Below are 72,089 nucleotides of genomic sequence, written 5' to 3'. Positions count from 1 at the left end.
ATCAGTTTCACATGGCGGCATTGTCTGTTTAAATAAAACATTTGTGACATTTTTAATCAGTTCTTGTATTAACAATTAATACAATGGATGAAATGTGAAGATGAAATGTAAAGGTCGGGTTAATAGTTTGATACTGATACTTACGTTCATATTTACTGAATATTTACCGTCAAGAACTACATACAAAACGCATGGACGCGACAATAAGCCTCAGAATAATTGATTATTTACCTCACAAGTACCCTTATATACATGAATGGAAACTTGAGCAAACGTGGGATAAAAATCTTTGTCAGAAAATTCCAATGAAGATGGGAATGATTTGGATCTGGGACGTACAATCTCCAGCCCATGTTCGTGGTAAAGTACATTAAGTACTTACTGATGGCTGTACACGTGGCAGGCTGTGCACAGCAGCTTATCATGGTCTTCACATACCAGCTGCAGTGTCTCAGTCTTGTGGTTTTGACAAAGCTCTAATGCATAGTCGGTTGTCTCGGTGGTCAACCACTTAGTAGAGTTTTCTCTTCCAAACACGATGTGTTTTTGTACATGTTATTATGCTGTTTCAAACAATTGCTACAGAAAATCTGCGAACAGTTTACTTAAGCGTCAGATAATATTCAATCAGGTAAACACACGGGAAGTTCCCACTTGCATTACGAACTACGCGGAAGTTTGAAACAGCATACACTAGATTACAATTTATGTTAATACCCGTGTGCGTGTGTACATGTGTATTGTTATTTACGCCATTAAAATGGTACATGCTTTTTGTTGTGTTATGGTCTCTAAAGAAATAGCTAGGTGAACTAAAACTGTTTGTTTACCTGTTAATAAGTAAATAATAAATAAATTAAATAATGATGGCTATACAATACGTGTAATATAACACAATAGCAACATAATATAAACCGTCAATAATAACCATGGTACTCGGTTTAAGCGTGAAGTTTAAATTTAATTTCATTCAATTGGGACTATGACACGAACCGAGGTTTGTGTATTAATCACGACCAAGACAAGTAACGACGTCATAGACATTGTGTATACATCACGATCAGATACAAGCGACGACGTCACAGACGTTTTGTATTAATCACGACCAACACTTCTTCGGAAGGAAGTCACAAACGTTGTGTATTATTCACGACATCCATTAGTCGGGAAGTCACGGGCGTTGTGTATCAATCACTACAAACACTACTTTGGATGACACGGACGTTGTAGATTAATCACGTCTAATACAAAGAAGTAAACGTAGCAATACAAACCTACCTTTATTGTTTAGTGAAATCTTTTGAAGAATTGTATTTCATGTTTTATGTCAGTTGAGACTGATAAAAAAGTCTCAGATATAAACAATAAAACATGAATGTACTATTGTTGAGTGAAACGGAAATTTTCTGTAGTCACCATTTAAACTTTAAAATGATATGCGATGAAAACATTAACAAGCAACTATAAGTTAAACAAGAGCTTCGTTTGAAACGGTAACGATCCTTTTGAGTTGTAAGGCAACAAAATTGTTCTAGTTGGGCATTCATTAACAATTACATATACATAAAGTATAAACTGGAAAAAGGAAAAAAAGCTTGTTAAATGTAACAGTTGTCCAGTTACCATTGTTAATCATTTAATTTAATATTATATGTGTATCTTATTTGGTTTCTTGATATTGTCTATTGACATGGATATGGGATGCATATTTGATTTATGACAAAAATTAAATGCAGATTTATTGATATTGCTGCTTTTTTCGTTCTGTTTCGGGGCCGTTCCCCATGAAAAAAGAGTATCTATTTTTCCGAAATGAGACCTAAAAATTCCCAATTGAAGATTCCCCCACCTGAAAGAAAAAAGTAGATACACTATTGATAACACTTTAAATCTCAATCTAGCAAAACAACACTGTCTTATTATTTCTCAATATAGTCTAAACACGGCAATTTTTACCAATCCAACGGGACCATGCCCCTTCCAAAATTGGTGAAAAATAAACACACTGAAACGAATAATTTTTCCCATATATTTTGTTAAGCACGACCAAAGATGAGAACTATTTAGAATTTATATTAATGGTGACTTCGTGCGTGCTTGTTTTGCACTTGTTTTATTCTGGGTGGTCCTTTTTATCTTACCAGTGTCAATAATGGGGAAAAGCATGATGCATAGCTGTGTGAGGAATTATTATTCCTATAAGTTTCTTTTAAGTTATCAAAATTTTCCTGTGGCTTGACGAAATATATTTATTTTGGGAATACAGATATTGCAGTGTTTATTTCTTCCTCTCACCCAACACGATTTGTTTAGATAAATGCATCTAAAAAATTTAACACCTGGGTTGATGAAACTTTACAAACATTGATTCAACATGTAAATTTGCATTTCTTGATTTTAGTTGCTTTTACTTTATAGCAAAAAAATGATATATTTTATTCTTGTAATGAAAATGTGGTTCAACAAGGATGTGCTATTTTGGTTGGTGAAATTTTTACAAATAAGAAATGGATGCGGTACCAGTATTGGTTCCTTAAAATCTAACGGACTGACCTATGCTTGAAACTTTAATATAATCCAATTTCCTGATTTATTTAATCTTAACATGTGTGTACTTCAAAGGACATACTGCTTATATCCATGCTTATATGAACCTGCTTTTCCCTAAAGACCTACAGACTAAACTGAAGATTATCATGAGGCCCAGTTATGAATATGCTCCGATATCAAATCACATGTAATTTAGTTACAGGGAACTGTATAATAATCACCTTAGCTTCTCATCCAAGACGACAATGTTTATCCCATGTGTGGTTAACATAATAACCTGAGGAATAAGCGCGTAATCATAACACATCTAATTTGATGATTGTATGTGTAATTGCATCGTAATTGTCTTATTGGCTTTTGAGTGTAGGGTCATTAACAAAAATATTGTAATGATATGGTTCTTAAGTATATGAAGCAGGGTTAAAACACGTATTAAACCAAATACTATTTAAAAAAAAAACAATTGGTATAAGGATCGAACAATTAAAAGTGTTTTCCCAGGGGGGGGGAGGGGGCAAAGGGGCATGGTGCAGTTAACTCAAAAAGGTCATTTTAACACACATTTTGTGCTAAAAAGGGCTACAATTTCATCTGACACCAACATTGCTATAAAAAAATAGAATTAGAGTATTGGTATAATTACAATGTACTTGAAGTAATATAATTGGTTAATTTAATAAACTATAAATAAAAACAACTCAAAACAAAAGTAGTCTTCCGATTTATCTTTTTACGATTTTCGCTAAAATGGCCCCAAGGCACTAAAACTGCGGACATTTGTGAATCAGTCATACGTGAATAAACCAGTTACACTATCAGTTGATAATTTTAGAGGTACAGTAGCAGTTTGTTGGATATGTGATACCTAACACACTAATTGATGCCAACGGTGTATTCCACCACAATTAAATTGTGGCCAGTTACTTAGGAGACTGATGATGGCAACCAGGTTTAATTCTCGAGGAAATTGTGCATTTGTTGCATAATATTGTCAAAAATATATTCCAACGAGTAAAGAGTTTAACAAATTATAATTAAATTTATTACATACAACTGAAATTGTGTTAATGAATTTTCAAATGAGCATAATTAAATTTGAAATCGGAAACAAACTTCTTGCTTTTAGATGTTCACGCGACGGTAGATTTAACAAACTTGAACTTTAATTAAACAGTGCTTATGCTTTTGTGTTGATCATATAAAAAGGGCGTCAAACCTATGCTGAACATGTAGAACGTAACATCAGCCCCATGGCAATCGTGGTGGAATCTGTTTTGTATGAAAACTTCTTGGCGGGGAAAACATAGAGATCTTTTAATTTTGTTAAAAAGTTCTGTAGTGAAGTTTAACAAAATAATTGGCAATTGATTTAGAATTGACATTTCCTCTAAATTAATATCAAAACAGACATGCTTAATTTTTACCGTTACAGTCTTTTAGATACATCATAAATAAACCAGTTATTGTACTGTATGATGAGAAAACAGAAAATCCGGACAATACTGGAATCAGTCTATTAAATACTCATTTTGACTTTCTCGTATAAGGAGTAAATCAAGCAGTCAGAGCGTCATATACAATTATGGACTCTGATTGTTTAGACGGCTCGGCTAACAAATTTGTTCAAAAGGCAATTAAGATCTTAAAGATAAGGGAACATTGCGGCTTTTGCCTTTGAAAAGGGCGAAGTGGGGCCTCGGAATGTCTGGGTGGGCAGCGCCATGCCAAAAGGGCCTGGGAAATTATTAACACTCACAAATTATGTAATATTAATATAAACAGAATTAATAAAAAACTACATTTGCATCATTAAAATATGACAACATGTACACAATAAGTCACATTTCCAAAAAATGCTATGCATATTCCATAAACAGTTTAAATATTATTTAAAGTAAATAAAGACTGGTCTTGTCACCCTGTCAACTAAAAAGTAATGTTATGTTTATATTGGACAGTCTCAACTGATTTCTTTTGTTTTACCTTTAACGTTAATTTGTGACATTGACCTTCAACCGAGGAACATTCAAAATTACTGGCTATGTTTTCGTTCACAGAATTTGTGGAGTTTCAACTACAAAGTGGTTCTGTGTTCAAAACCATGACATACTGAATGCCTGTAACCATATGATATCCTGTAGTGTAGATTTTAAAAGCCATTCAAACAATTCCTTGAAAAGTTAAACAAGTTGAAGTAATACTAGGTGTGCTTTTACTGTCAATCTGAATACAAATGACATTTCTCGAAAGTTAATATAGAGAATTATGTTGTTATATGTAACATTTAAATGCTGGCTATCAAATTTTGAGAACAAGGATTTTGTTGTTCTCCAATCTTCCCACAATTACTTCGTTAGTGTTGCTGTAGTAGCAGACTGACACAGGCTTGCTCAATCCATCTGTCCATGTAGCGAGAGTAGCAAGCTTTCTTTTGCCCTCTCCATCCACCTGTATGACAGTGTTGGAGGTGTACCCACACACAAGGACCTGACCTGCTCGTGTTACATGGACCCCCCATGGATATTGTAGGTCAGGATCGGTAAATGTGGATATCAGGGTCCCATCTGGGGACAGTGTGAGGAGCTTGTGATCGGAGTAGTTGGTTAAATAGATCCTGTCACCAGTTGGAATCACAGCACACCTCCACACTGAAAACATGAATATGTAACGTTTTTCGTGGATCAATTCTTCATATATAAGATTGTAAATTTAGCGTACATTTTTTGTGTCAGAAATTGTTGTGTGTATTCGACAAAATGTTTTACAGTATATCACTGTTTCATTTTACTGTTAATTCAAACTCTTTGTTACTTCAAAGTATTTTGTTGTTTTGATTTTGATATCTTAATAAAATTACAAATTTCATGATTTATACTAACGATTAGAATTATCACTTTTTAGATAGCAGTTCAATTTTTGTTTGAAGTCTATTTTCACACGTATAATTATTATCAGTTCCAGTGACTTAACAATTTAGAGTTTGAATGTTTTATTAAATAAACAAAAGTGATAATGTTAACTTACAAATTAAAAACAATTATGTTCCATTTCCTATGATATTATTGCGTCATACTGCTTTTTATCATAGTTATTTTATTATGATCATAAAGTAATATAGAAATATGGTTTTTTACCCGTGAATTCAGAAGTTGTATCTTCATAGATCTTTTTTACAAGTGTTCCAGTAAGAGTGTACTGGTACAGAGCAGTACCAGAGGTGACATACAGGTTGCCTTCATGATGAGCAATGCCAAAACAATCATGTTGAAACTGAAGTTTCCTGCCTTTTACAAGCTGAACATTATTCACAGAGATGAACTGCACCCAATCATGCACAGTAACAACCACCTCACATGCACTAATCTGACACATGTCCCCTTCAGAAACAGGCACATCACAGTGACTGATCACATTATACTTCTGGTCCAACAGCTTCACTCTTTTATTGTTGAAGTCAGCCACCAGGATATTATCATTGGAAATAACACAAATGCCTGTGATATAGCTTGGTTTTGTTGAATCACTTGGTAATCTTACATCATACTCACTCTTCTGTTTTAAAGCTAATACATGATTTGGGCCCTGCCGCACTGCCAATGACTCGGTTCTCTGTATGAATTTCCCTAGACTTAATTGTTTGGACAAGAAGTGAAGAATTTCTCTGTTTGCTTGGAATGATATTGAACTGTCAACTTTGACAGTGTTCTCCTTCAGGTATACTTCTGACTCCAGAATCTTGCCCAGACCTTTCCTTTCTACTATAAATGAGAGTTCTGCCTTACTCCTGTTTTCAAGGTGGTGTACAGCCTCACTGAGTTGTGTCAGTTCATCTTTCAGGTTGTTGGAGTTATCTACGTCTTTGCTAAGGGAGGCTTGCAGTGCAGTCCTCATATCATCCAGTTCTTTCAGGGTGGCCTTTTCAAGCTCATCCAAAGCAGCATTTAATTTATGACGCACATCGCGGACTTCGTGTAGACTTTGATTGTAAGAGCTCTCCACAGACTGAATGGTGGCCTCTCGTTTACTATTAAATTGTTGCAGTTCGTCAAGAATGGTTTGAATTTTATCTGCCAGATTGTGTAGATCAGTTGATTGGCTTTTTACTTTCTCAGAAATAAGAGTCACATCCTTGCATTGTCTGAAATATGCAATCAATACAGTAATGATCACATTGGTAAAATATATATTATTGTATCCCCTATTGGAACAATTGAAGGAATATTGCTTTAAACCTGTCCATTTGTAGATAAATAGGTAGGTAGGTCGGAAGATCCATCAATAGAACTTTCATTTCCTTTTTATATCTAGAGAATGCTTTTACCTACAACCATACAACAGGTTGCATCTCTGCTTTCAGAGTATTTTAAGTAGATTGTCAATTACAAACAAGAAATATATTTAACAAATATATTCTGCCTAAATCCAGACTTTGAAATAAAGTTAGAACATTAACGTTTAAAAGTGATTAAATTAAAAACTAAGGTTTAAGTATTTGTGTGTTCTTTTTTTCACTTAATAGTCGTATATCCACTGCATGAAATGGTTGATATGAAATGCATGTTTATTAAACTACATTATAGTGTATAAAGATACATATTTTACTACGAGATATCACATCATGTGTCCTCACATGTCTTATTATGAATTTATTTCTTCATCATCGAAACATATGGTATGATGATATTTGATTAAGGCGCTGTTTTCTTTCCACGATTTCTGTTAACACTGTTACATTTGCATTATGCAAAAAATTGTCTAAAAACAAGCCAAATATGGTGGCTCTTTAATTGTTGAATGTAACATAAGTGAGTCTCTTATACTTGATATATCAAAAAAAGTTGTTAAAGGAGCTAGGATTGTTAATGTAGAAATAAGTTGCGTCATCGGAGAACAATGACTGTTTGATTTCTTCGCCAGGTTTATCGACTATACCGTTTATGTTTGGGTTAGATTGTATAAACTCAGATTGAACGTTTTACATATAATAAACAACGACGATGAGAGTGGAAATCCCTGTCTTAAAATTTCGATATTACAACTGCAGAAGCCATTATTTATATTTATACTACTTATGTCACTACAAAAAAGTTTCACCCATTTTATCATATTTTCTCCTAAGTTCATTTTCTCTTAACATGTAGACAAAAGGAATGGTCGAGGGAGTCAAATGCTTTTTCAAAGTCTGCAAAGAATGTAAGACCCGATACTTTATTTGATTTAAATAATGAATGCAAACTCGTATCAATCGTACATTTTCGCCCATATAGCGACCTTCTATAAATCCGGATTGTGAACTTGAAATAATTGGATGTAAAAAAAGAGTTAATGCTATTTGCGATGCTTTTTGTCGCAATTTTTTAGTCGTTGTTTATAATTTTATAGGGCGCAAAGTTTTGTCCAGGTTTAGGGATAAGTGATATGATACCTTGTTTTGCAGAACAGTTAGATTTCTTTTATTGAAAAAGAAGTGGAGGCAGTTGATTAAATATGTTTTAATCTCATTCCAAAATATTTTGTAGAATTCAATTGCTATACCAACTGATCCCGGACTTATTATTTTGCATTTCTTTAAGTGCCATCCCACATTCGCATTCAGTAAGGAGTCCTTCACATAAGTGTTTTCCTTATCATTAAGTGTTGATTGAGGAGTAATGAAATTTTTGTTGGTTGAGTTTCGCTTCTTTTTATAGAGGTTACCATAACAGAATCGTTGTTCATCAAGAATATGTATGCTATTGGTTACTTCAATACCATTTACGACAAGTTTGTGAATGTTTTTTTGTTCACTTTTACGTTATCCGATGGTTGCAAAATATTTTGTATTTTTTTTATTTTCTTCTACGTGTTTATCTCTCGCCCTTAGGATTATTCCATTTAGTTGTTCATGATAAATTTCTGAAAACACTTGTATTTTTTTTAAAGGAGTTCACTTATCATACTGGCTTTGTCGATGGTATTAGTGTTATGTAGTTGTGTTTGTAATTGTTCTATGTCATGTAGTGTTTTTTCTTCAAGTTTGGGTTTTTCTTTGTGTTATTTCCTGTTTTATTTGAGCTTGATCTTGAGCATCTAATAAAATGGTGTTAATAATCTATCATAGCTCGGCCCTCGTTCGAGTTTAATGTTGTTTAGTTTGAGAGCAACAAGGGAATGGTCGGTCATGAAACCTGATTTGATGCAACCGTTGTCGATTATAGTACGAAATGATTCTGATACAAGAAAGTAGTCTAGCCTGAAATATATAGTTGGTTTGGAGTTTGAATGCCATGTTAATTTGCACTCGGATGGATTAATGTACGCCAAATATTAAACAGGTTTCAATTTTTATTTATGTACTTCAACAATGTCCTTTATTTCAGATGTGCCATTTTTCTTGTCTAATATTTGATTTATCACGAAATTAAAGTCTCCGCAAATTATTATATTTTTTATCTGAATTTTTGTTGATAAAGGTATGCAATGGTTTGTTAAAATTACTTTCATCTAAGTTAGGACCGTAAGCATTAATTCATGTTATTTGTGTTTCGTGTATTGTAATGTCAAGGCTGGCTATTCTCCAGTTATTATATCTTTAAAGTTGCTGACCTTAATATTTGAGTTATTTTTTAATAGAAATGTTATTCATTGTTTGTTTGTGTTATGTCCACTCAAATAAATATCACCATCCCATTCGTGTTTTAATGTTTCGAGAAAATTATCTATCAAATGACTTTCTTGTAGTAGGCAGATTTCTTTTCTTCCAACCATTTGAACATTTTAATTCGTTTTCTTTGTTGTTTAGCCCTTTTACATTAAGTGAACATACCTTAATACTCATAAAGAATGGGGTTATAATAAATGATGTGTAAGTGCGTGCTTGTCCACTTAGATACTCTCACAAAGATGACTAAACATTCATGTTATTAAATATGGATATGGGCTTACATTTAAGTCAATAGCGTACAAGACATCTTAATGTGCTTAATAAAATCATAGGTGAATAAATGGCAATACTACTAAACACATGTTGTACATACACGTATGGTTTATATCAAAAATGAGGTGAGAAGTTTTATCAATAAATTATTCACCGAGGGTTGCCGATGCTAATAATATCATTTATAGTATTTCCACATATTCTTAACCTATCGTCTTTTTTAGGAATACAAATAAATCCTGTTATTATACATTGGTATGAGACTAGCGTTTTCTTGATAATGTACCTTGGTATATTTCGTGGAATTGTTGAGTCAAATAAAAAAATTAGGGCACAGATGCATATTGGTGTATTTTCATATTAAAATTCATTTGAACAATGTTTGTCAAAGTTCAAATTTTCTAAGTTCTTCCTGATACTTGAACATAAATTAAAACATATCAACGTTTTTTATACCTGTGTTTTAGGAAAGCACAATTGCTGCAGCACAGTTGACTATGGTCGTCACAAAACATTTCTAGTTTCTTGTCTGTGTGGGCCTCACATGTCTGAATAAAGTTGTCAATTTTCTTGGTGAGCGGCCACTTGTTCATGTCTCCTCTTCCATATATGACATGGTTAGCATATAATTGACCATGGTGTTTAATGCATTTTCCACAAAAACACTTCTGACATGTTTCACAGTACATCTCTGCAGTTTCTACCATCTGTTTACTTTCACAAGCATCACAAAAATAGTCCTTCACAAAATCCGAACTTCGATGAACTGAACTTAAAGCTGTCGCCATTTTATTGCAAAGTTTTGAAAATTACTTCCTGTTATCTGGATAGGTTTATGTACCCTTTATTCACATGAAATAGTAAATTGATCACTGTTATCAACTTGTTGATATGATGTTTAAAAGTGTTCCACTACATACACATTTGTAGTTCTAATAACAATCCTCTAATTCGTCAAACTTCAAGAAGCTTTGAACATGTTAACTGATAAACGTTTGTTATGTTTAGATAAACCTGTCTTTACATGATAACTGAGTGTAACACACGCTTACACCGCTGTGTAACATCTAAGTAAATCTATACTGTTATTTACCACAGCTAATATTCTGTATTCAAATACAAATATGACGTGTTTCTGGTCCTATTAATATAAAGAAGTGAAACTCCAGCTACTAGAGCAGTATTGCATTCTCAATATATACCATGAGTTGAATTCTTAAGTAGAATAAAAAATTCAATAAGTGTTCAAATAAACACTGACTTGTTATTTTTTCTCGAATATTTTACAAAAAGACCCGGATGATTCAATCTGCAGATTGATGACTTTTGCGGGTCTACTAAAATGACTTCAGACACTAGATCTTTAGCTCACCTTAGCACCAAGGGCCAATTGTGGGCTATTGTATAAGATGGCCATATGTCATCTGTTGACATGTGTTGTCATGTGTAACTGCTTTTATGCATGATACAATGAACGGAAAAATACAAAAACACAATATAAAACAAATAGTATATTCAAGGCGTAAATTGATTTGACATTATTCAATAAGTATTGACAATAAACAGTCAATAAAAGTTATATTATAATGTACCCCCAACCTCCAAAAAAGGTCAGCTTTTACGCATGACATTTGGTATGCTAGCCCCACGGTGCCTATACCACGCGACTTTTTAAGTTATGTGTGAGGAGTAAAATATCAACAAAAGCGCGAAGGTAAGATTTTTTAGGATAACTTTTTTAATATGTCACCATTTTCAATGGGATAAAGTGGAAAGCCCGCTCATTCATGAGAGTTTTCTATAGGTATCATGATTTTATAAAACAAATAAATATTGTTTCAGTAAAGTGCAACCGCGCGTTTGAACGGTTAGAAAAAGGTAGGATCAGTGTGGGGACATTATTTTATTTTGACACACAAACATCACCTCTGGTGAAATTAAACAATACACTTTATAGGCGGAGCTTACACTATATCATTTTGCATTGTTTTTTAGGCTTATTTTATATATTTATGAAAACAAAATCAAGAAAAATAGTCTTACAGTAATATGATCTGTGTGGTATACGTGTATAGAATGATCTGTGTGGTATCCGTGTTTCTGCAATTGACGTCTAAATTGAGATAATAACGACAATATATATTTATATTTTTAATTAATTTCAATTATTTCAATACAAAAATTACTACTACTACTATTCCTACTTCTACTACTACTATTACTACTTCTTCTACTACTACTACTACTACTTCTACTACTACTACTACTACTACTACTACTACTACTACTACTACTACTAGCAACAGTTTGCTATCGTTTCGTCTCGCCCGCTCCAACCTTACTCCTAGTGTCCCCTTCTGTATAGTATTCCTGTCTAGTAGTAGTAGTAGTAGTAGTAGTAGTAATAGTAGTAGTAGTAGATCTATTATTATTATTTTTATTTAAAAATGTATTCATTTCAGTAATCACCTATTTCACATAAGTGAACGGACTAATTAGTTTAGGGAAGATAAAAGAGGAAACAGTTTCACGAGACAGGAATACTATACAGAAGGGGACACTAGGAGTAAGGTTGGAGCGGGCGAGACGAAACGATAGCAAACTGTTGCCAACAATAAGAATGGGGATGGACGAACACAATTGAAATTTTAATTCGGACACAAAATCTGCAATAGAAATTGTGTCAAATATTACACAGGTTGACAAAAAGCAAAGAAATATGTATGTTTTAAAATCAAATGTGAAATAAAAACTGAAAAAAAAAACGGAATCCACCAGACGTATTGGTTTGTCATGGATTTCAAAGTGCTTTGCATCATTGTGAAGAAACTTTAAACGACTAAAAAATGTTACATTTTCGACATTATTTTCTATTTTGTTGTTATTTAAAGTTGAAGGTAACCGGTATGATTTACTTAAAACAAAATAATGGTCATAGTAGAAACATATATATATGGGTGTGTTTGTGTGTGTTATTTTCATAAATTATATGGAATTCATATTGTTGCATTAGTTTATTACATAGTATATATATGGACAATCATTCGCCATGTGTTGGTGATAATGTCATGTTATAAAGTATGTCGTTGTATTCAGTGTAACAGTTTATGCTTATCTTTAGCATTAATCATTTTGAAGAGACTATAAAAAGTAAATGAAGAACTATTATATTAAATGATTATGTATGTACGATTCTCTTCTTGTGTTGTGGTGGGATGCAGCTGTGAAGAATGTCAAGACATATTTCGAATTAAGGAGTATTGTATTGTATACACAACCTCATTGCATACATTGTTTACTGTCAATTACCACGGCCTAGAATAAGTATAAGCAGGCAGTTAATTATGTAAAGAATCGTGAAAATCACTTCTTTTAGAAACCCTGGCTGCTTATGATAATCGAACTTGCTCGTGATAGCGGTATTTAAAATTGAAATCAACGAAAAAACATCGCAAAACTTTAATCAAGTTATAATTAAAAAAGAATCACAGATTTGATAATACAAATCACAGATGCGATATATTAATGAATAACGTAAATCCAAATTATTGCACAATTATTTGAGAATGATTTCAAAAGAACTAACGAACGAACTAAACAAAACATATAAACTAATGAAATTCGGATAACTTAGGAATCATTCTGAAAAGTAACGTTAAAATAAAACAACAAATAAAACAAGGCTATTTCAAGCAATATGGTCCCCTACCGGTGAAACTCCACCATTGTCAGATTTTTTCCGATTTGTTGCAATAGCAACCAGACTTTTTGACGTAGGAACAAAATGAAATGAGTTGCATAATCTCCATATTGCCATCTATCCATGTTTCAAGTTTCATGAAAAAAATATGAAGAACATTTCACCGGAAGGGGATAATGACGTTAAACGATAATCAAGTTACACAGACAAACTGTAAACTATTATGATTTTTAATCAGTATTCACGGATTTATTTATGTAAAGTCCTCACGTGTCGAGAAAGGTTTGTTTTGCGTTTGTACGTTTTGAAACACTCTTCACACCTGTAATACTTGTCAGGCATGTGGATCTTGTCGTGCTCTTTGAAATCATTCTCACTCTTAACTGCCAACCCACATTGGTAACATTTCACAAATCGCTCGTTTTTGCACTTTTCTCTCAAACCACGAGTAGGTACTTGTCCGCAAAGCTCCTGCCGCACTGTACATACACGTCACATTTGGGTCCTTCGTTCTTTGACGCCGTCTAAGATTGTAGGCATTCTGAGAAAAAAAACTATTTTATTCACGTGACATTTCAATGCGTAAACACGCTATTTCAAAAATGTTAATTGCAGAAGACATGCGTTTGTTATTTCTAAATTACCAACGGTTTGACGATTATTGAGATATTTCGAAATATATGATAACCTGAGAGATGAGATATATTGTATATGTGTGTTGTTTCAAGAAAATCCGTTCATCTGTTTGTAAGTATAATTGTATAAAAATGTAACTATTTTTAAGGTATGTAATCTTACCTGAAATGCTTTCCCACGGCAGTAATAGTTTCCAGAGTTAGCGTGTCTCCTAATGTGGCGCAATAATCCAGCTCTGGTCTCCAACATTTTTCCGCGTTCGGAGCATTGGGCCATACCTTAAAGCAAATATAATATTTAAATAATATAAAATACATTACTTCACGTGACAGTAGTGTAGGCGCCAAAATAAGAATGGAACTTAATACAATAACATAAAGTGTACACTTATTTAAGGTAAGCATGGAATTGTCATCGATTTAAAATGCTCCAGCGTAAGATTTTAATATTATAATGGGGATTGTATAGCATGCCTGTATATCATAATTATGTATAAGTTCAACAAGCGGTGCAAGCGTAGTGTATAGCCATTATGTGTTTTACATGCTATCGCATTTAAAAATCCAGTTTCAAAAACATTATTGCCAAGCATTTTTTAAACAACTGAATAGAACTGAAAAACTTCAAAACAGTATACCACACAGATCATTCTAAAAACGTATACCACACAGATCATATTACTGTAAGAATATTTTTCTTGAATTTTGTTACGTAAATATATAACAGAAACCTGAAAATGAATGCAAAATTATATAGTGTAAGCTCCGCCCATAAAGTTTATTTCGTAATTTCACCAGAGGTGATGTTTCTGTGTCAAAATAAAATAATGTCCCCACACTGATCCTACCTTTTTCTAACCGTTCAAACAATATTTATTTGTTTTATAAAATCATGATACCTATAGAAAACTCTCATGAATGAGCGGACTCTCCACTTTATCCCATTGAAAATGGTGACATATAAAAAAAAATATCCTAAAAAATCTTATCTTCGTCGCTCTTTTGTTGATATTTTACTCCCCACACAGATCTTAAAAAGTCACGTGGTATAGGCACCGTGAGCCCAAAGTTTATAAATTCAAATCTCAACGTTGAGGGTAAACTCTTGTGGTCCTGTTTATGTATATAATCTTGACAAAAGCTTATATTTTAGTAATCACTTCGTTTTCCTGAAAGACAAATTACTGGGCAAAAATAAAAATGAGGACAAGGTTAAATATAAAGTAGTGTTTAAAGTTTGTGTACTTTCGTGGGGATTCTTGTCATAAAAAAATGTGTGTGTTTTTGCATTGAATGCTTTTAAAATAAATAAATTTTACAGTTGATGAGTATCATGGTGTGTTGAACCCAAGAATAAGATGAATTTCATGGTCAAGTTGAAAATAACTCTTGTCATAATTAAGTTGTCTACGTGTTTATACTCTTATCTTAATTGTAACATCTTGTGCTTTGAACACATTTACAGGTACCACTTGAACATTTATATCAATGGAATTTAGAACGTATAAATACACTGTTTTTGCAATTTCAATTTTTTGCAAGTTCTGCTGCTCTTATCGACTGTGTTATATATGCAGCTTTGCAACAGAGAAGCGGTCTATTCTTGCTGGTCTGAGCATTTATCATTCAAAGCGCTGAAGGCACTGAAGTTGTTCTCTACTGCATAATTTATGACGCAACTCATTTTTCAAAATTAATCGCAAGTTTGAAATGAACACAAGCCATTCAAACTTATAAAGTGTGTGTCTAAACGCACAGGTCGAGATGTCTCACTAAGAATATAATTTCATGATGGAAATTCCCTGTACAAAACTTTCGATTTTTGACACCATAATATATATACACATTCAAAAAATACAAAACGATAATTGATGAAAAAAGATAAAAGACCCGCACTTTGTTGTTTATGCATTACTTGTTACCCTAGCAGTTCACACGGTGTAAACAACTCTGACCTAAACATGGGTAAAGAGCATTAACGCGCTTTTTCGGCTTAGCTGTTTTATCTAGCTTTTCAGCTTATAATAAATTACTTTTACATAACGCCAGAAGGCACGCATGAATGTTTTCGAATACTTCATAGGCTGATTCAAAAACCTCTGAACTTTGGCTACATAACTGGGTCTGTGCTCAGCGTAAAGGATGTAGCACTGTTCAGTGTAAGAAATTCCGGACTACTCTCTGTATGTTCAAAAGACACAAATTGTAGCCCGGTTACAGTTAAATTCCATCTCGCAGAATTTCAGGGCCAGTACTCGTTCACTAAATCGTCCGGGGAATAGATAATTGACTCTTGATAAACACAGTGTTGCTTTAAAAATGAGAAAACAAACATTACCGAATTAGAATAGTGTCACGATAAGAGGAAAATCGTTTACTTATCCAACCTCAAATGTTTGCTGTAGTCTGTCAGCACATCTGGAAATCGTTCCTGAACGCATGGATAGGCTGCCCTTATTTATCAGTTTGCTATTTTGAAATCAATTTTGTATCGAAACCCATTGTGCTTAAATGTGCCATTAACAATTCGCAATGAGATTTTTAATGACCCTTGTCATGCAAAAATGGTTCTTATTCCATTTGCTCCCGTCATATATATATATAGCACACTCAGTCTGCGCATCTCTCAGTCTGGTCAGGAGATACGTAATGAGACCTTAACACATTGAGTGATTTTAACGCGAACAGCATCGCCTTTTACCAGACTGCGCAAATGCACAGGTTGGGCTTAAGTGTATCGCTAGTCGAAACGCATAAGACCCATTTTTGCATGACGCGGCTATAAAAGCATGATTTTAATGTGTCGAAAGAAAACTGCGTGTTTATCAAATATTAACATACACTTTATTTCGATGGTAAAGAAAAACACTCATTATAACGCATGTGATGACACATATGATGTGCACTCCATTAGTATAGTTTTTTATCTACTTACACTAATGTGTGGTTTGACAATGATAACACACATTTCTTGCGGTGAATATGCGACTAACAAGTGAAAAAACACAAAAGTTAAACTTTTGTTTTCAATTTAATTATTTAGAAACGTAAATTGCTAACTTTATTTCAAAGTCAGCATTCACGCTGACTTCCTTTATAAAAGATATTTCTTGTTCTATTTCATTGTTTTTTATATTTTGTTTTAGCAATTATAAACATTTTTGTTGTTGTCTACAGTATACCTGTAGTTATTGGTAAACTCATGTTCAACGTTTTATAAATTGAGAACTGTGAATATAAATAAACTTAACCTTCTACTATTGCGTTGATAGCACCCGTGATCAACAGGTCGCCGCTATCTGTTGAGAACAAATGAGCGTTTGCCCGATATATCAAATTTAACCCCGCTGTAGCAGCATGTACTATGAACGAGGTTACGTTACAGTCGCGTGATAGTGTAATTGACATCCCACTATACCTGTTATCAGCAGCAGTTTTATTTTCCCACATCTATTAATAGCCTCAGATTTGAATGACCAATAGTGTTTCTGGCCATGAAACAAACATACAAAAAAATGTAGTAATGTTAAATTTGGGATTAATAGCACCTTTAAACATACATTTAAAAAGCACACAGTGACAAACACAAAACTTCACAACGCTTAAAACACCCTAAACACAAGTGGTGCGGACAACTCCCATTATAGGGTAACGGGGCCAATACGGGCCCGTTAGCGTACCTTCAATCGACACTTTTACCAGAAACGACGGCACCGAGACGGTCGCTCGAAATGCGCGCAGGCGTGGCCCTTCGGGCCACACAAGTCTGCCAAGTTTCGTCGCTCTCGGACATAAACTCGGGGAGAAAAGCGTTGCGGAACACTCCCATTATAGGGTAACGGGGCCAATACGGGCGCGTTCGCGTACCTTCATCGACACTTTCACCAAAAACGACGCACCGAGACGGGCGCTCGAACTGCGCGCATGCGTGGCCCACCGGGCAAAACCAGTCTGCAAAGTTTCGCCGCTCTCGGACACATATTCGAAGAGATAAGTGGCGCGGAATGCTCTCATTATATGGTAACGGGGCCAATACGGGTCCGATAGCGTACCTTTATCGACACTTTCACCGAAAAGGACGGCACCGAGACGGGCGCTCGAACTACGCCCATGCGTTGCACACCGGGCCACACAAGTCTGCCAAGTGTCGTCGCTCTCGGACATATATTCGGGGAGATAAGTGGCGCGAAATGCTCCCATTATAGGGCAACGGGGCCAATACGGTCCCGTTAGCGTACCTTCATCGACACTTTCACCGGAAACGACGGCACCGAGACGGGCGCTCGAACTGCGTGCATGCGTTGCCCTCCGGGCCACACAAATCTGCCAAGTGTCGTCGCTCTCGGACACATATTCGGGGAGATAAGCGGTGCGGAATACTCCCATTATAGGGTAACGGGGCAAATACGTGCCCGATAGCGTACCTACATCGACACATTCACCGAAAATGACGTCACCAAGACGGATGCTCAAACTGCGCGCATGCGTGGCCTACCGGGCCACACACGTCTTTCAAGTTTCGTCGCTCTCGGACACATACTCGGTGAGAAAAGTCCCGCGTCAACCTAAAAAAATGTTATTATGCCATATGCGGCCGAAGTAGGTCGAGCCTTACGTGCGTATCCGCGCAGTCTGGTGCGGAGCTGCCTTCTATGCTTATAAGGACTTGCGTGACTGTATGATGGACAGGGTCGCTCCCGACCAAACTGAGAGATTGAGAAGTTTGGTCTGGAGCTACGCGGGTCGCATATGGAATAAGACCCATTTTCGCATGTCGTAACTCCAAAACAGGTAAAACAAGATGTGTTTGTGAAACACTATGTCCCCCATATATATGACCTTTGACCTTGAAGGATTAACTTGACCTTGACCTTTCACCACTCAAAATGTACAGCTCCCTGAGATACACATGCTAGCCAAATATCAAGTTGCTACCTTCAATATTGCAAACGTTATGGCCAATGTTAAAGTTTGACGAAAACAAACAAACCAACAAACCAAAAAACCAACAAACAAACCAACAAACCAACACACGGATAGGGCAAAAACAATATGTCACTCAGTATAAACTGGGGGACATAAAAAGTAATGTTGAAGGCATTTATTTAAACAATCCAAATCCCATATTTTCAGGTGGACATTATTCTAGTTACTGTTTCATATATATTTAATCATTAATAATAATAAAAATAATAATAATAATAATTATCATTATTATTATTATTATAATTATTATTTAACAAGAGCCATGTTAACATGGCTATTCCCGCCGAAATGTGTTTGCTTGTATGAGAACATTATTATTTAAAGATAAATTATTTATATAGTGTTGGAGTTATGCTGTAGAGAAAAAAACAGTAAAACATTTTACAGTGAATTCTTCAGTGTTCAAATTAAAATATGATTGTAAAATTAGATAAAGGGAGATATTAAAAATTGAAAAGCTAAAAAACATAGTTATGGTTATGGTTGTGAGACACTACACTTGTCCTTGCTATATTTTAAGTTTCATGTTAAACTCTTTCATAGACCCGGATATATGCTTTAAACAAAATTTATTGTGAAATTATATATTTTGATGTCATAAGCACTGACCTTATATACCTATATGTTAATCTATGTTGCAATCTGAAAAAAGACTTTTCGCCTTTTGGCGGGGGGGGGGGGGGGGTCATGTTTAAAGTTTAAAGTACATCCCTGAAATAAATTTGGAGTTAAACTCTGGACAAGAATTTAATGTAAAATTATAATGATATAGAGGGAGTTTCCAGTAAATCCCTTCAGAAGATTTGGAGTTATGCTCCGAACACAAATTTACTATGAAATGAACAAAATTTACTATGAAATTAATTAAAGGGTTTATGTTTCAAGTTTCCAGTGAATCCGTTATATAGAATTTAAGTTATGCTTCGGAGAAACATTTACTTTAAAATTAAATAATGGGAGAAATTTCAAAAACTAAGGTAGGTAGAGTTAAGGTTCATGTTCACTGCTCTTCGCCTAGTTGCCATCTGTTTATATTTCTAGTTTCAAGTAAATTTCTTCAGTAGATTTGGAGTAATGCTCCGGACAAAAAATTTCTTTGAAATTAAATAAAGGAAGATAATTCAAAAACTGAGGTAGATAGAGTTATGGTTCTTAGTCGCTGCACTTCTCCTACTAGCCATATGTTATATCTCAAGTTTAAAGTAAATCCCTTCAGTAGATTTAGAGTTACGCTCCGGAAAAAAATACTTTTAAATTATATAAAGGAAGATAATTCAAAAACTAAGATAGATATAGTTATGGTTCTTGGTCACTGCATTTCTCCTAGTTGCCATCTGTCTATATTCTAAGCTGAAAGTAAATCCATTGAATATATTTGGAGTTATGCTCTGGACAAAGTTTCGTACGAAAGGACAGACAGACGGACGGACGGACGAACGGACAGACGGATGGACGGAGACTATTACTATTTCCCCTTCCGAAATTTCGGCGGGGATAAAAATAATAAATATAGTGTTTATGATAAATGTGTTTATTGGGGCTACCGCATTAAATATCTGTTGAAGACAAAATGGATAATACATGTAAGCATATTATCTTGGAACACAACATTTAAATTCTTTGCATAACAATATATAGCTGAGCAAAACAATACAGTGTAATATGACTTAAGAGGAAATAACTAAAAACAATGTTCATGAGTTAGGCTTTGGATAATATAAAACGGTTGTCCTGATTCCAAACATTTAACTGTATACAATAATATATGTTCTCTTTTAAAACAATATAAAATTGTTATATTTATAAAAAATCTACCGAGTTGGAGAAAGAAACTGCATTAAAAAAAATGAAAAAAATATTGTAAATTTATTTTAAATTATTGGGAAATTCCAAATTTTTGCCCCAACAACATACCTTATGTTTACATGTTTCCATTATCAGAGGTGCGACATTAATACTTGCGTAACACTTAGCCATACCCGGATTTCTGTACAAAAGGTGCAATGGCAAACAAGCTGTAAAAAAAAAGCCTCTTTACAATTCACCTTAATAATATATGGTTATAAACATGAAACAAAGACCTAATTGAAGAATTATTGTTTCATTGTTGAGTTATATTAATAAACAAAAGACAAACTTATTGAAAAGTGTGTTAAAGTGAGTCTTTAAGCCTTGTTGCGGCTCTCATATTATTTATAAAAATACCAACTTACACTCGCTAAAACCCACTTCTGTTTAAAAAAAAAGACCAACTACTGTTGTAAAAGACTCGCTTATGAAACAAAAAGACACACTTAAACACACATCAACCAACTCATAAATAAAAAGACTCACTTTTGACACACGAAAAACCATCTCCTTACAGAAAAAAACTCGCTTTAACACACATCTAATTAAAAATAAACAACTTTAAACTCAGTTAAGCACAGTTTAGCTCACATAAAACTCGCTTTTATTAGCAAAAACCAACTTCCGCTCAGAAACACTTAGAAAACACACAGTTTTATTTTGGTTTAAGTGTGTTTTGGTATGAAAGTGGGTTCATTTTTTGAGAAGGGGAGGCGCGCTCTGAGAAAATGGGGTTAAATGCATGTGCGTAAAGTGTCATCCCAGATTACCGTGCAGTCCGCACATTTTTTATTGTATTTTTTCGTTTAAACGAAGACAATTCTTGACGAACATCCAGTAAAGGCGGGGAGTGTCGTCCCTGATTAGCCTGTATGGACTGCACAGGCTAATCAGGGACGACACTTTACGCACATCCATGAAACCCATTTTTCACAAAGCGAGGCTCACATGCTTACAAATCTGGAAGACTGACCGAATGAAATACAGCCATTATTACACATTGAACGTAAGGCCTCTGAAGATTCAACTTCCCTACTGAATACAGAAGTCCTTCTCTGAATACTGATTGAAAAAAATACTGACTAAAAAAAAACTCTGCAACAAATTGTGAGCAACCGGTGCTTAAAAAATGTGCTGACATAAATGTTCGGTGACTTTTGGAGGCCTAATATACTTTTGTATTTTAGATATTCCATTTGTCATTAAAATTTGACATGATATCTTTGCTCAATTCTTGTTGGTAGGTATTATGGTTAGTAGTTTGGCACAGTTTTAAATAATGCAAGGCACACTAAATAAAATGGCTATTTGTCTTATGCTTCAGTTGAGCTGTTTTCGCATGTTGAACTATTCAATCCCTACCAACATCCCGACATATTTATTTGAGTAGTGTTCTGAGACAACCGGGCTTAATGCATGTGCGTAAAGTGTCGTCCCAGATTAGCCTGTGCAGTCCGCACAGGCTAATCAGGGACGAAACTTTCCACTTTTATGGTATTTTTAGTTTCAATGAAGTCCCTCCTTACCGAAAATCAAGTTTAGGCGGAAAGTGTCGTCCCTGATTAGCCTGTGCGGACTGCACAGGCTGGGACGACACTTTACGCACATGCATTTTGTCCAGTTTTCTCAGAACACGAATCATTTATTTATCAAATTCATTTGATAACCCTGATAGAGATTTAGGTTACATCTTACATTTTCACTAAACAGGAGTCATTTGATCAAACCTGTCGCATTTTATTTTAGATAACTGATTTGCCTTAAACACGGTATTCATACTTACTAAGTACAATGTTTGTACTTGTTAAGACAAGAATCATGTTAACATGTAAATAACAGGTGGGCAGATAAATACCCGTGTTTCACTGATAATTGTTTAGATTGTAGTCTCTGAAAAATAACCATAGATGATATTGTTAATTACACTATTACACTGTTGTAATTTATATTGTCTGTACACTTCGTTAAGTTGATTTCTTTTGTTTTCTATTTACTGTTGCCTTATGAATTCTGCACTGTAATGCATTTATCTCACTTGTACAAAATAAAAGTTTGAAAAAAATACAGGGTCAGATACTTTTTTGTGTGATAAGTGACACAATAGTCAAGTTAGCGTATAAGTGTTTGTGCGTCCGAGTTTTATTGTTAAATTTTAAAATCACTTACCACAAACAAATGTTCACCAGTATGCTATGGAGCGTCAGAACATTGAAGACCTCTGTCCTTATCTCAGAATCAAGATCAGGATAAGGAGGTCAAAGTTCAAGTTTTGGCATCATATGGCTTGTCTGGACAAACATTCGATTGCCACAATTGTTCACTATGTGGAGATGGTGAAATGCATAAATAGACGCTCAAATGGCATTGTTGTCCAACTTCAATTAATCCGCAGTAATTGAACTTGTTTGTGTGATCCTAATGTCCCGTGTTAAAATGTGAATTTTGCACTAATATTTAACAATTATGAAAGACATTCTTGACCACAGACTCATCATGTTTTATACAGGCATCTAGTTATCCATACTAAATCGCACATGTAATACTTGTACTATCTATGTGGCCTAGTGGTATGGGCGTTTGCTTATAGAGCGGGAGATTTGTTCAACCCCTACAAGGTGCACGCTCTGACATTTCCAGTTGTCCACTAAGCAGCTAGTTAAATCGAGGGGAACCAATTGCTTTCTTGCCAATCAACCGGCATAGAGGCATGTAATACGAGATTAATGATGTCTCATGTACAACAATCATACACTAGAGAAATACTTATTATTAATATATTTTAATTCTATAATCTGTCTTAAATGTGTTTAAAACTGATGTTAACACTTCATATAAGATGAGTACCAAATTAAGACTTATTGCAAAATGAATACAATTTAAACTTAAATCGGGTTCTATACTAATTGTGAAAGGAATAAAACAAAATCTGGAATAAACAGGAATCACATGCTGTTGGTATGTTTTTGTCATTCTGGCAGTTTTGAGGTTGTGAGATCTTTGACAAATAGACTATTCATTGCCAGTAGTTTAAATGTAAAAATGTGAATACTTTTGTTCATGTTTTGTTTTTTAACAATATTTCAAACAATATATTTCTATCCGTAAAATAATGGCTAATATCTAAGTCATTCTGAAGGTGAAAGTAAACTTTATTTTCCGAATGTTTATACACTTGGATACTTTTTTAACGCGATACTTTTCAAACCTGAATATGTCACCGATTATTTCATTAATTATTATTTGACGATTTTGATTTTAGACAGTACATGTGATAACTTGACTACATTTTGTGCAAGGTATCGATAAAATCATTCATCCGTTAGGATCGCACGGTTTAGCACGTGGGGTAGGTAGCCTACAACCTTCCGATTTCGCAGTTGCGCTTCTGAATATTCATACGAGCCATATTGTGTTTTTTTTAATTATTGCTATATTTCCTGATTAGAGAACCCACGTAGACTGATTTAATTGCAATGACATGAGAATTATATCGCGTTTCACAATTTCCACGTGCATACAGATTAAACCATACCTACCATACGAGCTAAAGCTTCTAGTCGTCACGGACGAATAATTGTATCGTGACCTTGCATATAATGTAGTTAAATGAAAATCAAAATCTTTACTCATTACTGAGATATCCAAGTTTGAAAAGTGTTGCGTAAAAAAAGTCCAAGTGTATTTAGTGCGTATTCCATTGTAGCTGTGATGTCATTTAAAAAGATACTATATTGTCGTTGTAAAATCTTAGGTAACATTCTTATCTATTTCTTTGTTTAATTTTATTGAAAAACTTTTTTCATACTGATTAGATGCATAATTTAAAGTGTAAGTTTAAAAATGTAATGGCTTGATCCGTAATACTAATCGGATGATTGCTATTTCAATTCCTGGTTAATTTTATTTATAAAAAATAACGGCGGAAAAGTTTCCTTGTGTTCTTAAATGATCAATTGTTTAAGACCTACTGTGGTGTGGATATATTTCTGGGGCAGTTGTTTTTAGTCTTAAAGATTGTTTCCTATCTGCAAGTAATTTCTCATATCGAAATATCAAAAGGTGTCATTTTTAATAATTAGGACATGTTGCATTTGATCATTGTGGACCCAGCACTAAATATCCTGTGAAATTTTGAGTCCTTTGAAGCAGGTGTATAAGTGTAAAAGAATTCGATAATAAAACAAACATTGTGTAAAACGTTACATTTATGGCAACTTACAAATACCGCTTACATGTTTCTGCTTTTGTTACTTTTTTTTCAGCAAAACCCCGAAACGATTCTGTTAAAAATGTGAGACCCTTATATTTGTTTGGCTTCAGGTGTAATTGCATGCAATATGTGATCGCTGAACAGTAAACAAAAATTTGACCCCAGACAAAATTTACTGCTAAAGTCAAGCTATTTTATTGTGGGTCTTTTTTGCTCTTATTTCATCTCTATTTCAGTTTAATCATGGCTGTCAGATCATCTACTCGCTTTTCCTCAGAGTAGGCTTATTTAAACTGTACCAAGTGCACATACATTTCCAGTAAGTAACTAACAACGTCCCTACCAGAATCGGATATAGGGGAACTTGACTGTAGAAAGGATTTCATGACGAATCCCCACACAAGTAATCTGGATGTGCCGGGATTCGAGCTCTATGCTTTCATTATCGAATTTGGTTTGAAATCCTGAATCCTTCGGCAGTTTTTCATAAAAAAAATAGAGATAGGATGAAGGATCTACACGTGATATGATTTTAAAATAATACAATAAGTCAATAACATTTGCTCAAATCTTGATTATGGGCTGGATCTTATGGCGAGAGATTTTAGTTAAATAAAAACCTGCCTAAACAATTGTTCGGTAAGTTCATGAAATTGATAAACTTATTTTGTTTAAGTTACAAAAATCTCCCATCAATAGTTGCAATGCGGATGTTATCCTTTTTGGAAAAACGCGTCTCATGCAAATTATCAATCGTAGTCCCGTTCAGATATTTATAGGTGATACAGTATGCGACTTTTGTTCTCCAAACACGAGATGAAAAATAAAAAATATTTCATGAATAGATGTTTTATCAGCTAGATAAAATACAATCTCATCTTCTTGTTTTGGTTACACTGTAATATATCTTTCGGACGTGTCCACCAATATTTACAGCTTTCATTGCTCTCTATTGTTGCAATAATGTTCTTTTATTCCAGTGCACGCATTTTAATCACCGAGGACATCTTCAGAATAAGGATGCATTGATTCAAAACATGAACAAAGAATGCTCAAAAGTAACGGAAATCTTTATGCATATCTCTTTAATATGATTTAACAAAGACAATTCACGTTCTATATTGATACACATTTTTACAAAAGCATATGTATGTGTTAAACTGCAATACATTAACATACACCTTTAATTGACGTTTCGGCATAATGCCTTTATCAAAACATTGGAAATTATATGTTAACTACATTTTTACGTCTTTTGACTGCACAATTTAAATAACAAAGAAAAATGTTTTTAAACGTCAAATGACGTTGTACATGATGACGTCATAAATGGCGTTATTTAAAATGGCGCCAAAAAATGTAAAAATTCGCCAAAAATGAAATGACGTTAAACACGTTTCATTTCATTTTTGGCGAATTTTTACATTTTTTGGCGCCATTTTAAATAACGCCATTTATGACGTCATCATGTACAACGTCATTTGACGTTTAAAAACATTTTTCTTTGTTATTTAAATTGTGCAGTCAAAAGACGTAAAAATGTAGTTAACATATAATTTCCAATGTTTTGATAAAGGCATTATGCCGAAACGTCAATTAAAGGAGTATAATCAGAGAGTTATAATTATTTAATATCCCTTCGGATAATTCAACTGAGCATTAACATACATTTAAAGCAATCTAGCCATCATGTACACACAAAACATATTTAATGGCTTTCTCTGATTTATAGGGAAATCTCAGTAATTTGAAAACTATATTTCACTGTTTCGAACACTGTTTACTGTGAAATGACGTCGTTTTTTGACACACTTATGGTTAATGTACAAGCTCTACAATTTTCAGTGGTTGTGGTATAGGTGAAATCATATAGTTTGACTTACACAAATTAAAAAATATGTTTGACATTTCATATCAAGCCATATTCCATTTAAATATTGCAGAATAAATTGCCATTTCAAATATTTAAATACTTCATGTTAAGCACAAGAATGCTGTCCTTGTTCCACATTCCCACAATCAGTGAGCCAGTTTGTTGACTGAAGTAGACAGATGTCGGACTTTTGACTCCACCCTCTTCAGTCACCACCGTTGCCAGAACCTCTATCCCATGTTTGTCCACCTGGACAATTGAGTTTGAAGACAAGCCCCCACACACCAGAACGTTTCCCATGGCTGTTACATGGAGGCCATAAAGGACAGGTTGGGCTAATTCAGAACGCATCTTCAGTACGTTTAAATCCAGTTTGGAGATCACTGTGCAGTGGATGGTGGACAGCGTGATCAAATGGTTACTGTGATCATTTGTCAAATATATCCTGTCTCCATTTGGACTGACTGCACATGCCGTGACCGTTTCTGATATGAAATAAAAAATAACATGTTCAGTAACATTTGACTCAACAGGTAATCACACTTTGTATCCACAATATTTATGTTTATGTTATATCATGGCCAGATCCCCGGCCAGATCCCTATATTGTTCTGTTTATTGAATGTGGGTTGTAAATATAGGCCTTTATGCGGCTAGGACCGATTTTAGACGTCCGGCCCAGATCTGTCGTGTGCTATCGTTTATATCAATTCACATATCATGTATACTATTTTGGTCCTTCACTTAAATTTATTCAGAACCAGCTTTCCGTACTTTTATTTTCATCCACTTGATTACGCAATTTATGACGTACATCATGTGACGTAATTTCAACGACGAAACTATATGTATAGACTCTCTGGATTTAAGGACAACAATTCGGACGTGGAGGGGTTTTATTTAACAGTTAAATATTTTTTAAGCATCGAGCGATTCAAAAACTTATTTCGGATTTTGTTCTTGTCATGCATAATTGGCAGCTTCGATAGTAATAAAATTATTGTAATTTATTATTAAAAGAACCGGATTTAAGTTGCCATCGCTGTATGTGTGTCGTTTTCTATAAAATTTGCCGTTTGACGAATCTTGTTAAAGCACAAATAGAGGAATCAATTTAATGTACAGATGAGTTTCAGTTTCAATCGATATTTGTATTATCCAAAATGTTTGCTACGTGCCATTATATTATGTTCGATTCTTTCGTTGAGTTGTGGATTATTTTAATTGATCATCGTTGGCCAAGACTGAATGTGAACGCCATTTTGTTCAGCAAGCCACGTGATCCAATTCTTTTCTGATATGAAAAATCTGACCGACTCAGCGGGCTGATCACTCTGGATCAGCAGACGATTTATTTCATAAATCAATCTCTGGGTTAATGGTCGCCATCTTTCGAACTACTTTCAAAAGTACAACAACAACAATAACAGTAGAAGACAAGTTTAATTGCGAAACGTTGAAAAATTTAGTACATGTGTCACGGTTGTTGAGTGAAATAGTGTTATTTTCAACTGTGTATGAAGCATGTGAACTGGTAGTGAAATAACCGAATTGTTGGTGGAAATGGAATTTAGAAATATATCTTATAATTCATCATCGTGTAGAATTATCATCAGCATCATTTCTGTGGAACATTGCACTATTCAAAATACAAGTGTTTCAAAGATATGGTGCTTTTGACATAGTTCACTAACCATCAAGACTGAAATGATTCATGCACACAGGTAAAGTAAATAATTGAATTTGTGCAGAATGTTTATTTTTTACAAATTATTATTTAATTTGACCAATTTATTTAAGATTGAGTGCACTGAAACTCAAAGTCTAAAGCTTAGTAAGACACTTAAGCCAGTTTTCTGAGAAGAAACAATACTTGTTCAGAGTATAGCAGGCTCATGCGGCCTCTGGTTTATTTATTTTGCCTCGGCCTTTAACCTGGGTCGCTTTGATTTCAGGTGTTTAGCCCCCATATCAACAAGGCTCTTGACCCTATATGTAGTTATTCATATTGTTTAAAGATTTTGAGAACCCTCACTCGGTGCCAGTGGGGATAAAACAGGGACCTTCTTATAGCTAGATGAATGCATCAAATATGCCAGCAAACTCTACGATGACTTCCTATCACTTATAAATGACTTCTCTCTCCAACAAATGGTCAGTTTCCCAACAAGGTTAACAAACACTTTAGATCTGTTCTTTACGTCAAACCCCTCTCTCATTAAAAATGTAAAGTTAGTTGCTGGTATCTCTGATCACGACATTGTTCAAATCACTTCCGATATCAAACCCCGACTAAATCGACAAAAGCCCCGCACTGTACACCTATTCCTTAAAGCAAATTGGGTCAACTTTCAACAATACATTGTTTCTAGGTCCCCTACCATGTTCACAAATTACCAATCTAAGTCCATCGAAGAGCTATGGACTGAATTCAAGGACCTTCTCCGAGAGGGATCAAACCTCTTTATTCCCTCAAAGAGGTTAGGATCAAAACCCTCTCTTCCCTGGTTCACCCAAAGTATCCTAAGACAAATAAGAAAAAGAAATAAATTGTATGTTAAACAGAAAACTGGCAGTCCCAAGGTCAAACAACAGTATAGAAAACTCAGAAATCAGGTTAAAAATAAAATAAATCAGGCCCACAACAGTTACCTTGAATACGTACTCGAAGCGCAGTCCGGTGATCAAGACACCCCCCACATAGGTCAAAATTTCTCCCGTAAGAAGCTCTTCTCCACAATCAAAAATGCTAAACAGGATATCCAAGGTATCGCTCCTCTACTGGAAAATGATAATCTTATCACTGATAGCAAGGGTCAAGCAAACTTCCTCAATCGCCAATATCAGTCCGTCTTCACCCCAATGAATCCTCTAAAATTAGGTCAACTCTGTTTAATGAAAGCCCAAACCCTGTTTAGAAACACCCCTAAGACAAAATACCCCAAAATGCCCGAAATCTCCATAAGTGTAAGTGGTGTCCAAAAGCTTCTGTCCAACTTGCAGACTGGCAAAGCTTGCGGCCCTGACAATATCAAGCCTATTGTCCTTAAAAATCTAAGCGTACAAATTGCCCCCTTGGTTACCAGAATCTTTCAAAAATCTCTAGACACAGGCACTGTCCCCTCCGACTGGATCAAGGCGAACGTCACCCCCCTTTTCAAAAAAGGCGACAAAAGTAACCCTGCTAACTACAGGCCGATTTCACTGACATGTGTTCTTTGCAAAGTCATGGAACATATCGTCGCCTCAAACATCACCAAACACTTCCAGGTCAACAACATTCTTTTCCATCTCCAGCATGGCTTTAGGTCAAAACTGTCATGCGAGACACAGCTCATAGGACTTGTAGAGGACTTATCCAGGAACCTTATTCATGGTCAACAAACAGATCTAATACTCCTGGATTTCTCGAAAGCGTTCGACAAGGTCAATCACATGAAGTTACTCTACAAACTGCACCAACACGGCATCCAAGATAGCACATTACAATGGGTCAAATCTTTCCTTATAGGTCGACTTCAGTCTGTCTTGGTAAATGGTGACAATTCAGACGAGGTTCCAGTCACATCAGGTGTCCCCCAGGGCTCTGTTCTCGGCCCTCTCCTCTTCTTGCTCTACATAAACGATCTGCCAGAAATCATAGTGTCACAGGTCCGGTTATTTGCTGATGACACTGCTGTCTACATCACGGTCAACAATCCCACTGAACAAAATACCCTGCAAGAAGATCTAGATCGGCTACAAAAATGGGAACACACTTGGGATATGGAATTTAATCCTTCCAAGTGTACGGTTATGAACATCACCAGGTCAAAACGTCCCTACAAATCCACTTACACACTCCACGGTCATATTCTAGAAACAGTTAGTGATGCTAAATACTTGGGTGTTAGCATCACATCTGACCTCAGCTGGAATAAACACATAAACCAGGTTACTGCAACAGCCAGTCAAACACTAAACTTCATCAAACGAAACATTCCCATAAAACACCCACGTATTAGAGAATTTGCCTTCAAAACCCTGGTCCGCCCACAACTTGAGTATAGTAGCTCAGTGTGGAGCCCACACACACAACACAACATTAACAAGATCGAGATGGTCCAACGCAGGGCCGCTCGATGGGTTACAAATGATTACTCATATCACAACAGTGTCACACACATGCTAGACAAATTAGGGTGGCGTTCACTTGAGAACAGAAGGTATGACTCCCGGCTACTGATGTTCTATAAAATTGTCCACGGACTGGTTGCTGTACCAATGCCTCCCTATGTCACTCCTCCGACCCGGCTCACTAGACATTTGCACCCTCTTTCATTCAGACAAATCCCTACTCCAAGCAACTACTATAAATTCTCCTTCTATCCAGCCACTATTGTCCTATGGAACTCTCTACCAGCCAATATTGTACAGGCACCTACCCTGGACCAGTTTAGGCTGGGGGTGACCAAACTAGACCACAGTTTCTAAGCAGGTTGGCTGTTTTTAACCTTTTATCTGTATATTCCTTCTTTTAACTAACACTATCACCTTTGTTTCTATGTCTCACAAATACATCATGTATTACTTTTATCTCCTATACACTTCTTCCTTAATTTCCTAGCACTGACACGCACCTGCTTGTAATGCTAATTGTTGGCGACTAGCAGTATATATAGATAGATAGATAGCAACACTTTATAATCAATAACTTTATAATTGATGATTCTGCTCATTTAACTACATTACTAATTTACCAAAACAATGTGAAACACATTTTTATGCCCCCAAAGGAGGGCATATAGTGATCGCACTGTCCGTCTGTCTATCCGTCACACTTTGCATTTAGGTTTCGAAAAAATGCTCATAACTTCTATGTCGCTTCAGATGTAACATTCATATTCGGTATGCATGTGTATATGGACAAGGCCTTCCCATACACACACAAATTTTGACCCCTTTGACCTTGAACTTAGGGTCGGCGTTTAGGTTTTAAAAAATGCTCATAACTTCTATTAAAGCGTTTATCGGGGGCGTATGTCATCCTACGGAGACAGCACTTGTTTTTGCTACTGTCCTCTGCACAAACCATGATATAACTGCATATATGCATCCAACCAAATCAGTAAAACTATTTGTCACTTAATTACAGTAAACTTATTGCATGTTAACTTTTCAACAATATATATATACATGTATATATAATTATATATAACAGATTTTGAAAAAAACACACATCAAACTTCAAATTGTTTTAGTAAATTATAGGCTTTACTTGGTATTGTGACATTGACACCACTCATGCATGCGACTATACAATTATACAACTATGGAACACATTATTTATGAGAAATTCCAATACATCAACACATCGTCTCAGATTTAAGGCGGATAATCTAGTGCTTTTTTGCTGCCATTTTTACTATTACACATATTTTCATTTTATGTTATGATGCATTGATCTTGTTTCTAAATTAACCAAGCAATCATGTTAAACTTTTGAAGAAAGATGTTGTCTGATAAATATAGAAAATATAATCACTACAAAGTGAACAAAATTCAGTTGACTACTGTGACCAACAAAGATTTGCCAAAGAGCAATTCAGATCATGATTTAAATTAAATACAAGTAATATGAAAGTCTGCCTATTGGATCCCAGTTAAGACTTATTTGTCAAATCTGCACATTAATTTTCCCTTAGCCATGTAGAATTGGGGACTAAATACCATCAAGTCATGTAAAAAGGAGCAGGGTATAGCACGCTGCTATTGATCTCTTGAGCTTTCACATGAATTTTACGGGCAATTTTCATACAACAAATGATATTATATAGTGTAATGATAAAGCATTATGAGCACAAATTATATCTCTTACTAGTGGTGCAAAAATCTATTAAGTGTCACATTTCAAAAGAAAATTTATATAAAAAAGTATTATTAATTGTTAAAACGTTATAAAAGGTTATTTCAATTCACTAAAGCATTTAATTACAAGAACAAGTGCATTTTATGTCCATTACAATACATGTAACAGTATTGGCATTGTATTTATCTGCATTTGATGTATTTAATACACTTAAAAATGCAGACAAGACACACTTCTAACAAAAACAAATGTATTTTTTTCTGCATTTTTCCAGCATTAATACTCTTCAAGTGTATTTTTTATCATCCCAAAAACACTTTACCAGGAAAAAGGTATGTTATGTTTAGTTTGTTTTAAGTATATTTTCAAATGCATTAAGACACTCTTTTCTTTTGCAAAAAATGTTGAACAAAAACTTGAAAATATTTAATATACTAAAGTGATGTAATAATTAAAGTTTTGTATGAGCATCAAAAACAGTGTCAAATTCATACCAGTGCCTATTTAGTAGCAGTAGGCCTTATATGGTCTACTTGTGGTAGAAATAATGCATTTTGTATAATACAACATACATAAATTAAAAAATATAGCTGCCCATACAGTTCAATACAATGTTCAATTAACTACACTATGCAAAGTTGAAATATGACATCAAGCTTGGAATAATCTTTTCAATAATGAATAATATGCTGTTTTAATTTATAAGTGAAATAGACACTTGCATATAAAAACTGATTTTACATCAAAACTAAATGTTTAATTTGATTTTTAGCTCCACTGGCCAAAGGTCATGTGTCCATCGTGCATCCATGCATAAACTTTTCCTTTAAACATCTTCTCCTAAACTACTGGTCCAATTTCTTAGGAATGTTCCTGGGGTGAACCTCTTTCAAATTTGTTCAAATTATGCCCCTGGGGTCAAATTTGACTCTGCCCTGGGGGTCACAAAATTGAAAATTTGCTTAAATAAGGCCTATTTTGTGAAAAATTTCAAAATCTCCCGTCCATAACCATTGGGCCTAGGGCTATCAAATTTGGTATGTAGAGACATCTAATAGTCCTCTACCAAAATTGTTCAAATTATAGCCCTGGGGTCAAATTTGACCCTGCCCCGGGGGTCACAAAATTGAACATATGCTTATATAGGGTATATTTTGTGAAAACTTTACAAATCTTCTCGTCCATAACCATTGGGCCTAGGGCTACCAAATTTGGTATGTAGTGGCATCTTATAATCCTCTACCAAGTTTGTTCACATTATGCCCCTGGGGTCAAGTTTGACCCTGCCCCGAGGGTCACAAAATTGAACATATGCTTATATAAGGCCTATTTTGTGAAAACTTCAAAAAAATTCTTGTCCATAACAATTCGGCCTAGGGCTATCAAATTTGGTATATAGTGACATCTAATAGACCTCTACCAAATTTGTTCAAAATTAATCCCTAGGGTCAAATTTGACCCTGCCCCGGGGGTCACAAAATTGAACATATGCTTATATAATGCCTATTTTGTGATAACTTTAAACAAATCTTGTCCATAACCATAAGGCCTAGGGCTACACAATTTGGTATGTAGAGACATTGTATAGTCCTCTACTTAGTTTGTTCAAATTATGCCCCAGGGGTCAAATTTGACCCTGCCCCAGGGGCCACAAAATCAATTATATGCTTATATAGTGCCTATTTTGTGAAAATTTTAAAACTCTTCTTGTCCTTAACCATAAGGCATAGGGCTACCAAATTTGGTATGTAGTGACATGTTATAATTCTCTACCAAGTTTGTTCAAATTATGCCCCTTGGGTCAAATTTGACCCTGCCCGGGGTCACAAAACTGAACATACACTTATATGGGGCCTATTTTGTGAAAACTTTAAAAATCTTGTTGTCCATAACCATTGGGCCAAGGGCTACCAAATTTGGTATGTAGTGACATCTAACAAACCTCTACCAAATTTGTTCAAATAATGCCTCTGGGGTCAACTTTGACCCTGCCCCGGGGGGGGGTCACAAAATTGAATAAACGCTTTTAAAGTGCCTATTTTGTGAAATCTTTAAAAATCTTCTTGTCGAAAACCATTTGGACTATGGCTACCAAATTTGGTATGCAGTAACATCTTATAGTCCTCTACCAAGTTTGTTCAAATTATGCCTTTTGGGTCAAATTTGATCCTGAACCGCATGTCACAAAATTGAACATTATATACGCTTATATCTTGCTTATTTTGTGAAAACTTAAAAAATATTCTTGTCCTTAACTCTAGGACCTAGGGCTACCACATTTTGTATGTAGTGAGATATAGTAGTCCTCTACAAAGTTTTCTCAAATTATGCCCCTGGGGTTAAATTTGACCCAGCCCAGAAGGTCACAAAAGTGTACATGTGCTTAAATAGGGCCTATATTTAAGTATTTGCACATGCAGAGAAATTTGTTTCAGCCTTTTTTCAGCAGTGGAGCGATACAGGGCCATCATGGCCCTCTTGTTTAAATACTCAAAAAATGAAACCGGTTTCATGCTTGCATGAACACAGTTTATAAATGCTGTCAGAATTATAAAATATGTAAGTACTATAAATACAAATGCCAGGGAAAAGTGCTTTTTGTACTAAAAAATTTGAATGAATATTACAATAATACATTCTGAATACTTTAGTATGTAATAAACAGTTTTGTCTGAGAAAATCACTAAATTTTATATATTTATTCTAATTCAAATAAATCATATTTCAAAAACACATAATTACTTCAAATCCTTTCACACAATACTGAAAAAATGCACAGTTTCTGATTGTTATTGAATCTTTATTAATTTATACATGTACCATTTTTTTAATCTTGATGCATCCTCAATTGTATAATGCTCTGGAGGTCACTGGTGTGATCCCCAGTGTGGGAGCATTCTTAAGAAATCTCCAAGAGACACCCAAGTACTGGTTCTATGCCCAGGAAACGAACTCAAGAGCATTTCACATACATGTACGTAGTTAGTACTTTAAATTAAATCGAACTAAAAATGGGTTAAAACTAACAACTGAAACCCTTATTAATACATTTTATTTTTAATCAAGCAAATGTGCAAATTCATTAAAAATAATGAGTAAAATTTAAAAATTCTACTTTAAAGTAATCATGATAATTTAGATCTTCAGAATATTTAATGATGATAATGATACAATTATATATTCCCTAAATGATAAAAATAAAACATGTAATGTTAATTTTTGAAAAAAAAACGTTTTAATTTTATCAATATCATGGTAATTACAACTAGATACAGGCAATTAGATCAGAAACGTGCATTAATTATATTAATGAACAACCCAGACATTTGTAGTGATTTATGGTCACTATTTGATTAACGTTCTATACATGACCTGTCATAAAAGGTATTTTTAGCCAGTATTACAATCGGCAATGATAGTCTGTATTGCATACATATTCCAACGTCTATTATCGATTCGCTTCCTCAAACTGAACAAATATTTAATGTTTACATCGCGAAACGTAATGCATCCAGTTTCACTTTCGGTTTGGTTGGTTTTGTAAACACCGTAATTTCATCTTAAAAATTGGATGATAGGGTGATTAAATAATAATGGAAAAGTAAATCACTTGGATAATAGGTCAAAATGCAACACAAATGAACGTTAATAGTGCTATTAATATCAAAGTTTCGGTAAAAAGTTTGGCGCTAGTTCAACGCGCATCGTATACAGCCTCATAACAATAGACTGACAACCTTTTGGGTAGTAAAGTAGTAATACAAGGCAATATGGCGACCGTTAGCCACGAGGCCTATCTTACGGAGGAATCCGAGATAGCCGATGTATCACGATTGCGGGCTGATATAATTTATATTGGCCCGCTAGATATGAATAACTGCCCGTTCGCGACGTCATTTTGTTACTATCTATAGTAACGATATGTCATATATTATCAATATTTTGAGCGTGTGATGTACAAGGTTTGAAGAAGTATGAAATTATGTAAATAGGTTGACTTGAATCAGATAGTTTCCTTATCTATAAAAACTGACTAAAAATGAAAATAATGTTAATACAATTTGATGTATTAAAAAGTTCATGTTCCATTGTGGTTCTTGATTATGCCACAACCTGCTTAGAGTACGGAACATTTTTGTGATTAAAACAGCCGACTTGCTCATTTGATAGACCGTTTGACTGCATATCCAAAGATCACCAGGTCGAATACCTGCATGGCATTATAACTTGTGTTGGGATTGGTAATGACATTTTTTCCACGGCCTTTAGTGTGTCCTTTTAATTAAGAAATAATATTTTTCTATCATGGTTTGTTGTCGAATAACCCACAGTAAGGAGTATAGATGCGTAGGAATTAAATCACGAGTGCGAAGCACGAGTGATTTGATAACACGCATCTATACAACTTACTGTGGGTTATTCGACAACTAACCATCATAGAAAAATATTATTTCGATTCTAACACGATTCTAATTGATCTGGTTCAAGTTTTAGGACGTGAACTATATTTTTCAATACTCCGCCATTCTTAGTACAAAGTTCACTACTTAGTGACGTCATTGAATTGTACAAACATATGACGTCGTTTTCATTTACAAATATTTTGCAAATGACGTCACTTTCATTGAAAACAACAATCGTAGAAACTTAATGACGTCAAGTTTATTGATGCTACTGAAAAGCTTACATGCTATAAATGTTTTCTGAATTACGTTTCCTAACAAATAACATTCTTTGTAGGCGTGGTTATGCCAATAATCACCAAATATGCAATTAGTTGTTTCATTACACTTATATACATGCTACATTTATTACATTTCTTTTAGAGCGGGTTTTATCACGTGCATTTTACTGCAATATTTTCTTTATTTATTCGAAACTATTTTCGAAACATTAAGCTCCGCCCATAAGTTATTGAAGAATAACCCACGCTTGATTTCCTTCTTTGTCTATAGAAAACAAGTCACGTGCCGTGTTAGAATACTGGTTAACCACGCTTTTCTTATCGGTTTTGCGTAATCGTAAAAAATGTACTTTCAGTTTGCTGGTCAAGTTTTCTTTTCTTTCACATTTAGTTTGCTTTTTTTTTTACTTTAGAGATATTTATGTGGATTTTCCAAGAAAGGTAGAGTAGGATAAAGCCGGACTTCAGGGCCAAAATGAAACACATTTATTCAAACTAGTAATGCAGTCTTACAATCATGCATACACAAATCAAACATTCGATTTCACTAATACACGATTTTCCTAATACACAACTACACTGGGAATAAGTCAAATTTAAGGTAGAGCCTCTCGCATTTAATATGAATATTTATTTTCAAAACTGCAATCAATATATTGATTAAATGGTAAAACCACATAATTTATTCGAATGCATACTAGTAGTACATGTAAAACTTTAAAGTTTCTTGTCTTCAATAAAATTATACTAAATCAATTGTTTAATCATTGAAACAAGGATTTGTTGCTCGCCCATGTCGACTGGATTAATTTATAAATTAAGTTTTCATCACTACATATATTCAATATATGTCGAATTAGTTTATATGAAAGAATATGTACATTATAATATCTAATGAAAGAATAGACGACTGTGCTGTCTTGGGAAAGCTCATGTTAATTAGCCATTAACTGTACAACTGTTGTCTTTGAGGCCCAGAGGTTAAATATAAAGTATGTAACGTTCAATAGGTATACGAAATCTTTGGAATCAAAACTACGAATGACAGGGAAATATAATGCCCACATCAAATCTAGACTTATAGAACAAAATTTAGTAACAAACTTCTAAAAAAGATACTCAGGTGAGCGAACTCGGACCTTGTCGCTCCTCTTTTTTGCGTGTGACGAGCATAACTACCAAGTTATTGTGGGTGTGTAAAGAATAACTAGAAATATTGAGAAGATTTAAATGATACTCCGTCTAAAGATAAAGGGATCTGCGAGGAAGTGCAAGGTACAAAAATTGTAACAGTTGTTTTTCACCATTTTGGAAAAGGGGCCGGAGCTCTGTGGATTGGAAAAACTCGTATTGTATTGACCAACATTGGAATATTTAGTAGTTGTGTGTTTTGATGCTGGCAAATACTGTTCAATTTCGAATAAAAGTGTTTTTAACATTATATGTGATAAGGTTTAACAAATAAAGCTGGATAATGAATATTTTTTGGAAACCTTAAAGTCTGAAGTTGGGCAGTCATTTAGGACATAAAACATAACATGATATAACACTTCATAACATAACAAAACATAACATAAAACATAACATAACATAACTTTTTTATGATACTTATCCTTTGGCCTTACCACATTCACCTAAATTTAATAAACTAAATGTCTGCAAATTGCTTGAAGACTTAAAATCTAAATTCGTCATAGTTCCTGCAGATAAGGCTGCTAATAATGTTATAATAATATGACGAGTGTTTTATGTTAAAACTATTACATAAGAACTTTCACAAACTACATCATATTGTGATTACAATAAGATACCTAATGAAATTATTGCCGACCATATTGCCGAATGCAAATAATTAAATGTAATAGTCAATATTACTGACAGAAATTGCCATCACTTTGCTGGATACCTTAATTACATAAAACGCCATATAAAAGTCGTTTTATCGATAATTCAGTGTCTTGTACCACCAAGCAATTATCAGTGTATCTTACATCTGTATTGAGTGCTATTAGGTATCATATAGCTAAATACTGTTATAAAGTTTATGAAAATAGTAATATTAACCTATTTTGGTCAATAAAAACTCCTTAGAAGTAATTGATAAAATTGAAAAGAAAAAATATAAGGTGTCACAAGTAAGTACATGTACTTATGATTTTTCTACACTATATACAACGCTTCCTCACGCTTTAATAAAATCCAAACTTGTTTCTTTGCTTGAAAAAACTTTTGCTAGAGAGAAGTGTTCATATCTAGCTTTAAACACTAAAAAACATTTTTTACTAATCAGATATTAGATAATTACATCATTTGGACTTGTCTTGACTTTTGTGCAGCACTTACTTTTCTTCTGGATAACTTGTTCGTTGAATTTAATGGTAAAATATTTCAACAAATAATCGGCGTTCCTATGGGTACTTATTGTGCGCCACTTATAGCTGATCTTTTTTTATATTGTTATGAAAACGGTTTTATGTTAAAATTATCTAAAACTAAACAACTAGATTTAATTCAATGGTTTAACCTTACTAGCAGGTACATTGATGACATACTTAATTTAGATAACCCATTCTTTGAACAATATATTCACAAAATCTACCCGAATAAACAAGTCTTAAATAAATCGTGTAAATCCAATACAACGCTACGTATTTAGACTTACATCTTACTATTAATAATAATATGATTAAAACTAGTTTATACGACAAACGGGACGACTTTGACTTTGAAATTGTGAATTTTCCGTTCCTAGATAGCAACATCCCTAAAGGTCCATCCTATGGTATTTACATTTCGCAGTTGGTACGTTATGCCAGAGCATGTTCATGTATTAATGATGTTAATGATCGTAATCGCATATTAACAAAGAAATTGCTAAAACAAGGTTTTCTGTATCATAACCTTAGAAATAAATTCGCTAAATTTCACTCAAAGTATGGTGATTTAATTTCTAAATATAATGTTACTTTAAAATGGCATTTAACTAATGGACTTTCACACCCATCATTTTATGGAGATGTTTTGAAGCGTGTTCGCAAATTAAAATATCTTAAAGCAAATCTTAATATTAAAGTTTTCAATTTAATAAACTCATTTGTATGAAAAGGATATGATGTTAACGTACTTAAAAACACGTGCTTGTTAGTTTTCGATTCGCTGTATCTTTCTTCCCTCAAAATTTGGAATCATTAATGGTATTACCATTTTATACGTTTGATTCTTAAATATTTAATCACCGTAGCTGGTTTCATTGGTTATTCAATTTTACAGTACCACCCCTTTGATATATTTTTATTTTAATGTTACAGTACTGCCCCTGGATTTTGTTCACGTCATCGTGTCTTCGCTTGTCAATTACGTCATATGATACTCTCTCTCTGTTTCTGGCTACATTGATTTTTTTTACGGCATCGCTTTTATAATGCTTGATACCACATACTTTAACTTTTTAAATCTACATGCATAGGTCAGATCATCATCGCGCACATACAGGAAGAAGCAGCAATAATGGGTGTAAACGGTCCATATTGCATAGCTTGTTTGTTTATGTGACTGCACAAAAAAAAATCTTATAAAGTTTAATACGTTCAATTTTAATTATATTTTCTCTCTAACAGGCGTTTCGTGTTTGATTTTTTTGTGCAGTCACATAAACAACCAAGCTATGCAATATGGACCGTTTACACCCATTATTGCTGCTTTTTCCTGTATGTGCGCGATGATGATCTGATAAATTAACTTCATGACGTTATATTAAAAAAAATCTATAAAGAAGGAATGCAGTCGATACTTGTTCGTAGTTCATTTCATCGTTCCTCAAAAAGTTGTAATTCTGTTGCTCTGGTATCTTTCCTACTATCGAGTAAGTAAATGGTAATTAAATTGAATGCGTTTTAATTCCCTTTTATTATTGTTTAATTTGAGTTACAATGCTATGAGCTTAAATTTTATTTACACGTAAATGTTTCATGAATATTGATGGGCCAAGTGTGAGGTTGAGCGCCCTATAACTGGTTTAAACCCCCAATGCTTTGCATTGACACTTCCAAGGCGGTGACCCCAGCTATATTCTTATATGTGTTTATGTTGTTTTGTATTGTGCTGTTTTGTGCTGTTATGAACTGTTTGGGCATTCGGTCACTTGCCTTAAATAAAGGACCAACTAATTGATTATAATAAGAATTCAATACTGCTCCAGCAGCTGGAGTTTCACTTCTTTATATTGGGCGGAATTTTGCTTCCAAAGTTGACTTTTAAAAATAACAATTCCGATACTTTTGTCATCGACTTTTTTTGGAGTTGTTATCTTTTGATGTAATGTCTAGTGGTGCGCATAACTGCCTTAAAATATATTTTTGATAATTAAAGCACATATATAGATATTCGTTCAAATAAGCAACCTTTCTTTTTTCATTTTGCATCCAAAATAAACTTTTAAACAGACAAGACGCCGTAATTATTGCCCAATCATCATGAAACTTGGTCAGAATATTTTTTCTTGATGATATCTAAGTAAGTTGAGTTCAAAATTGGGTCATTTGGGGTCGAATACAATAATAAAATGTCTCGTTATCAAATCATGTGCTGAAGCTTTTTGCAATAATAAGAGCTTTACAATAATAGGTAATTATACAATGTAAAAACAATGTAAGAATTACCGTTTGTATTGCCAGAGTTATCCTCGTACATCTTCCACACCAATGTTCCATCCTCAGTGTAGAGGAACAGTGCTCGACCTGATGTTATATACAAATTGCCTTTGTGGTATGCTATGCATTTACATTCATGTTTGAGCTTTAGCTTCTTTTGAATAACAATCTTGTCATTTTTCACTCTGATGAACATGATTAGTTTTTTCGAAATTGACTTGCTAGATGCATATGCAGCAACAGCCGCCAAGCTGGAGCCAATACTGCATATGCACAGTGGCCTATCAGGCATGTCACAGTGGGCAACCACTTTGTAGCACTGATCCAGCAGCTTTACCTTCTTGTTGGAAAAGTCTGTGATGAGGAATTGCCCGGAAGCTGTCTCGCAGATACCTGTTATAACGGATACGTATAAATCACGTTTCATTGTAACTGAGTACTCTGTTGTTATTCCCTCAAGTGTGATGTAGTCTTGATCAGACTGTGGCGCTGGCTTGTTAAAATCACTGTTAAGGCTAACATGTTCAAGTTGACTAGTTAAACTTGATGCAGATTTGGGCACCAGTTTTGGCTCGGTCACATCGCTTGCTTTGCTACCATGGTTAAGGTGACGGATAAAACCTAATGTTTGATTGGCCGCCATTTTTGGTTTTGTACCATCACATGTTTTGCTATCATTGTCAATGTGACGGTTAGAACTTAACTCTTGATTGGACTCCTTTTTTGGCTCGGTGACATCACTTATTTTGCTACCATGGTCAAGGTTACTGGTAGAACTTAATTTTGGATTGAACACCACTTTTGGCTTGTTCACATCACTTGTTTTGCTACCATTGTCAAGGTTACTAGTAAAACTTGATTCTGGATTGGACAATATTTTTGGCTCGGTTACATCACTTGTTTTGCTACCATTGCCAAGGTTACTGTTAGAACTTGATTCTGGATTGGACACCTTGTTTGGCTTGGTCACATCACTTGTTTTGCTATCATGGTCGATGTGACGGGAAGAACTTGATACTGGATTGAAGATCAGTTTTTGCTTGGTAACATCGATAGTTTTGCTTCCATGGTCAATGTGACTGGTAGAGCTGTATTCTGGATTGAGCACCAGTTTTGGCCTGTTCACATCACTTGTTTTGCTATCATCGGCGGACTGGCTGATTGAAATGGATTTTGTGTTGTTAACATCACTTAAGAGTTCAATGTCAGCGTATTGAGATGAGCAGTTTACTGGATCATATATTTTTGGGTAAGATTTCGTGCTAGGCTCAGTTGATGATTGCCTCACGTGGTATACTTTTCCTAATCCTAAAAGAGTTGATAGAGTCTCTGTGAAATCAGCATCAGGTTGGAACTCTATTGTAACCTCATTCTTGCCAGCAATTCTTGTTATCATTGATTTTGCCTTTACCAAATACTTGTGACAATCTTTGTACGTGATAAATTGTAAAGTATCGCTCTTGCTGGTTATACGTTGCATATTATGGTGGGCATCATTCATGTCCTCAATGACCTGTTTACAGTCCAGGATGTCATCCTGAAGAGATGTCCTTGCATCCGAAAGTAAAGCGTCTAACTCGGTGACAGTATAACTTTCCAGTGTATCCAAATATTCATTGATTTCCTCTCTTAAAGTGTGGATTTCTTCCAGAATTTTATTGTAGGATGTTTCAAGTGACTGTATACTTTCCTCTAAGGCTTGCTTCTTCCTAGCCAACTTTCCATGTAAAGTTTCAAGTTTTGCTGTCAACTTCTCAACATCTGCTTTATGTTTTAGTGATGTCACAACATCAGATATCAATTTCACATGGCATTGTCTGTTTAAAAAAACAATTATGGCATTTTTAATCAGTACTTGTATTAACTATTAATATAATGGATGAAATGTAAAGATGAAATGCAAAGGTCGGATAAATAGTTGATTCTGATACTTACGTTTATATTTACTAAACATTTCCGGCAATAACTACATACAAAACGCAAGGACGAGACAATAAGCCTCAGAATAATTGATTATTTACCTCACTAGTAACCTTATATACATGAATGGGAACTTGAGCAAACGTGGGATAAAAATCTTTGTCAGGAAACTCCCATGAGGATGGGACTGATTTGGATCTGGGACCTACACTCTCCAGCCCATGTTCGTGGTAAAGCTGGCCCAATTACTTACACATAAACACTGGTAAGAGTTTGAAGTGGAGTCTTGCTGAATAAAGAATACATTACTGAACATTAAGTACTTACTGGTGGCTGTACACGTGACAGACTGTGCACAGCAGCTGATCATGGTCTTCACATACCAGCTGCATCGTCTCACTCTTGTGGTCTTGACATAGCTCTAATGCATAGTCGGTTCTCTTGGTGGTAAACCATTTTGTAGAGTTTTGTCTTCCAAACGCGATGTGTTTTTTGTACATGTTATTATGGTGTTTCAAACAATTGTTACAGAAAAACTTCGAACAGTTTTCACAGTAAACATCTGCCTCATTATTTATACCATTCTCATCACAACTTTCACAAGGATAGTCATGGGTTGTGTCTGATCCTTTGTAAACTGATGTCTCAAATTCAGATGCCATGTCCGTGAACTAATTGCTGAACGATGTTTATTAGTATATGATATTTATATTTTTGTAAACCTCACTATCAACATTGAGGTTTTCAATTCAACTGAACTGCAACTAATCAGTAACTGATAATGTGTGTAAACTTGATTATGAATGATACTAGTCTTATCTCTATTCACGTGATCTGTACAGTGACCGAAGCATGTACGTTCGATTTTTACTGATAAACTTTTATATTCAAATGCTGTGATGAACATACAATTTGAGTGGTTTTCTTACAGCAGATCCAATGTTTTTTTTATATTTTTTTACCTAGACTTCTGAAGATAATACATAAAAACAAGCACTCATCAATATGGGGTTGTTATACATGTTATATTAAGCACGTAAAACTATTCGCTATAATATAGTTTTTGTTTCTATTATTTTTTAGCTCTACTAGCTCTACACATGGGGTATATTAAAAATTATATCACGATCGGGACATATTGCGTTCCACCGTCATGGAATATAAAAGTTATGCAGTGACGAGTATGCAGAAAATAAACATGGGAGAGTCACGTGAAGTATAATAATTTGACATAATCATTGATGACGTCACAGAACATGTAGGTACCTCTCTATATACGGAACCGGTATCCTCTCGGTTATCCATAGCTTTAAAATCTATAATTAATATTTTCCAATTAACAATTGCATATCACGTGTAATTATTCAATTTCTTTCTAATTCTCTGTGAGTGTTTCTTTAGGCCCTGTTTAATTAAACATCATACATAATATTCACAATGTGCAAGTTTGTCTGATACATCACTGCTTATTTTTTTAATGATGGAATCATGTGCTTACAAATAATAACATGTATAACGTTTTGCAATTTGAACAAATAGACATTTTACAAAATGCTGGTTTTACTGGTCTGAAGAACTGTGTCCTGAACAACTTCATGGATCTGTAATGTCACAGTAGTCAACACTGCAAGATAAAAATGAGGATGAATGAACTAGGGACAGATAACGCTACTTTGATGAGAACAGTAAGCAACACTGTAGATAATAATAATATTGTTATAATATTAACTAAGGGGAAAGAAAGTCAGGAATAATAAGTTTTCACATGGACATATTCGGATTTGTTTTTAAGCTAGCATGTTGTAAAAACGATAATTTGTAAACATTTTAGTTTATTAAAAATAAAAGTGTGCAGATATCTTCTATTCATATTTAAATTTGTAAAAACAGTTTAGACCTATCGGTCTCTTGATGAAGTTTACAAAAAGGTCAAGTCTACATATTGTAACCGACTTACCGTTACATTAATGTTCTTAAACTTGAGCATTTCTGGACTTTTCTATGGTGATGTCATATTTCAGTTGATGGGACTTGTTCACCGATTGATGAATTGATGAATTGACAATTTGTATCCCACCACAAACAGTAGCTGGAATGGCAGGCTATATCGGGATCTTTTTGTTACAAGGGTCTATTGGTCTATCTGTATGTTCGTTGACTGTAACTTCTGTGGAACAAATAAACATGCAAGATACAGTTTGTCACACGCAAGAGTCTCATCATTGCTACCATAAAGGTCAAGGTGAAACTTTGAGGTTAAATATGAAAAAACAACACTTTGATCGCTGTCAAATAGGGCTTTTTCACTCTTCAACTTGACTATGCATTAAATTATGTTAAAATAACTGTGCACACATGTTTTCCTTCTTTAGATGATCTGTTGCATGTTTTGTGAAAACATAACATGGCTACCTTTTTAGGTCAAGAGCATTCTTTGGGATTTAATTATCGAAATACGGGACAGAGAAGGTTAACAAAGAGCACGTTTGGTCAAAGCTCTATATCTGTCTCCAAGGACCCTTATCTGATATATTATACCTCATATAAATTTGTTTCTTCTTTGCGTATAGACTACACAGGTCCGTTATTTTAAAAAGTGCCCAGTAAAGATGCGCGCGCATTTAGTCAGCGGGCGCTATTCTGAATAGCGACCGCTGACTAGATGCGCGCGCATGTAATAGTGCCCGCTAGAATGTTAGTTATTTGTAACATTTGTGCAAGTTTTACAACGCAAATATTTATCTTGATATACTTAGGGTAAACGTACAATTCGTTTGGCAGGTCACGAGTGTGTGTTTTTTATTATTAATCACATCTTAAAAAATACAAAACTTAAATGTTATATTTGGGATCAATATTTTGCAACATATTGCCTGTGATAAAAGCAGTAATCTGTATATAAAATATATCTCAATATGTGAAATATTTTACAATAAAAATGATTTTTTTATAAAGAAGCGATTTTTTCCGTGTCCAATTTTCACAGGGAGACAACAAGCGCACAACAGTAATACGGTACATATTATTAATAGTTACTGATAAATTTTGGTGGAATTCATATTGTGTTATTTATTTTTATTTTAATTGACATTAATCTTAATAATAGAAGAAATAGAAAACCTCACTTCAGACCCAATGGCAGAATAGTGACCAGCCAGGCAGCCCCAAAAAGTATATGGACCTCAGCCTTCGGCTTCCGTCCATATACTGTTTGAAGCTGCCTGGCTGGTCAATATTCTACATTAGGGCCGTCAGTGAGGTTTTCTACTTCTTAATCAGTGATAACTCTTAAATTGCATTGACATATATCTCAAGTTAAAAGAGCAACAACGATTAATTCATCATAGTCTGGTCATTTTATACCTCCACAAATAGGAAGGCATTAAGCATTACACTTGTCCTTCAGAACATATGCACTTTTATCTGGACGCTTGTGTTTTCACCTTTTTTTAACTACTCGATTGATGTCACTCCACAATTTGCAGGTAAAACGGCTACCGGAAAATCTTTGCAAAACCGAAATTTCGCAAACTCAAGTACTCTTTTTCTTAAAGATTTGCCTCTTTAAGATAAAGCATACTATATAAGTCTTATTTTTTATTAAAAATTTATTATTTTTTCTTACAAAAGAAGTATTTTCACTATGAAATTTAAAGGCAAAGTTGGTCTTCCCATGGGTTATTTGCGTTTTTCCAATGGGATTTTTATTTTTCCCATGGGATTTGTTTTCAATGTGTTTGTTCCCATATTTTGCAGATGAAACAAAATCCCATGGGATTTTTGGCATTTTTAAAAACGTGTTTTATTCGCGTATTTAAGAATTTAAACGTTATTTATGGTTTTAATAATAATGTGTTTGTTAACAAAACCTTATATTTTTGAGTAATGAAAAAATCCCATTTTTTAAATGAGAAAAAAATCCCATGGTATTTTTTTTTGAGGCATTTATTCATTTAACTTCCAGAAATGCTATATTTTATCAAATGATAAACAATCTACGCGATTTAAATGGGTTTACAAGTGTTTAAAAAAAATCCCATGGAATTTTTTAAAAATGTGATTTTTATCCATGTGATTTTTTTCCAATTAATTTTTTTCTCATGGGATTTTTTTTCGCGATGCGTGAACAAGAATAATGATAATGATAATAATAATAACAATAATAAAAACAATAATACTAATTATAATAATAATAATAATAATAATAATAATAATAATAATAATAATAACATATATTATTATTAGTTTTATTTCTTGGGTATATTATTATTATTATTATTATATTTATTATTATTATTATTATTATTATTATTTTTATTTTTATTATTATTATTTTTAATTATCTCTAGTACTACCACTACTACTACTACTACTACTACTACTACTACTACTACCACTACTACTACTACTACTACTACTACTACTACAACTTCTACTACTTCTACTTCTACTTCTACTACTTCTACTACTATTACTATTTCTACTACTACTACTACTTCTTCTACTACTACTATTTCTACTACTTCTACTACTACTACTATTACTAATACTAACACTACTACTACTGCTGCAACTACTACTACTACTTCTTCTACTACTACTATTAATACTACTACTACTACTACTACTACTACTACTACGAATAATAATAATAATACTGATAATACAACTACCACCATCACCACCACCACAACGACCGCCACAACCGCCACCACCACCACCATAACAACCACCACCAATACCATTACCACTACTACTACTAATAATAATAATATTATAATAATAACAAGAAGAAGAAGAAGAAGAAAATTAGCATTATCATTATTTTTATCATTTGAATACTTGTTTGAATAATAAGTATTTTGTTAATAATAATAATAATAATATAATAATAATAATAATAATAATAATAAAATAATAATAATAGTCATGAATAATGGTGCTCAATATGATACATTTTTACTTTTATGCAACATATATAGTTCGCTTTGGCCGATGGTATGTACCTATTGGTGATTAGTCCAGCGCTGTACCAGTATAAATGCATCGCTTTTGTATAGACAACGCTGTCGGCAAGCCTCGCCGTTATATTATTCTAAGCCTTGCCCGATATATTACAAAAAGATCAGGCAGTGACCTGTTATTCTCTATGTATCATTGTGATATAAGAGAAATTAATATGGGACGCATGTTTTCACCTTATAATCCTTGTACGCCATTCTAATATTTTAGCCGTGCTCTGTAAAAAGGGAGTTTATTGCATGTGCGCAAAATGTCGTCCCAGATTAACCAGTGCAGTCCGCACAGGCTAATCAGGGACGACGCTTTCCGCCTAAACTAAATTTTTGCTAAGAAGAGACTCTCTGTAAACAAAAAATATCATTCAAGCGGAAAGTATCGTCCCTGATTAGCCTGTGCGGACTGCACAGGCTAATCTGGGACGACACTTTACGCACATGCATTACACCCCTTTTTTACTGAGCACGGCGCATATGTAAACGCCTTTATGATCAACCAGTGATAAAGGTTAAAAGCTTTAAAAATATAACAGTGGCTGATTTAACTCTTGAACACTTATATACGTATTTTTCCGCATGCGTGGTTCCTTAATACAAAGTTATATTTAATTTAAGACCTTTCTAACAAGATATAAGTTTTTAAGGTTTCATCTCAAAACCTAAGATACTGATGAGCAGCAAACAGCATAAAACCTGAACAGACTGCGAGTAACTCGTAGGCTGTTCTGGTTTTACGCTCTTTGCACATAGCCATTTTAACTTTTCTTCTAAGTGAAAAAGGGATACGAGCAATTAACATGGGACGCATGTTTTCATTTTATAATCCTTGTATGTCCATGATTAAATTTGAGGTGTGTTTTGTGAAAAGGGGATTTAATGAATGTGCGTTAAGTGTCGTCCCAGATTAGCCTGTGCAATTCGCACAGGCTAATCATGGACAACAACCTCCGCCTAAACTTGATTTTCGCTAAGACGATACTTTCTTGAAACGAAAAATATCATTAAAGCGGCAAGTGTCGTCCATTATTAGCATGTGTGGACTGCACATGCTAATCTGGGACGACACTTTACGTACTTGCATTAAACCCCCTTTTTACAGAGCTCGGCCCATTTTTATACGCTTTTTTATTGATTAACCCGTGGAAAGGTTAAAAGCTTTGTACAATACTACGAAGGCCGAGTTAAACAGCGAACTCTTCAGAGCTTATCTGTTTTCGTTAATATCTTGAAAAAGATATAGGATTTTGTATTAGAAGCCAACTATACAGTTTTAATTTACAAATTAATACTACGATGCGATTCATGGTATTCCAGTGAAAAATGACATTTCCGGGGTGAAAATATTAAGGTAAAAAAATACCGTCAGCTATATAAACGTTAGTAATGTTAAAATGACACTATTTGGTGGCGCTAAAGCGAAAAACATTGGCTAAATAATGGGAAACCCAATAAATAAAGCAATCCATTTTCACAGCGTATGTTTATGCTTTGACGTTGTTGACGTTGTGAATGCCAATCTCGCATAATGTGACATATTGGATTACATATCGATGTTCACACGCGTTTAATTTTAAGTATATTTTTAGTTTGTATGGTTAAGGTTGCTTATATAGATCAGATCAGGTGCAATGAAATGTCTTCTTTAAAGGGATACTACCCTGCATCTTCATAAACGTCATCTTGAGATACTCAATATTCCAAAACGGTCCACCAATTAAGTACAACAATTCAAGATAGCTTTCGCTTAATATGGTGGATATATGTTGTATGAAATTTTAACATAATGTATTCCATTGTTTTTGTTTTAATTAGTCAAATGTCAATTTAAATTTGGGTTTTGTTAATGCGTATTTAGCTTAAAAATTCATTCTGGTTTAATAAGAATGTTTTAGCAAGTACACACTTGCGAAGCACAGTATATACCGCGGTAAGTTTCTGAAAATAAGTTGTTATATATCTGGATCTATGTTTTGGAATCAAGCTCAACTAATATAGGTCAGGATTGGAGAAAAAGTTGAATAGTCTATGCTCATTTTACATACATTAAACATATTTTTAACATATCGTATATGTCTTGCCGATTTGGTCGTAAAATTTGCACTCATTTATTAATGCTTTAAGTATTTTAGATCTGTGTTCTGTTGTAACACACGGGCTTCATAACACAGAAGACAGACAGACATATATTTTGTAACACTTATACAGCAGCATAACGCCCTAATAGTTAAATACACAACGTATTTTCTATCACGGAAATAGGTTAACCAACGTAACATTATATAACATGAAATAGTCAATTATAAATACAAATTCTTTTTAATCAAAATCGATGGCTAACACGCGTACGATAATCGAGGAAGTAACGAAAAGCAGTAAACAGTAAATTCAGGATAGTACTTCTTAAAACTATAGCTTCTTTGATATATTTTTCGACTTGAAATTACATTTGAGCCGTGCTCTGTTAAAAGGGGAATTAATGCATGTGTGTTAATGCAGTCCACACAAGCTAATCGGGGGCGAAACTTTCCTCCTAAACTTAATTTTTGCTAAGAAGAGACTTTCTTTGAACGAAAAATAATATGATTATAGGTGCTACCTAATTTACGGGCAAAAGCTTTTTAAGTTTTTTTGATAACCATGTATTATTAATAAATATATGGACATGATTGTGTTCAAAATATGATAATTGTTGCAATAATTTAGTAATGCATCCAAAAAAATCAATCTTAAAACGAGTTACATGTTCCAAGCTTGAAGATCTAGCATCTTATATATATTTTTGTTTTCTAGCCACAGGAATTTATAGCTGGTTCGGTGTTTGTGGTATAGTGGATGGGGTGTCTGCTAACTGGCTTAGTCACTGGGAGGTCTCTGTATTGATCCTTTAAGTGGGAGCATTCTTTAGATAACCCTAAAGACATACTATGGCAGACCATTTGGGTTGAAAGTCAAGAAGACCTACACGTTAAAAAGAGAAATGTACGTCGAAGTACAATAAGTACGTCGACATGAATATAAAATACACTTCAAAGTATATATTTGTACGACAAAGTACAATTTGTACTTCGACATACATGTTTGTACTTCTACATACACATTTTCTGAACAGCCAATCAAAACACTAGTCTCTTGAGCCGCTTTTCCTTCAGATTTATTCATAATAAATGTTTAAAACTTTAGTTGAGGACAAAATGAATAAAAATATCAGAATGGCAAAATAACGTCACATAGAAGTTTCAAGTATTTAATGCATTGAAATAGATTATATACAAATTTGAAGAAGATTCAATTGTTACCTTTTTAAAATTAAAATTGTTCAGCATATTGTGTGTCTGAAATGATCATGCGGGGCGGAGTATCACGACCGTCCAGCGCATTACTGTGTTGGAAATTCCCAACGGTAACCAGTTACCAAGCATTAATGGGATAAATAATGTATTATAAACTTCCCGTTGGTGGTATTTTGTGATAACCATAACTTGCATAAGTCAGAGGTTAATTCCGCCACGCCAGGTCAATAAATACGCACAATATCTATGAGTTAGCGGTCGATAGTCGCATAATTTGGTATAAATTATAATAATAATAATGTTTCATAAATACGCACAATATCTATGAGTAAGCGGTCGATTGTGGCATAATTCGGTATAAATAATAATAATAATGTTCAATGTCAAAAATCTCTAAAAGCAACAGACGTAAGGTGTCTTCTGATTGGCTAACACTCAAGGGTCGGTGAAAATTGTACGTCGAAGTACATTTCTCGATCTACTTAGTAGGTCTTGCAGACTTTCGACGTCATGGTACGTCATATAGACACTAAGTACTGGTCCTACTCAGGAAACAGTTTGTTTCATCAAATGTCTCAATTCAACTTGACAGCTTGCTAAAGCAGTTGCATTTAGCATACAGTACACTGATTTAACATAATCAAAATCATGTGATGTGTCAAATCAATTTTGAATGACAAATTTGACAGGATTTTTGTTTAATCCAATAAGTTTTAGACTGTCAAATAACACACACTACGTATTGAAAGCCATACCTGGAGCTTTCGTCTGTATATCACTGACTTCATCAGAAGAATGATTTCTACTGTTGGGAAACGTTAACACCACTAATTGTCTTCTTATTTATTATCAATGTATAATTATGTGTAACAGCATAACAACATACTTGATTCGCAATTAAAATATTTAATAAATACAGGTATCTTGCAGGTTTCTAATTTTCTTTCGCAAACTATTGTTGAATAGTTTAAATTTTGTCGCCACTAAAAAACTAGCCATTTTGTAGCAATTCTAAAATCACAGTCTAAACTGCATACACTTAGCTCTATAGTTACAATATGAATGCAAATATTAGAATGCATCATGTTATATCATCCATTTTTTTATATTTAAACATTCAAATAACACATAACACAGTACATATATAAAAAGGTATGTGGTATTGTGTGGAGATACAAAACACTTCACATCATTTATTTGCACATAAAATAATAGTTACAAAATAAGTAAAACTAAAACACAATCATCAACCTACATTTCAAGAATATTTACGTATATGAAATTACTAAGTGGTGTTATTGTATTACCTTTTACAAAATTAACATTGCTGGTTTTGTACTAGCCATAAAACATTTATCATGGATTAACAAGTAACAACCAATTTATTAATTACACAATAGAACGGAAATCATATTAATTACATTATGCATTTACTCAACAAGCTATTTGCTACTGTTTAGAATTACACTATCTTACTAAAAATGATCACAGGTACTCAGTGCTTTTACATACTTGTGGTAAGTTTTGTATTACTAGTTTGACAATTATCGGCAGACACTTGTCGATATACAGACAAAATTTGCATGTGAACTTCCTTTTTTTTTCAGCATAATTGCCTTCAAATTGTTAATTTAACAACCCTTTGACATTGTTTGCACATCTGATCTTATTATACAATAGCTGATTTTTGTTTATAGATAGACATATATAGACTTTTCAAAGTTCTATAAAAGTTCACACATGTTCCATCCAAGTAAACAAGCAGAACCAATAAAGATCACCACAGATAATAACTGTGTGTATAGCTTGGAAATTTGATAGATCAGGAATCCCTCCTTTGTTGATTTCTGTAAACCAAAACTGTCAGTTTTGCTGGATAGAATGGCTTGTATGATGCTCAGCTCTTGCCTTCGGCTTCGCAGAACAGCTTCTAAAAACGGAAAACCAACAAATATCTTAAAATTTGATCAATAATGCAGACAATTTATAAATGTCTTGTTTTTTGTTGATTTCGAATCTGGAAGATTTTTTACGTTAGATTGTAGTACGAAAATCCAACGGTATCGGATTTTGTGGTTTTAGGCCTAAACTAATTATAGTGATATGTAACCTTTCGGGATATCGGTAAAGTGCGAGCAGACGAGGTGTAAATACGTTAAAAATTAAAGCTAAAAGACTAAAAAGTTAGATCGGAATATCTTTAAATTTTGTGAATAAATGTGTTTCTGGTGGATAACAACGACAACTTACCAGAATATTGCTCATAATCACACGTAAAACGTCTTTCTGAGACATTGTGTACACACCGGTCTTACTCGCAATAACGAAGTGACGTCACCATCTATGTATAGAATGCTTTTTGAGAGCGAATGAAAATGCGTCACATATTCTGACAAATAAACAGTAGGGTGTCGTTATTGAAATACCGCGAGAATACTGGAAGAATAGAGATGCCAACTATAATGTTTAAAACAAATAATTTTTTAACAAGCGTTTGTGATTTGTCAGGATAATAATAACAATAAGATATCGAAAAGATCAAAGCAAATACATTCGACAGAAATCTAAGATTCGGCAATATATTTAAGACGGGTTATGTTCACTTAAATTGTGTTTGGTAAAGACTGTAACTATATGTAGTGAACCAGTCTTCGGCTTATACTCACTGAAGAAGAGCATTCAGGGGAGATAATTGAGTAATGACTTAATTCTGGAACGGTTGCGAAGAAAAACAAATAATGCGAGAATATTGAGTGCGATTCGCTACACAATTATGATGTCATTGATATAACTTTTCCTGAGGTATGTATTTACATGTGATTTAGCATATGTCAAAGTGTTTTTGATTTGTTCAAGGCCATAAATAGCATCGCGAAAATATATGTCGCGTGGCAAATTTTTTTGAGACGTATCCATATGTGGTATTCTTATGTAATTTTATGTCTAAATTCCCATATGTATGAACGGTCAACGCCCGCTTCGCGGGCTTTTGCCCGTATCATACATGTGTAAAGTATCGTCCCTGATTAGCCGGTGCGGACTGCACATGCTTATCTGGGACGACACTTTACGCACAAGCATTAAGCCCTTTTTTTACATGAAACTATTAACTTGTGAAATAGCCTCTTATATATTTCGAAACAACTACGCTATCGTCGCACTAGGATGCAGTGTACCAGGTACACATTTGGCGTAATAGGACAATGAGGCGCCGGGAAAAGAATTGATCTCTCATATTGTGAACTATCCCACGTATTTCAATCAATACGTCTGAGTTGACATTTTCAGGAAGGAAATCCTGGTGCACAAACATTCAATAGTTTTGCATGTTTGTATAGTGCTACGATAAGAGTTCTACGGTAAACATTACTATTTGATTAAAGCTCAATTTCTCACAGAAACCATTTCCTGTTCAGCCGAAAATGATCCTTAACCAACTCTGCGGTTCTACAATGGCAACACCTCTTCGAAATTCAATCCAAACTTAATATTAAACACGATTATGATTCATATCAGTTCAAACACCGTACATTTGACATAATTTGACAGTATAAATATGCTTAGCTGTTTTATACTTCGGCAGCTTTCCAATATCGTTTAATCAAACTTGGTTTATTCGGCTTTGCATGTGTCATCCCGTGCGATATTTATGGGCAACATTGGGGTATTCACCTTCCGGTAATAAAACTCGTTCACGGTTGCAGCACTGGCATTGGTTCAAGCAGGGACATTGGTTATATATCTGTATGTTTTGCTTTCTATACGTTTTGACATAACGGTATTCAAATGGGTTGTTGTTGTAGGTATTAATACCATAGCCACCACTGTTACTTATTTGACTAAGACATTTGTAAGTGACTTCGCATTAGTGAAAAATGTAGAACCAAAAATATATAAAAAGAAAAAAAATAAAAATGGCCCATAAGATCCCTATGTATATTTCACATCCATACAAGATACTTTTCAACTTATTATTTCCCGTACAATATCAATGTCGTTCTCATTTTATAGGAAATAACTTCTATTGCCATCGGAATACTGTTCAAGTTAATATTAAAGTCAAACGTATACACACCGATTGTCATCTGATGTAAATTCCCACATTCAGAAATTGCATTTCCATGAGCATATTCGGATCCTCCCAATGGCAGGGTATTCTCACATTAACTGAAGTAGGCATTCACAATTTTGTTTCGTTACCAAAATTTTTGTATTCACATTTTTTCGTACCCAAAATGTGTGTACCCACATGTTTCACATATGGGTACAAACAAAATGTGGGTACGAAAAGTTTGGGTACGAAAAAAATGTAGGTACGAACATTTTGGATACGAAAATATTATGGCAAAAACATATTGGGGTAGGAAAAAATTTGGAAAGACAAGTATGGGTAGGGAAAAAAAGGTGGATACGAAAATTTTGGGCACGAACAAAATGTCGGTACGAAAACAAATGTGGGTACGAAAAGTTTGGTTACGAAAAAAATGTGGGTAAGAAAATTTTGAGTACGAAAAAATGCCAACAAAAAATTAGGTACGAAACGAATAAAATTTGGGTACGAACAAAATTTGGGTACGAACAAAATTGGGTACGAAAAAAAATGGGTATGAAAATTTTTGGGTACGAATTTTTACCGGGTACTACCTCTCCGTACCCCGGGTACTTTGAAGTATACTTCCCCGTACCCCGGGTAATTTGAAGTATACTGCAAAGTACCCGGGGTACGGGGAAGTAGTACCCTGGGGGACTTTGCACAATGCGTTATTGTCAGAGGTCTTGGTTTAGACGTATTATGTATCATATGATATTGAATAGCTGTAAACAAACCAAAATAGGATGTTATAGTATTGTCATATCTTTGTACATACTTAAGAGAGATTAATGGCCCTTATAATCTTAGTCCATTTTATTTTAAAGCCATGTATCTTTATTTGAAGGTTCATTTGTCTTAACTGAAATCCAATTTTCCGCATGGCAATAGAACATCTCACTGATCGGCAAGACAAAACTATTATTTTCAGCATTAATTAATCTAAGATTAAAAGCCATTGATACACAAAAAAAGTGAATTATTCAATCGATTGATTTTAAACTTGAACGTTATAAATATGGATTTCAAAAAATCAGTAATTATTTTTTCGGTTTATGGTAAATAAGTTACAAAGAATGGGTAGACTTCTTCTTCTACGGAAAGAGATAAACATGTTTGATTTTACTGTACATATCAACATTGCATTCCTGATTAAACCGGATAAGATCCATGTGCTGTTCAGGTGCTGCTTACTAATTGTCGCTATGTTCCTTTCAATGTATTTAGTTTTATTCACTTTCTCAGATATTCAAACACTTGTTAATTTATTTCAAACATCTGATGATTTAATAGACACCATTTTTTTTATTTAATCTATTTAATCAAATAGTCTTTTTTCTTAAATAGTGTCAAAATGAAACGTGAATGTTAACTGTTTGAATAAAACTATATGTTTATTCTTCAGCAATAAATCACAACACAAATTCGTAGTGTACTACAAATGGATGGACAATTAAGTTCAAATGTATATGGCTTAGTCGGAATACAATATTAATCACTATAATTATCCTTTTTAATGAGGATTATATTAAGAAACGCGAAGATGTCAGAAGCGTTAAGTAAGTAAAAAAATCACTTACCTGCGCACAACCGGTCCTCAATCAATTAGACAATTCGATCGTTTCCCGGCCGTGTACAAATATTGAGTGCCTAGCGACAAGGAAATCGCAGTTCTATATAAAGCCCACGTGATATGAGAACCTATGAATTTCATTATAGAGGATTGGACGATTAAATATCGTCTGACGTAAGCAACTCCATTGTTAAACGCATTAAGACAGTTTACAGTATGGTTAGTGGGATATCAAAAAAAATATCAGGCGATACTTAGAAAGGCAGTTCAGTAAAAACTTTTATATATTTTAAAAAAGCCTATGAGCCATACTAATTTATGAATTTTAACGAAAAGAAATATCAAGCGTATGGTGGCACAGAACTGCCTAAGATAACCAATCGCTGATAAGTAAAATTTAAACAAGATTTAATGCTTTTTACGAATAAAACAATGTTCTTTATTGTTTCTTATTATTATAACTGTTTTAAATATCAATTAAATAAAAGTGCCCATAATAGATATATGTAATATTTATTTGGAGTATCATGTTATTTAATATCTCCATTGATCAGTTTTATCCGAAGTCGACCGCAATACCCCAATACGCGTGTGTTTGTTGTGTTTTGTGTAATTATTTGTGCTGTTGTTGGAAACCCTGCAAAGTAAATCATTATAAATTATGAGTATGTTAAATTATTTGTGCGTCGGGTCTTTCGATGTGTCTCACATATTCGATTTTCATATCGGTTAATAATTAACAATACATATTATACTGCATTATATAACACACTCAGGTTCGTGATAAATCCGTCAGAGTTAATTAAAACTGAAATGTTAGCGTGCGTGTTTGGTCCTTTAATTCAAGCGTTTCGTAGATCAGGTATACCTTAACAGAAAATTAACATAAAGGCCTTCACGATAGTGGTAAGCTAGCTCCTTTCAAAGATCGGAGGACAACACATCCGAGGATCGCGTGGTTCTTGAACGCAAACATAACTGTTTGGTGGTTTTGTCCTTAAACAAATCTTACGACCATTGAGCCCTTGCCCTGTATTCATTCAAAGCGGCGAAGGCACTGGAGTTCTTCGCTATCGGATAAAGCTACACTCAACTCATTTTACAAAATTAAATTTTCGCTGTTAAGAGTGCATTTGTTTTGTTTTAAAAACAACAAATCATGCAATTGTTGGGAGTGTCACTAAATGCACTTGTCAAGATGTATTCGCACTGACAATATAACAACAACATGTCCCTTTTAGGACTTTCTAAAAGCACAGAAAATTTATAGACACTGCGAATATCGTTAGAATATCGAATACCTTTAACAATACGAATATAATTTCACGATGAAAATTCTCACAACAAAACATATTTTTTTAATATTTTAATATATAGTTTTTAATAACCATATGAAGATTGTAGAAAAAGATTATTGAATAAAAGAAATATTAAACGAACTTCGAGCATAACATTTTACTTACGAATTTGGTCATTTATAAAGCGCTCTTTGGTGTTGACCCGAAATATGGTGTTTATGCAGTTCAAACGGTGTCAACCAGTCTCAGACATTAATATTGGTATAGAACACCAATGCGCGATAGATATTTAATTGTTTTGATATTTGGTTTTAGCGATTATAAAGTAGATGAGTGTTGAAATAAATTGCATCAAAAGGACTAATCCACCCATCGTGTGCGGATACAAATACGCGTACCTGCAATTATGAGCACATTTATACATGGACCAGTTACCTATTAAATATGATACTCTCTCCTTTTTATCAGCAGGTACCAATATAATGTGTCTAACCATCGATTTCCTTATGTGTGCTCTAATGATCAAATTTGATAGTTAAAATATTGAAAAGAAAAGCAAGCCTATGCTTTGGAAATACCGCATATATTGTATCGTTCACTATATAGCTGACTTTTATACTTCGTGATTATTCTTATCCCGGTTGTGCTTTTTTTAAAGATGGTCTAAAGAAGCGAATATTTTATCATTTATAAACACCTTAGATGATATATAACGTGTTTTATTGTGTGTTTTTATTGAATATTATGTTTACTGATAGGGACAGACCATATAATTGAGAGACATCCGTTTATCGTTTTTGCGCATCAAGCTTTTCTCCATAATCCAACGATGATCTAAACACGTCTAACAGTAAATGTTATGCCTGTGTAGTTACATAAGTAAGAATATTTTTCTTCCTTTTCTTATTAATATCGCATAACATGCGAGATGGATTAAAAGAAAGTTATTTATAGAGACATTGTATATAGTACGGACATGAATTTAGCGTATCTAATCTCATATTTCTCGCTGCATTGGTGATCGGTAGCCCTCACATCATCACAGTGCTCACGAATTGAATACCACTAGCGCTCTATATAAACATTCTTTTACAGTCGTTTTTAAACCTGAATTTCTGCAACATTATTTCGACCAGTGACAAATTGCCTTCGTACAAAGCCGTATGCTAAGACGTCAAGCCGGCATGTTCTGTATGCAAACTAGGTATAACCATACGTTTGGGATAAAGTCCTTTGGTCGTCTTTTTCAACTGACCATATTAATAAAACCGCAATGCAATATATTTACTGTTTTGTAAACCAACACTTTTTCGCTATTCAATTTATCTACAGCTTCTAAATCATAAATGTTATTTACACATGTAAATTAATGAAACAGTACCATTTTCATACGCAGGGGTATAAATATATGTTGAAAGCCACTTACTTGCAAGGCTTCAAACTGATCAAATCAGATACCCTTATTTACTCTGCAGTTTTCGCAAGACGAACGCCCGCAGTCGCTCATACTAGAACCTTTATTTTTTCTCGAAATACATTGCGCATATTAAAACGACCACCGGAAATAACTTTGCGAAACCTTAATTTGGCAAAATCAAGTACCCTTTTTCTTAAAGATTTGCCTCTTTGAAATTAAGAATACTATAGAAGTCTTATTTTTTATTAAAAATTGTTTATTTTTGCCTACAAAAGAAGTTATTTTCTCTATGAAACTTATAAACAAAGTTGGTCTTCTCATGGGATTTTTGCATTTTCCCATGAGATTTTTATTTTCCCATGGGATTTGTTTTCAATGGAATTTTGATTCCATAATTTGCAGATGGAGAAAAAAATCCCATGGGATTTTTGGCATGTTTTATTGTCGTATTTAAGAATTTTATCGTTATTTACGTTGTCCTTGTGAACATTTTTTTCCGAATTATGTCCCTTTGTTAATTTGTTCATTATATTTACATAAGTTGCGTGTTTTAAACTACTATTTAATTGCTGGATAGATTGCAATGTATAATCCCAGAGATATTGTGTGCTCAGCTTCACTTTAAATGGTAGGCAAATTTGATAAAACTTTCACAGCAAAAGAATCGTTATGCATAGGTAATTATTAAAAAAAAAAATGCAACTAATTAGGGAAGAATTATGGCACTTTGTCATTTTCTCCGCTGTTGTATAATGACTTCTAAAATGAGGTAAATTCTACTTCTTTTAAACTTCTGAGCAAATTTCAGTGAACATTTCACAACTGAAGAACCTTCATGTGTCGGTTATCACGAAGGAAGCTGCCGCCAGTTTCTTTAAAAATTATGGTACTTTTTTCTTTTTTAAGTGTTTAGTATATAAACATGATTTGTTGGCAAAAGCAAATACTCTTTTTCTGGCTAGCGGAATTTTGTCTCTGTACAGATCTTGTGTATGGCAGCTACCCTACCAAGGAGAATAACCACAACTATTATTGACAGGAAACTGTGGTATTTTTATCTTTCTGCTTAATATGGCTTAATTTAATTTCATAGTTCCCATGCTTACAATCTACCCATCAACTGACATAAACAGAACATAAATTTATAACGACTTGTTCATAGTACATTGTCAAGTGTTAGCCATATAACATATGCATATCAAAGGTCGTGAGAAAATAAAGTGATCAAAAAAAAATGTGTACATTCTATCTAAACGAATACATGATAATTGATGAAATGTTTTATGCAATTTGGAAATGCGAAGAAACACACGCTTACAACACGCTCTCTGAGTATAATATTGTATCGAAAAAAAAAACACAATAAAACAAACAACCAAACCTGCTTCTTTAACAAAAACAGATAACTTCATAAGTTTTTCTTTATTACATGTTTTAATAAGGCTTTGGAATGTGTGTAATGATCGTCACTTGAAATAATGAGATTTTATGTATTTCTTTCTAATATCATTAAAACAAGGGCAGATTGCAATAAAAAAGTATTAATCATCTTCAATGTTACGTGAGTTACAACAAAACAATAGTTTTCTTTCAAGCTCTGTGATTATTACTGAACCTACTAGTTTGAATTCGTAATTGATGCTTGGTCATTCTTAATTTACAGACGTAAACTTTCAGACTTTTAGGTAAAACATTAATGGTTTTCATATTCAAACGATATTTTAAATTCTTTTCACAATATAAAAACTTGCCTATCAAATGTGTGCAACTAATTTTGTTTGAAACAATATATGATTCCGCATTTATATTCGAGAGAAATACTTCTTTGTGAAAGGTGTCAGTAGAATATGAATTTCTAAACTCGGACTGGAGTTCATACAATAAATTATTACCTACTAAATTTTTCCCCAGTTGTGTATAAATTGCTCTCTCTAAGATTTTGGATACGATACTTAAGATACTAACAGGTCTATAGTTTCCAACATCAAGATTACTATTTTTCTTAAACAATGGTTTCACTCTAGCTTCTTTCATGTCATCGGCAACACAATTCTCAGAAAAAGACATATTAATAAGAAATCTTACAGGTAGTTTCATAAAACTAGCAGAATCCTTAAAAAATCTGGCAGGAATTTCATCTAAACCAGTACTTTTGGACGTTTTTAGATTTTTAAGTTCATTGAAGACAAAAGATTCAGACACATGCTTTAAGAAAAAATTACTATTGCTAACATTTCTATTTCTATAAAAGTCCTGCAGGGCCGGGGAGTTTAGATCAAACCATTTAGTAGGGTTTGGTAACTTTTCAGCAAGCTTTGATGCAACAGAGGTAAAAAAGTTGTTTAAATGAGAGGCAACTTTCTTACGGCTGTGGCAGTTTTCATCTTCAATATTTAATACAATATTTTCATTTCCAGATTAAAAAGATTTATAACCAAGTTGTTTCAGATGTTGCCATAAACGTTTGGGGTTATTTCTGTTTTCATCAATCTGGTCTGAAAAATATGATGATTTGGACGAGATAACTTCCATTTGTACATAATTTATAAATTTACAATACATAGAATAGTCATCATGGCATCCTTGTTTTCTAAACTTATACAGATAGGAGTCTCTAACTTTAATCATATGCAAAATTTCAGCTGACATCCAAGGCTCAGTCCTTTGTTTGAGTCTTACTTCTTTTACAGGTGCGACTGATTTCAAAACTGACATGAAAATATATTTAAAAGCTTACCATGCATTGTAAACATTTTCATCCTAAAAAACATTTACTCAAATCAGCATTTCTAACTTATCAATGAATATCTCTTTAGTATAATTGTTTATACATCTAACTTTAGAAAAAATAATGTTTTTTGAAAGTTCGTTTAGAAATCTTTTTTGTACAAACTGTCATTTAATGGTCACTTAAACCAACACACCATATTGACTAAGTCTTTCTTTGGAACCAGTCAAAATATGGTCTTTCATGCTGCTGGTAGTAGGTAAGATTCTGGTTGCTTTACTGATAATCTGTTGTAGATAAAAAAATTCTCAAAACATTTAAATAAGACTTTAAAAAGGAACTAGATTTCTGTTTGAAACAAATATTTGCATCACCTAACAGATATGTTTCACAATCTGTCCTTAGATTTGTTTAAATTTGCTCTTAATGTTCTAAAAAAATTGACTGTTTATGTGGTCTATAAAATGTACCAACAAGAATTGGTTTTGTTTTGGGTAAACGGAGTTCAATAAAAACAAATTCATCATTTAAAACATTCAAGTCATTTCTAATACTAAACGCTAAATCATTTCAAATATAACAACAAACACCACCACCGTGTCTATCTCTATCCCGTCTAACGACAGAGCAATTATCTAGGTATATCTCAGCGTCATTAACTGAATTGTCCAAACAAGTCTGTGAAAAAAATATCACAGCTGCTCTAGTTTTGACAGCAATTAATTTGAGTTCAGACAATTTAGGTAAAAGAGATCTAATGTTAAAATGTATAAAATAAAGTCCCTTTTTATCAAACACTGAAAATGTTCATCTGATGAATTTGATGGAATCTGTGGCCTTGGTGTAGATGGGTCGACCTCTCTGCTCGAGACATGTGGATGTGGTTGCCGACATGGGGAGGCTGGTGCTGAAGCTTCGGGAACATAGTCTCAATGGGGGCACGTGTAAGAAAGACGTGTCGCCGATTGCTTATGCATCTGATAAAAATCAGTTTTCACTTGTGTACACTTCTTGTGGACCCAATGTTTACATGTCTCGCAAAATAAGATACGGTGATTCTTGTAGACACAAGATCTACATATGCTACATGTTATATACAGATTACCCTGGTGATGGGCAACACTCATGCACTGGTGGTATAGTCTAAATGTCCTGTCTTGTACCAAGCTGCTATTGGTGAGTTTGATGAATAAACATTCATGATTTTCCAGAGCAACAGCCACTAGATTAGATTCAACGCTGAACTTGGACCTTGGGGAACCATTCAAGCCAAGTTGGGACACCACATTGTAAATTCGATCCAACAATTTTCGTTTTACCCATTTCTGCGATGACAAGGATTCCGTAAGCTATCTCACAAATGCTGGTTATACTGCAGGGGAAGGAGTCATCAGTCAATTTCACTATATACTGTTGATAACTTTTTACTCTGCTGTTTTGATTTGTATGGGACAGATTACTTCATAACTTTGATGAGTTATGCGTGCTGGGTCAGACTTAAGCTGCAATCTGGTTCCGAAATCGGGTATTTGAATATTCTCATAAGCCGACTTTCTTCTGATATCTGTTTCGCCTGTCAAACCTAATTCTGAATCTGAAATCAAGCTTGGCTGGTTTATTTCACTTAACTCGATTTAAGTAGTAGTCTGCCTAGATGGATCTGATACTTGGTTTTCTTCATGATGTGTGTCTTTTTCATTTTGCGATTCCTGTATGTCTCTGTGTATATTTTGTAACATTGCGAGACAAGACAACCTTTTTTCTATGACTGTATCTGGCATATATGTGAATGCCACTTCAACATTTGTTGGCATTTCAATTAAAGCTGCCCTTGCTTTAAATCTATGGTGAAGGCCTTGTTTGTACATTAACAAAAGAGAAGCATCAAGTTTGTCATTAATTTTCCTCAACTCTTCTTGTACAGATTTTATGTTTCCGATAAACTGGTTGCATGTTTTGACATTATGTTGGACAGATGTCTTCACTGTGTCTAACTCCTGGACTGTATTTCTCTCCATTTTATCAAAATAATCATTGATATTCTTACGAGAAACATTGATTTCTTCCAGAATAAGATTGGACGTTTTTCTTGTGTTTTCTTCTCAACAAACTGCCCTAGTAATAGGTTGAATTTTGCTAAAAGTTGTTGGAAATCTTCTTTTTGGCGAAGGCCTTGCACTTTATCAGCTATTAGCATCACGTGGAGACATTGCTCTGAAAAAGAAATCAGTTGTTTGCCAGCTTGTATTGTGTATTGAACACTAAATTAGGTAGAACACGTTTTAATTGTGAGTGTTATTTTGTGTCATTCTGAATCTTAATATCTGAAATCGTGCTACTCCTGTCCTATTTATTATAATATGTGCCATATCCTGTAATGTGTGCTATGTTCATCAGTGTAATTGTGTTATCCGAAAAAAGTATGAATATGTATTAATACTGCCTTTTGTTAATGTTTGTCTCTGTTAACCGAACTTAGCAAAAAACAAAAAAATTAATCCATGGAATGTTTATTTAAAAAATATATATATCCATTTTGGTCAATGTTAATTCTAACTCGATGACACAGATTTTTTTTATAGACAAAGAATGAAATTGTGTGGGTTATTTTTCCAAAAGTATAGGCAAAAACCTTATGTTTTGAAAATAGTTCTGAAGAATTCCGGTAAATTAAATAGTGAAATGCAGGTGCATTCACGCTCTTAAAAAGGAGGTGAGTTTGGTGTAGGGTAAGCTCCCCTACCCGTTTGTAATTTGGTATTTGTTATATCATTACTTAATTAACTTGCCAATTTAATTATGCATCTCAATGGTGGGGGAGATGAAATTAAAGAGCAATTCAAATTTGATGATATTACTTATAACTACCATTTATTATACTTCTCAAGATCTGAAATAATATCAAGTGCATTCAAAGTGTTTAAATAAACAGATAAAAACATGGTTTTGTCAAGAATACCGTAAAGTCAAAAACTCATCCCCAGCTTATGTTAAGGGAATATCTTCCATTGATTCATTCTCAACATCATCACAGACAACACGAACAAATCCGCATTAAAACAAAACTGGTTTTCCCGGTGCAACTGAAAATGATATCCACGTGCGTGGATTCCATTATATTGCAGAATAATTTATGTATGATTTGGCGAAGCTTCTTTAGATAGTGTCAGTCCACTTACTTGTGATTGTGAACATGACAGACTGTGCACAGCAACTCATAGTGATCCTCGCAAAACACTTCCATTTTCTTGCCCTTGTGATCCCTACACAGTTCTATTGGATCATCTGTTGCCTTGGTAACTGGCCACTCGGTCAGATCTGCTCTCCCAAATACCACGTGCTTTTTATAGAGTTGATTGTGGTGTTGCATACAGCTGCCACATAAACACTTTGAACATTTCTCACAGTACATGTCGGCCTGTTTGTTTATCTCATTTTCATCACAAATATCACAAGAAAAGTCAAAGACTAAATCAGATCCCTTGGAAATAGATGCCTCAAACTTTGAAACCATCTTTGTCACTGTTCAGGTGAATAGCTCAGGTATGTGTGAACAATCTTTACAGTTCAATATTTGGTGACTGCATATTGCAAAATGCTACCGTATATTCCCTTAAAAATACCTCAAGTGCTTTACATGTTTGTGAATTAAGTTCGTGGTAAGCTTTATACAGTTGTCACAATTATTCAATATGTGCGTGTGGGTGAATCATCAATCCGTCAGATTTTCTCTTGACTTTCATATCTGGTATCATTTTTGCATTTTAATTAAAATAACATACCACACATAATTACCATTTCGAAACAGCGTGTCCTGTGTAAGATACGTGTCTCTAGCTTTTAAGGTCAATGTCACACTTTCAGGTCAAAAGTCAATTGTGGCACACATAAAAACTTCTCAGCGTTCATTTTTCGACAGGCAATTTAAAAACGACTCATCTTTGGTATAAAACCATTTATTTGTTTCAAAGATCAAACCTCAAAATCAACGGTAAAAGGTCATATTTAGGCAAAATACTGCTTTTTTACTGTAACTTAATCACGCATTAGTCAATTTTAAATAGGTGTCCACCTTCTGGAGTAAGTGTGCTATGTATAAGACCCATATCTGTTCGACTTAGAGGTGAAATATAGGAATGATTATAGTTATGACTGTTACTTCATCATTTATAAAGCAACTAAAAACAATAACTTTCTGCATATTGAGAATGTCATGACATGTAAAAGACCTTCGTCCCTTGTTCGATGGTCAAGGTAACTCTAACAGGTCAAACGTCAAAGATAGTCATACTTCAGCTTGCGTTGACAGTAATTAAGTAATTCATCAGGCAATGTTTAAATAACAATAAGCTCATAATGTGCAGCCAGTATGAGCCTTGTATCCCCAGACTCAACAGTGAATGCATGTCACACTTAAATTTATGATAAACATACTGAACACAATCATTTTTTTCTTATTCTTCTTATTCATCAAAATTTTCAAAACTATCCTTTGACTGTAACGAATATATATACTTTTACTGATCATTCATTGGTGAACAAACTTTATTCTTATGTTTGATCAAAGAGACCTTAAATTAACGAATATGTCATCAGACACATGTCACTTTGCTGTTAGATTAAGAATTGTGTTCAAGAAAAATTATTTCTCTGCACGTTTTACATTTTACCGTTTATATAAATTGCAATCTCTCAGTAGGAAGGAAGTTTACGGTATTAGCAAAAATAGCGTTTATAGATAACACTTGATATCAGTGAGATCACTTTGAGGGAAGGGTGGCGGAGCACTTCCGATCGGGAATTTATGACAAATGGGGATTTGTTTTCTGATAAGAAAGATACCATTTTTCTATTTTTATTAAACATAAACTAAATGTTTCAGCACCAGTGCTTATTAGATTATGATAAAAATAGGTTAAATACAAATTGTTGGAATTATAATATAAAAAATAAAAAAAGAATATACAAATCTAGTCATCTGTTTGTGAAAATAAATTGAGAATGGAATTTTAATTACTTATAAGTGAACAATATATTCCTCTTGAGCAAGGAAATCATGCCTAATATTAACCTCAAATTGGCCCTAAATATCACTGCGTTAGGATAGGGACATTTGGAAACACAAAATTGAAAGTATTATAATCAATATCCTTTCAGTCCTTAGGCATATGATCATGAAGCTTTTAGAGGATGAATATAATGGGGAAGATGTCCTTGTGATGTAATTTTAAAATAAGTATTAAATTTAATACCAGTAGATCAAACTCCCTACCAATCGGTTCAACGTGGTACTAACAGACATCCAATAAAATAAAAAACATCTTCCATAATTTTCAATTCATGAAATTGTTGAATGATTGTTCTTATGTTGCGTTTCAGTTTCTGGAATTTGTAAATATATTTCAAATTCATTAAGGGATATATTTTCTCATCCTAATTAAAAACAATGTAATTATCGACTCTTTGCTTACAATCGAATATGTGTGTTGGAAATGTACTTAAATTGCTTCTATTGTGGAAAGACTAATTTTATTATTTAATTGCACACATGGTGACCTTGGAGAACACAATGAGACCAAAGATGGCAACAAAACACTGACAAAGAACTTTCAAAGGTAGGGTACATCTTTATTCTTCTTTTTATAATATTATACGTAGATATTGGTTATCAAAGAAAATTCACATAATGTAGTGATTCTCGCTAATAATTGTTTGCGTACGAGCAATACATATACATGTAGCTATCTAGCATCTAAGACATTATTAACACACTTTATACTGGACTTTGTATATTTCCAATTTTAAAATTTACAAGTAATTACAGGTCATTTGAAATGCAGATAGAATGGAACAAACATTGTTATAATAAATATATTACCAAATGTGTATGGTAATAAACGAGTATATGATTTTATAATGAACCATAGCAAATTTGAATGTGTGTAGCTTGATGTGTGTAGTTATTCAATAAATAGTCTGAGCTATTCTAACCACCCTCTGTTGGTTTAGACGTCTGCAAAATGAAGACAGTTATAAATAGATAGATTTATTTAGGAGATAGCATACATACACACAAAGCATTAAAACAACATGTACATAAAACAATTTGAAGTAAAATCAATCATAATATAAAAGTATATGCATAGAATGCACTATGGCATGCACACCAACGCCAATGATTACACAAAAAGAGCAATATCTCTTACTTCCATTGTTGTCATTGTTGTTGGTGACACAACATAGAGAGCGACTAGTAATAAATAAATACTAAATAATATATTAATGATAATAAATACATGAAATATAATACTGAGATGCAGATCAATGAACACAACATTAATATCTCATTGTAGCTTTGCAGACATGTACTAACACAGTAATAAGAGAATAACAGGTTACTGCCTGATCTTTTTATACTATATCAGGCAAGGCTTAGAATAATATAACGGCGAGGCTTGATTGTTTCTCTTCTACACAGTTGGTGCTTTTTAAACATTTGGTTGTGGAGCTGTTCGCAGCATAAACAGAAATACTTTAAACATTTCTCACAAATTAGTTTAGCCTTTGTGTTTATATCATTCTCCACACAAATATCACAAGAATAGTCATGGTTTAAACCTGAAGTCGTTTTCTCAAAATTGGAAGCAATTTTATGTTGGTTAATTATTTTCTGTTTAGACAAAACATAAAGAATTTCTCGTCTAACCCATTAACAGACTATATCATGTGACTTTGGTAAATACTGTGTCGTGCTGTATTTATCCTAATAAATGTTCATGAAAGCTTGACAAGTGTACCTAATATGATATAGTTCTACTATCATGAAATCCAAAATTTATTAAAACTTGGTAGAACATTTGTTTTAATTATATCTCAGTCGATTACATCGAACTAAAAAAATGCTTGTGTTAACTCGAGAAGTCCAATTATTTACTAATCATTAAGAAACTTGCTAAGAAACCTTTTTTCAAATGATATCTTTGCCATGTTTGAAAATGGTTCCGGTCCATTGAAAAACAAGGCCACCAGGGGCGAAAAGTTTTCTATCAACATTAATTTGTTTTTATGTAAAAGTTATTAAAAAAAACATGTAAAGCCATACACATTTATTATTTGATTTTTATACATGGTTGAGAGGCATATTTCTGTGAAATTATATTGATATATGATAATTGGTTACTAAGAAGACGATGATTTTCAAAATGTGCTTTAAAACTATATACTATATTAAAACGATCAAAATAACGCTACCGGGTCAGTGAAGAGAAAATAATAATGTCTTTGAGTTAAAAATGAAATCCTTTGATAGGTTGCTGAGAAGGTATTTAAGTCTTAAATGTTGCAATATAAAGAAAACTGCCATGCCTCTGGAGGTAATGCTTTTTAAAAGAATGAAACTACTTTAGAATGCTGTTGTAGAGTTTTACCCTACGATCATTTCTGTGAAATTAATGGGAAATCCGGCGAACAATTGCTGGCTAGAAGACTTTTTTTTAAAGGAAATTGCCGATGCTGGGTAAAGGAAAAAAAGAGACCTGAAGGACCATGACTGTTCTGAGCATTTTGGTGTTCCTGATATAAACTTGAAGTCGTGTTTTTTAAAGGACAAAACTCATTTTCAAACTAAGCCATTCGAATTAAAACAAATGTTATGCGAATGTTTCATCATGATTGAGTAAATATTGCGACCTCTGAAGCGTTCATATGGTATTATAATATTAATAATTGGACATCTGCCCTTCCCACGGTTGCCTATGTTTTTCATGGGATCGTGGCCATTTAAAAAATCTGCAGTGATATTATTAAAAACAATGTTCTGAGCAAGTGTAATGAAAATTAGACGCATAATGTGATTTGTAGTGTTTACAAATTTTCAATTGTATGATATAACTTATATGATTGGAATATTCACTAAGTTGTGGAATATTTAAACAATTACAATGCAATTTAAAACTTACTTATAAACCCTAACTATGGTAGTCATTTAACCACAAATAAAATATGTTAATGCCTAATGAAGGTACGAACGAGAGCATTTATTAGGAAATAGTTGGTGTATGCGTATTCTTAAGTTGCATAGCTGCTTTTCCTTTTAAATGTTTATTTGTCTATTGAAGGGATTTAAATTGGCATATGTTGTTTATCTGAAATATTTTAAGTTTAGATCAGAGGTGTATACTTGCGGCTCTATCGTTTGATAAAAAACGATCAAGCTCGTCATTATAACTTCCTTCTCCTTGACCAAATGTTTATACAGCATTTGAATATTTACACTTAACAGGTTTTGAAACCTAATATTAACACGTGATGCAAAAATTCGCATGACGGTAATTGATTGAATGACAATAAATGCGTGCACATTAAATACATGGAATATGTATCATACTGTGATAGATTTAAGAAAACGATACAAATTATATTTCGGGTTGTTACCTGTTATAAGCTCATTTAAAACTGTAGAAGTCATAGTTATTGTCGTAGCTTCATGTAACAGAAAATGTGTCCGAATGATATTTTGTCCGGGTTCAAATATTGGTAATGTTAAGTCAACAACTTGGTCGCCAGTAGCCAATTGTATAAATCTGAATAACTCTAATCCAGCGGATAACTTTTTGTTATCTTCAATTTAAGGATATCATTTTTGGTAGGCGATTGTTTAAACAAATAGATATCCGAACAGGTGCACTTTTCTTTATGCGATTAAAGGTTATAATTTGGATTGGCTAAAGTTATCCATATTTTAAGTTTACTTCCTGTAGGGCCAAATGAATAAATATAATTTTTTTCTATTTCTGAATACCAAACTGCACAAAATATACAAATTGCAATTTTCATAATTGTGTCTCATTTTAATTG

The 72,089-nt window shown here is 33.8% G+C and overlaps 2 protein-coding genes and 1 long non-coding RNA gene across 4 annotated transcripts; all 3 read right to left on the bottom strand.

Moving 5' to 3' along the window:
- Positions 1–3,576: 3,576 nt before the first annotated feature.
- On the bottom strand, positions 3,577–10,520 carry LOC127834645 (uncharacterized). The gene is made up of 3 exons (XM_052360661.1): positions 9,923–10,520; positions 5,685–6,688; positions 3,577–5,198 (listed from the first exon to the last, which is right to left on the bottom strand). Exons 1-3 carry the CDS (start codon positions 10,252–10,254, stop codon positions 4,849–4,851), a joined length of 1,686 nt encoding a protein of 561 aa, XP_052216621.1. The 5' UTR covers positions 10,255–10,520; the 3' UTR covers positions 3,577–4,848.
- A 15,740-nt stretch (positions 10,521–26,260) lies between these two features.
- Positions 26,261–57,915, bottom strand: LOC127834644 (uncharacterized). Of its 2 annotated transcripts, none has more exons than XM_052360659.1 (5): positions 57,798–57,915; positions 45,777–45,986; positions 44,147–45,443; positions 41,909–43,716; positions 26,261–27,203 (listed from the first exon to the last, which is right to left on the bottom strand). In XM_052360659.1, the coding sequence occupies exons 3-5, from the start codon at positions 44,479–44,481 to the stop codon at positions 26,803–26,805; spliced, it is 2,544 nt and encodes an 847-aa protein (XP_052216619.1). In that variant the 5' UTR covers positions 44,482–45,443; positions 45,777–45,986; positions 57,798–57,915; the 3' UTR covers positions 26,261–26,802. The 2 variants fall into 2 exon arrangements, with proteins under 2 accessions (XP_052216619.1, XP_052216618.1); XM_052360658.1 differs by lacking the exon at positions 57,798–57,915 and adding an exon at positions 56,203–56,280.
- A 3,997-nt stretch (positions 57,916–61,912) lies between these two features.
- LOC127835180 (uncharacterized) lies at positions 61,913–66,804 on the bottom strand. Its single transcript, XR_008028401.1, has 2 exons — positions 66,413–66,804; positions 61,913–65,447 (listed from the first exon to the last, which is right to left on the bottom strand). It is a non-coding gene; the product is annotated as an uncharacterized LOC127835180 (long non-coding RNA).
- Positions 66,805–72,089: the final 5,285 nt, after the last annotated feature.

This window comes from Dreissena polymorpha, chromosome 6 (assembly GCF_020536995.1).
Source record: "Dreissena polymorpha isolate Duluth1 chromosome 6, UMN_Dpol_1.0, whole genome shotgun sequence".
NCBI classification, from domain to species: Eukaryota; Metazoa; Mollusca; class Bivalvia; order Myida; family Dreissenidae; genus Dreissena; species Dreissena polymorpha.
Note: the sequence above shows the minus strand (reverse complement) of the source record. Positions and strands in the feature narration are given on the sequence as shown.

Excerpts from the sequence above, each read along its gene's own strand:
- LOC127834644 (XM_052360659.1), bottom strand. The coding sequence starts at position 44,481 with ATGGCATCTGAATTTGAGACATCAGTTTACAAAGGATCAGACACAACC. Across the intron at positions 43,717-44,146 it reads TGTCACGTGTACAGCCACCA|ACAATGCCATGTGAAATTGA; the intron begins GTAAGTACTTAA and ends TTTTTTAAACAG. Across the intron at positions 27,204-41,908 it reads TAACTCTGGCAATACAAACG|AAACGGTCACGGCATGTGCA; the intron begins GTAATTCTTACA and ends ATTTCATATCAG.
- LOC127834645 (XM_052360661.1), bottom strand. The coding sequence starts at position 10,254 with ATGGCGACAGCTTTAAGTTCAGTTCATCGAAGTTCGGATTTTGTGAAG. Across the intron at positions 6,689-9,922 it reads TGTGCTTTCCTAAAACACAG|ACAATGCAAGGATGTGACTC; the intron begins GTATAAAAAACG and ends TGCATATTTCAG. Across the intron at positions 5,199-5,684 it reads TACAACTTCTGAATTCACGG|TGTGGAGGTGTGCTGTGATT; the intron begins GTAAAAAACCAT and ends TCATGTTTTCAG.